Below are 61,835 nucleotides of genomic sequence, written 5' to 3'. Positions count from 1 at the left end.
GACTACATTTAATCCCATTTTAGAATTTCAAAAGTAATTTAAGCCTCATTTTCACTCGGATATGTCACATAGACATATACAGAAAAAGAATAGAAAAGCCCAGTATAGATATATATACACTTATTTGTTGGTGGTTCTGCTCTGCAACTCCAAACACAAATCTAACAATAACTAAATTAGAATCCAGTAATTAAAAGCCAACTGAGATCATTAAACAGGGATCAAAGGGGGGGATTGGCGAAGCAGACACAGTGTTTCCCACCACTGTTTTCAATGTACAAACTACTTTGCAATGAGCAAGTTTCCTGCACTAAGTATTAAATAATATCAGTAACAATTAAAAATAGTAGCTATGATGATTTTTTTATGATACAGAAGTGAGTACATTGTTTAATGACTGTAATGGTTTTATAATAATTCCCAACCGTTCCAGAATGTTCTTGCCATTTAAACTTTTAATAAAACTATATTTTAATGAATATGGCTGTTACGTTGTCATTTCTCCAAAAAAAGTGTTTTAAAATCCCCCAAAATTCACTCTCACTGCTCTCTGAAAGATTAATTCAGACGCTGTAGCCTGTTCAACAATCAAAAACACTAGAAAGTGGTTAAATTGAACTCTAACAGTTAAAATTTATAACACTAAAATAAGTTCATCCTTCATTAATTCAAATGGGATGATACATATGCTCGTTGTCCACTTGTTACTTTTCTAGTTTAGAAATTTATTGTCTGCTGTGTCATTGATGGAACGCCAGGACTGCCATAATGTATTAAATACACCATTAAATAATTATTTGAATGTGGCAATAATTAATAAAAATGTGAAATAAATAAATAATTAGTTAAATGTGTCATTTTTTTTTATTATTTCCCATTTTAATTATTTCAAATTTTAATTAATTATTTAATGGTGTATTTCATTAATTCATTATGGCAGTCCTAGCGTTGAAGAAACATAATGAAGTGTCTGATTTTCAGTATTTTCACAGTAAAAGGGAAGTTGAGTGATGTCAAGAGCTGTAAGATGAAATAAGGATTGTGGGTTAATTTACCTTGTGACAGTGCTTGGAGTTCATACTTTTGTGCCTGCAAAATAATTTTATGAATGAATAAAAAATGTATTTCTCACTGAAAAAAGAAATGACAGAATCTGTGTGCACTAATTATTGGCTCTTCATTGTGTTTCTGCACAGTGTTAGTGTTCAGCAGATTCCTAATATGGATCGTATTTGCAAACTAGGAGGAAACACAAGTGTAAACTAATGTATTTTTCGATTTCTAGTTAACTTGCAACAAAATTACAAGTTCAACTTATTCATGGTCAGCTGAATCCAAACAAAAACTAGTTCCATCATTTTAGACCAGACTTGTCAAACTCTAGGCCCAATAACGTAATTTAATATGTCAATATTTCAGTTTGCATTCCTGTTTAAAACAGATTTACCTTTGGTCTGTTCAATAATGTTCATCCTGTTTGGTCCAACACCTAAAGTATATTTTGAGTTCTGGCTCCTTTAGTGATTGAGTCTGACGCCCCGACTGAGTCTGGCAGCTGTAACATCTGGTATGTAAATAACACATCACTTTACCTGCTGATGTGCTGCTGCTTGATGATGCTGTCCCCCTCTGCTGGAGCTCCCCTCACTGATCCAGTTGATCTGCTGGTTGGTTGCTTCTGGTTTTTGATGTTTTGCTTTATTGATCATTTGTTGAGCAACATTTAAACAGCCGTCCCAGTCTTTCCTTTTTATGTTGCTCGTGATTTCTTTAGTCAGAGTTTCATTTGCTTCTTTCCTCAAAAGCTCCTCCAGAACTTTTTTCTCTTCTTCCAAAATCAGTTTGTAGTAAAAAGTTTTCTTGTTGCAACAACTGAATTTTTTTACAAACCATTTTCTCCACCCACTTCAAGTCATGAAGAAAGCGACAACAGTCATGCTGAGGAGCAGAGAGTAAGCAGCAAGCTGAAAAAGAAGCAACAAACATACAAAACATAACAGCATTAATGTGTCTGTGTATTTATTATACTTTCATAAATTAAAAAAAACAGAACAATAACATTACATATTCACATATTCACTGTGTACATATGCACATCCTCACCTTTGACTTAATTTGCAGCTCAGTTATTTGAGCTGTTTCATCAGCCGTGGGACCCTCAGGTTCACAGAACAGCTTCCTCTTTTTTTCATCAGTGGTGCAGCAACCATACCAGTCTGTGAAAAGCAACACAGCTACAATCCACAGCAGACTGATTAGAAACGCTCTGATAACGCGCTTGAGTACAATGCATAAAAGTGTGGATGGATACTCCGCTGTGCTCCGAAATGTCTGGTCTATCAGGAGCACCAGGAAAAATACTAAAAAAACAGGCACGACCACCATTTCATTGCAATCAAAAGTGTGGCCTGAGCAAGCGCACATCTTGGCCTGCAGATACATAAATGCGAAGAAAATCCCGATGCCTGTGCCAGTGGTGCCGATTTTTCCACTACGAACATATTGCAGGAGTTTATTCAACATCTTGAGCAGTTCGGTGCCTGCTGAGGCTGCAGCTTCTGACCTGTAAAATTACAGACACGGAAAAAGAAATATTTCCTGCTTTTCACACCAAGTATCACAGTCTCTTTGAAATTCAGCTTAATATCTCAGTCCTATAGCAGCTGTGAAGTGAGCAAGTCCTCCAGTCAAAGTGAAGATATGAGCTCTCTGCTCCCACCCTCACATAAGAACCACGAGTGCTGCTCCTACAGGTGGCAGGATGCAAACGCAGCGTGATGTCATGAGAAGGAGTTTAAACAGCACTCTGTTCAAAACCGTTTCCAATGTGGTGTCAGCGAATTTCATGTTTCCCAAACACTTTCTACTATGATGAGGTTGTGTGTCACGACAGGTTTTTTGATGAATGAGTTGGAATGATGAATTCTATTCACAGTTTGAAACGTAGTGTTACAAAAAATGTCAAGCAAACATGAACAAGAGAGGCGAAGAATAAAAAGAATGCAAGCAGGGTGGAGTGGGTGGAGATGACTGCCAGGGGTGATTTGTGGCAGAACAAGTGAAAGTTTATAAGATGGCAGTGAGACCTGCTGTGATGTACGGTTTGGAGATGGTGTTACTGAGAAAAAGGCAGATCTGCAGGAGGCAGATTAATGCTACTGTACTAAATTTAATACAGTCAGTCAGGTTTGTAGGTGCTGTTTGATTTGGCATCATCTCACACCGGATACGCTTTCTGGGGCAACCACAACAGCACAAGAAGACAAATGTTTCCTGTGTTTCATGCAAGTTATCATATTTTCTGTTAGCAGTGGTGCCCAGTCAATGGTTTTTGTTACAGCAAATGTTTGCAGGTCTGTTGAACCCACTGTGGCTTTGATTATATAATATAGAATAAGTATAGAATAACTGAGACAAAGATCTCTAGACTGTCAGTGTTTTGTGAACTTCTAAAATCATACTTCAAATTATGCTTGTGGTTTAATGTCCTTGAGACTTTGTGACTTCTGAAAAACAGATATGAGAATGGGAGCACATGTTGTCCTAAAAATCTGTTCCTATATAGCTTAGAGCACTGATGGTTACAGAGATACAACATGTGCAAAATGAATGTCAGATCTACTGGTTTTATAGGCACTCACAAACTCTGATGCAGTCAGACATGCAGGATTTTGAACTGAGCACTGATGATAAGCTGGATGGTCTCTCGCTCTTTAGTCCAGAGCACGTGGCAAAATGAATTTCACATCACAATTCATCTTTCCACAGAAAAGTTTTCAACTTTGCATCTGTTCATTTCCTGACATTCTTTCTTTACTCTCATATTATTTTAGATCGTTTCCTCTGAATACCAGTCCATTTGTTACCATGTTCACACCATGTTACTTTATCTGGTCAAAACTCTGTTTTCATAAAAACCTTTCTGACTCCTTTTCACGCGATGTGCCTTCATCTCTGTCACTGCATCTAGACCACTTCCTTTCGTAAAATTGTTTAGTAGTTTCATTGTGTAGCTTCAGAGTGCAATCTGCAAATAATTTATTACTCCATCCATCAATTCTCTACAGTTTATCCTTTTCAGGGTCCCCGGGGGGCTGGAAACTATCTCAGCTGTCTTAAGGTGAGAGACAGGGTACACCCTGGACAGGTACCAGTCTGTTACAGTGCTAACACATATAAAGAGACAATCATTCGCACTCACGTTCACTCCTAACCTCACTAAGTGCATGTCTTTGGGAGAATCCACACAAACACAAGGAGAACATGCTAACCCCACACAGAAAGACCCCGGCCTGATGGTGGAATTGAACTCAGGACCTTCTTGCTGTAAGGCACATGTGTCGAACTCCAGGCCTCGAGGGCCGGTGTCCTGCAGGTTTTAGATGTGTCCTTGATCAAACACAGCTGATGTAAATGGCTAAATGACCTCCTCAACATGTCTTGAAATTCTCCAGAGGCCTGGTAATGAACTTGTCATGTGATTCAGGTGTGTTTACCCAGGGTGAGATCTAAAACCTGCAGGACACCGGGCCTCGAGGCCTGGAGTTCGACACCCCTGCTGTAAGGCAACAGTGACAACCACTGTGCTTTATGGCTCAATAAATTAAAGGAAGCTCAATTATGTTCAGGTCTTTCAGATGATTTTTATTGGACTAACATTCATATGAATTCTTTTATTCTTTTTTTCATTAAAAAATGACTTTTGTTGCTGGTTTGGTTAAATTTAATCTCTAACGCTGGCACACAGCAGCTGGCTTACAACAGATTTCACAGATAGCATCTTGAGCCAACCACGCACAGGAAGAGGGTTATGTTTCCTGTTTTTGTACCATGTGTGACACTATTGTGGCACTATTAGCCCTTGTGTTGTGTTCATGGCTTTTGTTACTGAGGCACTGCACTTTTGGTTTTTAAATCAATCCAGCCATAAAAATATATGCAAAATTACACAAAAATAACTGATACAAATGCTGCAGAGGAATAACCAATCACGTGGAACATACCAAAGATTGTAGCCAGGTGCAGGGAACGCTTCCTGCAACTTGTCCTGCACTGTGTTTAATTTCTTCCATGGTTAGGGCTGATTTACACTTTTACCTGATGAGCTGCTGTGATGCATTTCATTGTGTTTTACTGGTGTATTTTCATTTAGTAATATGTAGGTGTCATCATTATTATTATAGTCAGAAAATGAATATTTATTTGTTATAAACAGTATAACAGTATTCTGTTTGTTTGCAGGCAGAGAACTGACTGCTGTATCTTCTATGATAGTTTCAGCTTTCATTTGTTTGTTTTGCAAATTAATTGCTGAGATTCACATAGTCGTAGTTTTTCCTTTTTTGTTTCTAGTGCTGTGGTGGCTGCTACTGGCCACAGGCTTTATTGGTAAACTGGGAGTTCACTCACTTTTTGCTGTGACATGATCTGTTTGTATGTTTCTTTAATTTTGTGTTTAGGGTTGTTTTTATAGTTTGAACACTAATACAACACTCTCAGTTTCCCAGCAGTGGTTACCTGGCTCCCAGCAGCAGAACTACAGCGGTCTTCTCATCCTTTAACAGTCTTTATGCATGCTCTGTCCCTCTCTACAACGGAGTCCTTTATGTGAGCCAGTTTGAGTCAAAATGGGTACAGCAGAGACCTCCAGTGGCAACTGTGCAGAACAGCATCTTCATGTCAGCATAGACACTTGTGGATAGGGATGGGTATTGATAAGATTTTAAATGTGAGATGTAAGCACCACAGATTTATTTAATTATTTGTGTCATGATGCTTTTTTTTCTTTTTCTTTTTTAACTGAATCTAGGAAGTAAACCCAGACGGCTTAAGGCAGATTTATGGAGTTTATTTACAACAAGCGATGTAAATATGAGTGAGCCGGGTGGCCAGGAGCAAAAGAGAGCGCCGGACGTCCGAGCGGGTTTGATGTCCAAAGACAGACGATGATCATGGTACTTGCAAGAGGGCAGCAGAGTCTACAGGTGAAAGGAAAGTTTGTGGTGCTGGAGGAAGGGCTGGACTTGAGCGGTGACTGAGCGCTCAGTTCATCCTCCTTTTTTTCCCGTTCTATGTTGCCTGCATCCTGCTTCCTCTGTCCTTTCCTTTATTTGGTCTCTTATTTGGTTTCCTTTCAATATTTCTTTCTCTTTATTTTTCTTCTCTCCCCTGACTTGGTTTCATTTTCTTTCCTTTCCTATCATTCACTTTCTCCTTTCTATGTTTCTTCAGTCTTGCTTTGTTTACTTTTCTGCTCTTCCTTTCCTTTCAATAGTAACTCGGGGTGAGAAAGAGGAGGAGAGTATAAGGGTCAAAATAAAGTGATGATAAATGTTTTTGTTTGTTTTCCAAATTACTTGTGTTGTGGAAACTCCTCTGTGGGAAGTCCTCTGAAGTGATGGAAAACACGTGTTTGTGTGTGTGTGTGTGTGTGTGTGTGTGTGTGTGTGTGCGCGCACATTGTGGTTTCAGGGCCTACTGTATGCTTCCTTTTTTACATCGCTGCTACTATTACTGCACATCTGGACCCTGCATGTGTGTGGACTCAAATTACTGGCGTTGTGGGAACTCTCCTCCATTACAGGGACTCAGCCCCGCTGTGTGAATTAGATTTATGCACGTAAACACAGTTTTTGGTTAGAAAAAATCTTTGGAAAAAGAATCAAAGTTAACATAATGTCCTCTCAAGTCTATCAGCATGTTGTGAGGGCGAAATCATGATTACACATCGCACTGTGGGGTCTTGATTTCCTTTAAGGAAATAAACAAAGTTATTTATTCATTTTTGGTGTGAAGACTGAAGGAGTAAGTCGTCAGGAAACGAATGGAAAATGGCGTAAAGTCCTCTGAAGTGATGGAAAACACGTGTTTGCAGCTCTAAGCTTGAAGTGCGCCCTGCCCTCGTAGATTTGTTTCTGGCGGCGTCTGTTTTCAGTTTAGGAGCTGTAAAAACCTCTGAGTCTGACCTGCCCATGAGCAAACAGCACAATGACACAGTTAGAGACGAGCTCGTGAGCAACCAGTGAATCATTCACCAGCTACTTTCCCTCAGGCACTGGTGGAGGCCAAAAACTGAGCTAAAACATCAGGACTCCTTTACTAGGATTCATCAGCCTAACCAGATCATCCATTGCCCATAAGCACTGCAGTAGCATTACATGTTTGTTAAATCAATCAATACACGAGTAGGGATGGATATTGATACGATTTTTACGATTCTGTTTAACGATTCGATTCTTTATCGATTCTTATTTTTAAAAAAGGAGAACACTAAGGTCGATTAGCTCAGAACTTTGTTTTATATCTTCTCTTTGAACAAGACAGAAATGTAGGAGTAACATGGCCTTACAAACCCAACAGTGAGATCTTAAGAGATCCACAGCCTACGGCTCTTCAATGGGGCGTCACAGGGTCCCCAGGAAAAACATTGTAAATGTAAAATAATAAAATAAATATTCTTCTGTAGCAATAACAAAGTATAACATAAATTATTCTGTAGCAATTACACAAGAATATCCAGTAATGTCCCTGCCTACAATTAAACACATTCACTTACTGAAAATCATCTGCTGTGGCAAATGGGTGCAAGCCTTTGACCACAAACTGAGTCGCTGCTCGGTGACATTCGTCTGTCCTGGCCTGAAAGGAGACGCTACCGGTAGACTGCAGCGAGAACTGCCAGCATCTGAGCCAGACTCTGTCTGTCTCTCTCATCACCTAAACGCACAGTAATGGCAGGTTTGTAATAAGGCAGATCGCGCTAACATAATCTGCACTGTTAGTTGATTATTTACCTGCCGCATTAACGGGAGAGGACGTGCAAACGTTACCGATGCTGCTGGGTTGAGATTCACGAGTCCGGAGCGGAATTAAAAACACGACATTCATTTAAGGTCATCGCGTGTTTTGTGAGCAAATGCTTTTGCATATTCGTAGTGTTTCCTCCCTGAAATGAAATCTCTACTTTGCAAGTATTGCAAGTTGCCCTGTTGTCATTCGTTCTCGTAAAGTATCACCAAACTTTTGAGCGTTTGAGCCGCTTAAGCGCCGTGTTTCCTGCCAGGTAAATGACGCTCCGCAACGTGGTGACGTCATTCGGGGCGACTGGAATCGATAAGGGAATTGTTTGCAAAAATGGCAAACAATTCCAAGGAATTGAAGGAATCTTGAACTATTTTTATACCATGAAGTTAAATTTAAGAGAGGAAAGAAACTATTACACTGTCTCTGTGTTTATGCTTTTGAGCCAGGCAAAGAGGCTCCCATCTGAGGATGATAAAAATCTAATTCCCTAAAAATAAATAATAATAAAAAATGAAATAAAATTGAGTATACATGTGGTTTCTGTGAACATTTGTTGTCTTTGAGCTTACTTGTAAAATTAAAATATTCATATACATGCAAACACAAGTCAGTGACATGAGAAGGGCTTTAAACAGCACTCAGATGTCACGATCATTTTGCTGTGCAAAAGCATTTCAAGCTTTTCTTTTGGGCTCTAATCCACTTTATAGCGTGGAGAGATGACGTGTCAGAACCAAAATGTTATTAACATCAAAGTGCTGTATAAGTTGGACATTATTAAATTGAAACACACCAATAAATAATTAACAATTACATTTATTAAGGTTTTATAATTGGATAAATTCAATTGGCTATATATTTCATTATTTATTACATTTTTTTATGTACTTCAGGAATGTATTGACAGGTGTCGATGAAACAGGAAGCTTAATGACGCGTAATTAATTCAAACACAAGACACAGGTTGCGTCATCTGTCATCTCCCAGCTATTCTTCTGACACATCATTAAATTTTAGTATCTTATTTTCTGAGAAGGCGAAACCTCAGTGAAACACAAGAAAACAAAACAAGGTCGAACAGCCAAAAATCAACAGGTAGTAGTTTATGTTGTAAAGCTTTTTTGTTTTGTTTCTAAATCTGTGAAAATGTACATGTGACTTTTTAGTAAAAAGTAGTCTAACCTAAATGAAAACTTTCATTGAGGTAATTTATGTTGTAATGATACATTAACTCCAATCAAGCTCACTCGAATCCTCATAAATAAATTTAAATATCAGAACACAGTGACAATAAGAACCGGTGAACAAATCACAACTGTCGCCTCAAAGTTTTTTTTATTTTTACTGGAAGATATGTAGCCGCTTAGACTGGTGGACCTAAATCTTCACCACCACGTCTGTATACATACAAGCGAAAAGGGGGAGTGAGCGGGTCAGCGCTCAGGGCACAGAAACTAAGCTGGCTTTGAACACACAGAATTTATTTACATTAAAAAAAAAAACCACACAAACTCAGCCAGAATCACAAATACAAGTTAAAACCCCCCGTTTACAATAAAAAGAGTATTCTCAATGCACTAAAAACCCTGCCGGCAGAAATAACTATACACTATTAAAACAAAGCTCAAAATGTTTTCCATATACTAAAATTACCCCCCCGTCCCATAATCTCACAGTCCAGCCACACATGGGTGAATGGTCCTTATCTGAAATAGGAGAGGAATTTCTCTTCCGGGATGGAAACTACGCAGGCCAGAAGAACAAGGAGGGGGCTCCTGTCGCAGACATGTCTCCTCCTGACAGCGCGTCGCCGCACAGTTCCGCCCCACTCCACACCTGAACACAGCCTCCCTCGTCTCACAGTCAGATGCAGGCAGAGGGGCACCCCTGCCCCGTTGTGAATTGCGGCCATCGCCACAGCTGTTGCTGTTTTTGCCGTTGGGACTGGATCGCCGAACGACTCGCGGCCCCCCACAGTCAGGCAGCAGTTCCTTCAAGAAACGTGCGGGTTTACACGCGTTCCTTTTTCTCTGCGCTCAAAATTATCCCTTTTAACAGGTCAGTCTGGCGGCTGATAGGTCACCTTGGGGAACGCCCCCACCTCACAGGTGCCTACAATTGTCTGTTTAGTCCACAGTGGATTAAAGGAATATGGTACAACATTAACACACATAATATGAATATGAGGATAAACCATGCAATATAAATTTCACAATAAAATCATGCAAATAAAATCAACACCATGTACCAATACACAGATTGATAAAACATAAAAACACAAATTTCCACTGTGTGACAGATACACCCTACAAGAATACAAACAAACAAACAAACAAAAAAACCCCAACAAGCATCGGCTCCCCTAATGAGAAAGCTCTTTGGCAACAGTGGAAAGGGAAACTCCCTTTTAAGAGAGAAACCTCCAGCAGAGGTTGGGTTGGGGGTAAGGGAAGGAACACGGGACAAAGACATGCAGTCAAAAATGACTCCAAGGTTCCTCACAGAGTTACTGGAGGCCAAGGTAATGCCATCCAGAGGAAGAATCTGCCATGTAAAAAATATCCTGTTGATTTTACAGAAAAGAAATCTGGCAGCTGTGGTTGCCAGAATAATTCTGTAGAAAAAACTGAACTGAAAACAAGAATACTTAAAAAGCTGTAAAAATTACAGTTTAAAACCGTTATAATTTCCCCCAAAATACATTTCAAGCCAGTAAATTCAACAGCCTTTTTATGTCAAATTAGCATGGCCAAACTGCTATTAAGCACATTTTTCCTGTAAGATTTACAGAAAGTTGCTGCTTATTGTACACTACATCTCAGTTAAAAAAAAAAAAAAAAATTCAACAGTATTTTATTGTGAAAGCCTTGTTATAAAACTGCTATTTAACAGAATGTTTCTGGTCTTTTCTGGTTTACTCAGAGGTTTCTGATGTTCTGTACCTCTAGCAGGTCTGCAACTTTAATGCATTTACAGTCACGATAACATCTAATTTATTTTTACATTTTCATTGTGAGTTGAGTTAAAACCCTGTTCTGACGTCTAACAAAGTGAAAATAGAAATAACACTATGAATTTATTGCTTTAAAATGTTATTGGTCAATGAAAAAATCCAAATGAATATATTAAAGGCAGTAACCCAATGTACAAAATGTAAGCATTTAAAATTGGAAACCAAAGCCAGATATACGTTTGAGTTAACATATTGAAAAGCTTAGGCCAAGACAATTTACAATTTAATTATTTACTGATTGAAAAGAACAGTGAACTGTTACATCTGTCATGATCCTGAGTCTGAGGACTTGCTGTTTTGTGTTTCTTTATATTCTTCTATATTCTTGTTTATTCTGCTTTGTCTTTTGTTTAGGTTTGCTATGTGTTTGTTTCATGTGTGCCTGTGTTCCCTCTGTCTGTCCATGGTGTCCCTGTGTCTGGTCGTGAGTCTGCCTGCCAAGTTCAGTGTCCTGTCTGGTTCTGTGTCTGTCAGTTTCCTGTTTTATTCTGAAAGTTCTTGCCTCATGTCAGTGTGTTCAGTTTGACCTCTCTCCTGCCTCGTTAGCCTAATTTCTCCCAGCTGTGTCTCCCTCCTGTTGCCCATTTCCTAATTACTCCCCTGCATATTTTAGCCCTGTGCTTTCCTGTCACGTCATACCTTCAACTCCTTGTGTGTTTATGATTTCCAGTCCTCCTGCACCTCATTTTAGAGTTTTGTTTGCTTTTGTGAGTTTTATTTCATGTTGAAGTTTTGGTTCCAGCAATAAAGCTGCGTTTTCAGTTCAAACCTCGTTTCCTAAGAGTCCTGCATTTTGGGTCCACCCCTCCTGCCTGCCTGCCACACAGCCAACCGTGACAACATCAGTCTGAAACAGAACGTTTCAATAAAATGTGTTCAGAAAAAAACAAAAACACAATGACTGAACCCCTGGCACTACTTTTAATTAATAAATGTAAGAATTTTTAAACAGCCAATAAGAAGTACTGTATTGCCTTTTCAAAATTGAACAATTGTACTAATATAAATATTTATTCTTCAAATTAAGGTACAGGAATGCAAACGAGGAGTTACATAACCAATAATCATACAGAACAGAATAACATTGTCTGAAACTTTTCTGTGCCTCTTAAGCTTGAAGAACTGACCTGATAAAGGGCTAAAATAAACCTTCATGCTGTGAGTGTGGCCCCTTACATAACTCTTAGTGTGTTTAGACATCACGCCATTCATAATCTGAAAGTTCCTGTATCAAGGTAAGGACTCTTGGCTTCACGTGAAGACGGGATGTGTTCGTCTTCTCCACTTTTGTGCCCTTCTCTGGATTGATGGAGAAAAAACATCTAAAAACAGATGATTGGTTGAATTTTATCGAGAACAACTAATGTGAACAACTTCACATCAATAACATTATATAATATATACAATAATAACTTTATTCCAGCAATTACTTTAAAGCTATTTAAATGGCAAAATGAAGTCCCCTAAACTCAAAGTCACTTCAGCAACGACTATTTCTTCCACTTAAGTGCTGGCTAAACTAATCCAAAAATAAGTGCCTCTGCAGAAACTCCAGGGGTGATGCCAGCTGTGATGGGTAATGAATGTTGAAGCAATAATAGCTCCTGAACATCATGCACAGGGCAGAAATGAAGGAGGTGATGTTGCCGTGATGTTTCGCTCCACACTCAGCATAAACCGTTTAGAAGAATAACAGGACCGTCCTGAAAAACAAATAAGAAATATGATCAGTACAGACATCAATATATCTGCGGGTTTAGGGGAGAGAAATACTTTGAAGGCCACTTTGACTAACCTTAAAGGGATTATGGCAACAAAACATTGTGCAACTTAAATTTATTTCCAGATACAATGAAAATTAAAAAAGGGAACAGAAAAATACAAGACAGAATGAGAGCCCAAAAATAATAACTTACCACACACCACAATTGTGGGAGTCAAGTAAAGCTGGTCCGTCTGTACTTCCCCTGCGAGGCATGTGTCCTCCACATAACAGAACATCGCATCTTCTTTCTCATCGAAGTAGGACAGCAGAAGTAGCACCACGTCTTTGGCGTCTTCAGAGCAACCAGTCAGCTCGCCCCTCACCACTTTAAGCTTGGTTACAGCCTGTAGGAGCTTTTTGTTCCTGTTCACACAGACAGTATTCATGTAGTTCAGGAGCCGTCCCCCCTTCAGATCCACGTTGCGTATCAAAGTTTCATTAAGTCCAATTCCAGTGAGTTCCTTGAAGTGGACTGCCATGCCAAGTTCTCTAAACCAAAATTCTTCCATGAGCTATTTTATATTTTTTCCCTGACTTGTTTACGCTGTGTGTAGAAAGTCAGTTTCATTAGATTTGTGACTTCTTCAGGATTTGCATCAGTTTTCTGAAACAGCATCTTAAGTTTTTCTTTTTTCAGTTGCTGGCTCTCATCCCAGTCAATGCACCCATAAATGTCTTGGACTGCTGCTCTCTGTTCTGGAGGGACAGAGTTGGTGTCAGACTCATCAGTGTGATGCTTTCGTTTTCTTATTTTAGGGGTCGTAGATCGCTTCACATCGTCAATTCTGTCCTCCAATTGCTTTACTGGACAGAGATACCCTGGACCAATCACATCTCCCTCTATTATGTCTTGCAGAGATTTTGGATATTTTGCCACCATCCTTTTGGCAACTTCAGTAGAGTACAAATAAACTGTGTTACAACGACGACTACAAGAAAGATGCTTAAAAGCAGCTCAAAAGAGAATGGACTGTATAGAGACTGATTGCGTCCAGAGGCAAAGCGGCGGTACTTGCAGAAAATAGCTTGCATTGGAAATGTGGACCCGTATGAAATACAGCCGTGGAGTAGAAACCCTGAAGACCAACCGCTATTGACGTAGCCTGACATATTTTCGTACCTTGTCTGTGGAGTCAGCGCGTACAAATCGTCATTCAAACAAAGGTAAGTCAGCTCGAGTACTGCGTGTGAAATGCGTTTGATTTCCCTGCAAACATTCAGATTAGTGCAGCATAAATTCATTCATGAGGGGAAACTACAGTGAGAACATGTGGAGGCTGTTAGAGGGATAACATAGTGAGTTCAGTGCATTGATGTGACATTGTCCTGAAGGATTTAGTTATTCTCTATGGTTAAAGAAATTGCAATGATTTATTCATATTTATTATAAATAATTCTAATTATACATCTTGCTTCCATGTTTGTATCTTGTGTCACTAAAAATACATTTTATTTTAGTTTTATACATTAATGACCTGCAGAATCTCCTTATCATATTAAGTGATTCATAATTGTCACTTTATGCTTTCTCCATCTCTAAAGTGATGACATCCTTGCATTACATCCTTTAGGTTCATTTTCTGCAGGCAGGTTTCTGACAGAGAACAGGCAGATTTACACTATAACATGCAGCGTTCTATAGATGGACACATAAAGAAATGAAAAATTACATGTATGTGCTAACTTTCTAAACACTTTGTTACATTTATGATAAAGTAGATTAAACACATTTATGTCGGCCTTGGCTCATAGTTCTTGTCTTTAAATGAACTTTGTGTGTGTTTCAGGTCCTGCACTCTCAAAGACTGAATGAACCAGCATTGCAGCCATGGGTCACTGTGAGCATCACAGGGAAGGTTGAGCCGCCCACTGCAGCTGTAAGGCCGGAGTCACGGAGACCTGCAGCCATATCACTGCTCTTCTGTTTAAAGTAGAAGCAACAGTGTTGATCGTGGCACAAGGACTGTTACAGATGAACCTGCATACTGGGTTTTGCTGGGTAATATGACCAAGATACAGCCAGAGTTTGGCCATAAGATAGACGTCTCCTCTTCAGCTGCCCAAAAAAAGGCTCTCGATCAAAACATAAACAGACCATCCGTAGTGACAGGTAAAAGAAGCCGTCCTCAAGAGGACTCTCCGTACGATACATACAGACAGGAGGAATATATATAAAACAAGAGAAAAGGCATACAGGTCTGCAGTCTTAAAATGGAAATCGCTGAAACTTCCCTGGATGATCGAGCATGGATCAACCCTTAAAATGAAAAGTAGTTTAGAGTCAGTTTGATGTTTTTTATAGCTCATTTTCATTCTCACGTGTTTACATTGACTTGCTCATTATCACTAAGGCTAGCTGTTGGAAAATCGTGCAAAAAAGACTATAATAGATATAGAAAACCTTTGGCAAACAACCCCACTATGGGGCCGGCTGTCACAAAGTGTCAGGGTGTCATTGATGGTTAATTACTTTTTATTACAATTAACTGCAGCAGCAAGTCAGGCTTGCAGTTTTTGTATTTGGTAATGTTTTACACAGAAGACTCTTCTCACACAACTCCAACACCACAGGAAGACAAATGTTTCCTGTTTTCCATACCAACTATCACAGTGTCTGGTTACCATTGTGATGTGTTTATGTTTTTTTTTACCCTTGCAAATCTTTCCAGGTCTGGCTGACTCATTGCATTTTTGGTTTTTAAATCAATCCAGCCACTAACTGGTATGGAACATGGCTCTGTTCCATACATGGATGCATGGAACAGAGCCATGTTTACCACTGCAGCACTGCAGCATCCTCTGTTATTTTGTCAGCAGTGTGTAAACATCTGGGAACTACGGACACTGGTTACTGGACCATTGGGAGAGGAGTATCGTCCCATTGTTTACAGAGCATTTTAGCTGCTACACAGTCCTGTGTTTTCTTTGCCAGAGAACTGTTTGCCATTTTGCCTCAGTCCATTTTATGAGGTTTTGCAAAGAAACAATGTTGGTGTTTCTGAATTAAGTTCACATAGAATAGAATCATCCATTAATTATCCTACAAGGGGAAATTTTTCATTGTAACAACAGCAAAAAGACACAATTGGATGACATCTCGGGGAGGCACACTGCCGTGAGTTCTCAGAATCGGCTCCTTGAGCACAAGAAATGACAACATCACAGAACGCAAGTATGGCGAAGCTCGCGGCTCTCCAACGGGAGATTGAAAGAACAGTGTTGGACTGTAGAACTGCTTTGAAATTCATATGAGCTGTTCGCACTAGTAAAAATTACCATCACTTATGCGGATACCCTTTGGCACCAGCTGCAAGGCCGGAGCCGAACAAAACACCCTGATAACGACTGTGTTGAGTCTGTTCTTCCCATTCCCTACAAGGCCACCTGGGTTGGCTGGAAGACTGTTTACTTAGCCTGGCAGGGCGAAGGACACTGTCTCAGCTGAACTCTGGACACGCACACACATACATATACTGATACTGATAAGCACTCACCGACGCATCACCTTCCCTACCCCAGATCCAACGCCACCTCCAACGCTTACCTCCCCTCTGATGTGGACATCGGGTCAGTTGGAGGCGCAGTCGAAAGATTGCAGCGGTCCCAGATCAGATACACATTGAAACACTTTCCCATGTTGCTGTCTGTGTTTATTGTGCTATGGTGTGTTGATATCTGTGCATTCCTGTATTATCCTTCTGTGTTACACATTTCTATGTTTTTTTCCTCGCTACCTAGCCTGACCTGTCTCCCCAACGTGATGTTTGTATTGTATGTACGGTCGGCAAGGTCTGTCATCTCGGTTGTGGGCAAAGACCTGCAACTGACAGATAAAGGCTCTCATCATCATCATCTCTTATACAAACAGAACAGGAAACAGGACATGGAACAGAAACACACATTTTTTATATATTTACATCATGGACAATAGTTACCAAAACAGAACTGTACAGTTATTAAAATTAAGGTACAGATAAGTGGATAACCCAGGTTGTAGTGTGCACATACAGACCACTTTTTAAGTGGGCCAGACCAGTACAGTTTCTGTCAGTGTAAAGAAGTTATCAGAGATATGACAGTACAGTACAGTACAGTTTCAACAGTACTTGTCAGTTTTTCTACATTTTAAAGACAAACTGCTGTAGTAAATAAATGAAATCATTCAGCATAAGTCTTTAGTCTTAAACTGCAAAAATAACCTAAAAGTTATGGCGGCCCACTCCAGACTGTCATGTAAGTGTAAAATAGAAAGGATTTGTTGATTCATAGAAAATTAAATGATTGTAGGAGTAGCAAGCTTGGCGGCTTGTGCCTTTACGCGCTCAGTCTGCGAGCAGAGTGGTGGAGATGTGTATACGTTGAGATACTCAGCTATTTTAGCACAAGCAAAAGTTTTGGTAAGCTAACATTGCATTTTCTGTTATCTTTAAATACATGAGAGGTTGTTTTCCAGTAATAGTATTAATGGCGTCTGACCGAGCGATAGGCTAGTCCTATTTTTTCCTCGCTGTTTTCAAGCAGTGCTTATTGAAAGCTCATAGGAGGTTAGTAACCTAAAACAAATGTGCTGTCGACAGCTACAATGATTTCGTGCTCTTTTTGCAACAAAACGCTGAAGACGTTGAGGGGTTATGTACTGCATTGTAGAGTCCACAGGAACGAACCCCTTTACTACTAACTATTGTTAAAATCTGTGATTGTATTAAGGAGTCAGATCTGTTTTCTACCTGTCATAAGGGCCATAATAGATATAGAAAACCTTTGGCAAACAACCCCACTATGGGGCTGGCTGTCACAAAGTGTCAGGGTGTCATCGATGGTTAATTACTTTTTATTACAATTAACTGCAGCAGCAAGTCAGGCTTGCAGTTTTTGTATTTGGTAATGTTTTACACAGAAGACTCTTCTCACACAACTCCAACACCACAGGAAGACAAATGTTTCCTGTTTGTCATACCAACTATCACAGTGTCTGGTTACCCTTGTGATGTGTTTATGGGGTTTTTTACGCTGCAAATCTTTCCAGGTCCGGCTGACTAATTGCATTTTTGGTTTTTAAATCAATCCAGCCACTAAATTGTATTTAAAAATACATGGATGCATGGAACAGAGCCATGTTTAGCACTGCAGCACTGTAGCATCCCCTGTTATTTTGTCAGCAGTGTGTAAACATCTGGGAACTAAGGACACCGGTTACTGGACCATTGGGAGAGGAGTATTGTCCCATTGTTTTCTGACTGTTTGCCATTTTGCAAAGAAACAATGTTGGTGTTTCTGAATTAAGTTCACATAAAATAGAATAGAATCATCCTTTAATTGTCCTACAAGGGGCAAATTTTGTTGTAACAGCAGCAAAAAGACACATATACAAACAGAACAGGAAACAGGACATGGAACAGAAGCACACACATATCATGGACAATAGTTACCAAAACAGAACTGCACAGTTATTAAAATCAAGGTACAGATAAGTGGATAACCCAGGTTGTAGTGTGCAAACAGAGCAGGATACTGAAAGATGTTTCAATAGTAAGAATATTTAGAATAACTTGAAATGTACAGATTGTGTATCGTATCCGACTTCCTTTCTGCAGGCTTAAACCTGCATTTTTAGATGTATTTAGTGCAGTGTGGCTTGAAGGTCTGAAGCTCATTGGCGTTGATTTTTGGCCTCATGTCTGTGCGCATGGATTTCTCCAGATTTTCAGAATCTTTTGAAAACATTTTGCACTGTAGATAATGAATTATTCCAAGGATTCATAACTATACATTGAGGAAAATTATTCTGAAAATCAATATACAATTTGTAGACAGGGTTTTTTGCAGACAATTTCTAAAGCCGGTTTAAAGAGACACGACTAGGTCTCTTTAAACCTAGTCGTGTTAAAAAAACAACAGCATGTAGCTTCATACTTGATGTGTTTAGTTGAATACTGTGTGATAATCAGTGACATATAAAGGGAGAGAAGAAAAAGAAGCTTAAAACATCAAAGACTTAAACCTACATCAGCCATCATCAGTGCAGTGGCCATTTGTCACCGTTTCAACACTAGAAATACAAATGAAACCATTTAGCAAATTTAAGCCATTCCTGTTATTAAAGCGCTGACTTCTTCAGCAGTGTTCAGCAAGTTACTTTGAAAAAGTAATTATTATAGTTACTAGTTACTTTTTCAAAAAAGGTAACTGAGTTACAAGATTCTAAAAGAAATTAAATACTTGAAAAGTAACTTTTGCGTTACTTTCAAAAAAGTATTTAACCCTCTGGGGTCCAGGATATAATTGGCCATTTTCTAACTACTTTTGATGTTTCCTCCACATTTCACCTTTAAAAACTGTTTATTTGCCTTGTTTGGTATTTTCTGTTCAGCACAACCTCACGTGTCTGAAATTACAGTTATGTTTTCAATTTGACTACTGTATTAACACAATTGGTCTAAAAATCAGACAAAAAACATAAAATCCGACTAGAAATAGTTATTTTTTACTGTAACAACCAAAAACGTGTTTATTGAATCATATTTCATAACTTTAAATGCAAATATAAATTGTAAATTTTAAAATCATATGCACAAGTTTTGCAAACAACAAAGTTATTTGCATCCATTTACCTTTTACTGTGAATTTAACAAAGGACCCAAGATGCGGATATGCAGTGAGGTGAGAGCTTTATTGACACAGAACCCGAGTGATAACAAACAAAAGGGGAGTGTGGCGAAAAACAGAACTTACAAATAAACTACACTGGGAAAACTAAAACCTAAACAAAAAACCTGAACATGAGAGAAAGTTGCAGGGAGAATTCACGGGATGACGGAGGGAGATTCACAGACAAAAAAACACCAAATAACACAGACGAACCAGCAACAGGCAGGAGAACACACAGGGCTGAAATACACACAGTGGTAATCAGGGGATGGGAGACAGGAGGGACGCACATCTGGGTGAAATCACAACTGACGAGGCACGAGAAACGTAAACTGAACACACTCACATAAGACAAGGACCTTCAGAATAAAAGAGGAAACCAACAGACACAGAGAACCAGACAAGACACTGCACTAAACAGACTCACAAGCAGACACAGTGACACCATGGACAGACAGAGGGAACACAGAGAGGTGGGAGCAGGCAGGCACAAAACAAACCCCTAACGAATGGCAAACTGAACCCAAAGACATAATAATAAACAAGAACAAAGAATAATATAAAGAAACACAAAACACGGAGCCGTCAGACTCAGGACCACGACATTTACCCCTTTTTTATAACCATTTCAAACTAGTGATGTGCGATACCACTGATTTCCTTTCCGATCCGATACCAAGTAATATTCAGGGTGGTATCGACGATACTGATCCGATACCGATACTTTGTACAAAAACTTATTTTATTTGTTGTATCTCAAATTATAGCGTTATAATGATTACAGGACATCAGCTTACTTGTTCTTATCACTTAATAATGCAGAGTTCATGACTATGAAAGGCGGAAGAGGAAGTAGATCCTTTGAATGTAGACAATCCGAATGTTATAGTTTCTTTCCACTGTGTTCCTGTTAATGATAAACTACAAATTTACCCTAAATTACTAAAATATCGATATTTTAATGTGAGAATCGATTCTAGAACATGAATGACTGGTATCGGAGGAATCGATATTTCAGGATCAATCCGCACATCACTATTTCAAACTATTTACAGAACAATCAGCTGTTCTTCAATAAGATGCCACAAATTATTTGTGCCACTCCAAAGATTTCTGTCCACTATGAAGGAGAAGATCACTGATACCTGCAGGTCTGACAGCAGCAGGTGTGTCACTCTGGTTTCCCAGTTTCGCTGTGCAAGAAACTGCACAATGCTGTAAGTCTCTAAGTGTAAGTGTAAGTTGTTTCCTGCCACTTGTAGGGGTACACACATGTGGGCTGTATTTGAGGGAAGGAACAAAGAACTGATATTAATAAATGACTTTCTTTACTTTTGTCATTGGTTGTTTTCAGGCTGAGCGTGTTGTTTCTTTTCACTCACTGTAACACAAAATAATGATTCATGAATGGGAACGTTGGGAATTTTGTTCAGCAGTTTAGCATATTATACATAGTCTGTTATTTTAATCTATTTATCTTTATTTATATGTCATTAAGCATGTTCATGTGAAAGCTGATTGGTCAATAGGCTCCAGAAAATATAAAGTAAGTAAAGTTTATTTATTAAGTGCTTTTCATAGACAGGTAGTCACAAAGCGCTGCACACAGAGATTAAAATAAACAGTACGATAAATAGCAAAATGCACAATATACACAATATAGAGTTTAAATGTAAATGAAAAATATAAAAATGTAAAAAGCATTGGTCAACAGAAAGCTTGTTTAAACAGTAAAGTTTTAAACTTTTAAAGGATTCCACAGAGTCAACCAAACGTAGTTGTAGAGGTGCGTGAAGCATGTAAGAAACATTTCTTCAGATTGATCAAACACAGTCTGACAAAGATTATAAAGACAGATTGCATCACTCAGCTAACTTGAAAATATGTCAGTGATTAAAACTCCTAATCTCTCATCTTATGAATCTTAGCCAGCTGATAATGCAGAGGTCAGCTGGAGCCAATGCGGGTGAGGCGACTCGCCCAGCACTAACTACCTAGAAATCGTCCATGTGTCCCCCGCGTTAAGATGATAGGATGACCACACCTGAGTAGCCTTGCAGGTCAAATCCTATACTGTCCCAATCAGTCATGGGACTTTAGAGGCCTGAACAGCAAGTCTGAGGGAAGGTGATCAGATGTTGTAATATAAAGCATTGGAGCAATTTGCACTGATAGAGTTTTACCTTTACTGTTTCACAAAGATTTTAAAAGTGAATATCCACAGTTATGGGCTTTAGCTGCAGGAAACTTTATTAAAGCAATTTAGCGAGAGCAAAACAAAAGCAAAATCAAATAGTAAAAATCATAAAACATGAATGAAAACATCTGAATTACACTTATCTAATGAACCTACTCTGAGCTAATGCTAATGCTGAGCCTTACGTCCCCCTCTGCCACTGAATGTCACATCTGCAGAGATGAAATCCAGCTTCACCCTTCGGGACGTCCAGTCTCATTACAAACATCGAATCATTCATTAGCTCCATCATTCCAGCCACACTGTATCATCGTATCTCTGTCCAGCTGACGTAGAAGATTTAACACCAAGTTTAAACTTTAAAACCAGGTCATCATTTTTCCTTTGTCATTCATAACAGAATTCACATCACATATAAATATTCGGTCATCACTTCATGTTTCACTGAGGCTACGTCCACATGTACCCGGGTATTTTTGAAAACGCAGATTTTTCTATGCGTTTGCACTAGAGCTGGGTATCGTCACTGATTTCTAGAATCGATTGATCCACGATTGATTTAATTCGATTCGATTTGAATCTGGGAAATTTTGACAGTCAGAAATATTATAATTTATTATAATTATAATTCAGATCAGTACATTTACAGCAGATGCCTTTGTGTCAAAGTAGCTGAGGATATAACACAGAAAAACATGAAGGAGATTTTCCTGGCCTGGATTTTTATAAAAATATTCTGCAGTACATCAAAAATGAAAGAAAACCATTAATCAACATATGAACATTACCTCTGAAGTTACAGCGGTTTTATTAGAGACACGTCTGAGCGTTTTGCATTTTGCATAATTTTAAAAAGTTTACATTTGTTCAGTATTGAACGGCAGAAATTAGGTTTTCTTTTCGGAAGTTTGTAAAATGAAAAAAAAAAAAACAGCGACCAAGAGCGCTGTAAACAACGGTAGACTTGTGCGTAACAAGCAAGCCAATAATGCAGAAAACAGTACAGAGAGAGAGAGAGAGAGAGAGCTGTGCATCCTGATAGAAGCAAAACAGCAAAAGTCATTGTGAATTCATGACGATGTTTATGTGAAGCTTAGTTTGGATCTTCTTTTGCTGCTGGTTCGGTCAATATTGTTTGGAGAGACATCAAACTAACAGCTTTAGAATCAGCGCAAAAAGGGCGTGAACACAAAGCACGACCTGCGGATCAGAATCAGCGAGCTGTCGGCTTTCAACCCCGACCGTGAGAAAGGCGACATCTCACTGATTCTGATCCGCGCTGTGTGTTTACGTCTTTGTGCAGAATCCGTGTTCCTGCTCTCATTTACTGTTTTAGCTGTTTGGTGGTTGTTGAAATTTTGTGAGATTTCACCAGAGATTCTGGCATTTCAGGCAAAATAAATTTATATTAAAAAATCGATTCAGGATTTTAATGAATCGATTTTACGTTATCCAAGCCAGAATCGATTTTAATCGATAAATCGATTATAAAAACCCACCCCTAGTTTGCACCTTTCGTCCACACGTAAACGGCGTTTTCGGTCACTGAAAACGGAAATTTCTAAAAACTCTGGCCAGGGTGGATATTTTGTAAAACTCCGTTTTTGCATTTACGTGTGGACGAGAAAAACGGAGAAAACGCAGCGTCAAAGATGTGCGCCTTTTTTGACATCACACTGTGCGCCACATTATTGTTTCGGTGAAATGAATTTCTACAATACTGTTACTGTTAATTGTCTCTGCAGTGTTTAAATGCTTACATATACACACACAGTTACTGTCCCTCCACACATACGACTCGTTCTGCTTCTATGCCCCAGCTTTGTTTACTTTTTCCCACCGAGGCTTCTAGACTTCTGATTGGCCAACATTTCTACACAGTTAGGAATATATCGCCACCTGTTGCTTTGGCATGTTCCTGGCAGCGTTTTTCTTCATTTCTGCCTTTACGTGTGGACGGGATTATTTTTTGAAACGAAAACGGAAAATCTCCGTTTTCAAAAATAGTGTGGAGAGTTCATGTAATTCTATTTCAATTAGATTTGTCTTTAGCACCTTTTCACATGAACATTCATTGTAACATAATCCCTTTTTAATTCAAATACTGAGGAATGCATCCTTTTTAAAACCCTGTTATTCACCGTTTATTTCATACAACTTTTTTATTAAATTGATTTAAAATCAGGCATTCATTGAGACCAGTGGATCTAGCCACTAACACACACACACACACACACACACACACACACACAAACACACATTAGGTTGAACATTAAGACTTTTTCTCCCCTCTCAGCTGTGATGATGAGGAGCGCCCACTCTGTCAAGGTGCATAACTTGTCTGTGGTCGCTTGCGATGTTTCTGGAGCTGCATCACTGTGTCACCTGTGTTCTTTCAGGCGGATTCGTTAAATAACGGCACGGTGTCTTTGTTTTCTACAGGGTGGAAAATGTTTTTGTCAGAAACCAAAGAATTGTGTCTGTACAGAGCAAAATGATGACATTTAAAACTGTAGTGAAAACTAAAATGAAGTGTTTAACTGAATGAAAATAAACAAGACTTGAAAAATGAAAATCCAAGAAATGAACATAAAACAAAGATATACTGGAGATGGTTTGACTGTTTAACTTGAGCCTGAGGAGTCATTTACTGAGCTGTCTACAGGACAGTGGGTGTTTTGTGATCTTTGTCGGGGGCAGGGATAGCTCAGTAGGTAGAGTGGTGGCCCCATGATCGGTAGGTCGGGGGTTCGATTACCCTGAGGTACCCCTGAGCAAGGTACCGTCCCTGCACACTGCTCCCCGGGTGCCCAATGGCTGCCCACTGCTTCACTGAGTGAATGGGTTAAATGCAGAGAGGAATTTCCCCACGGAGATCAATAAAGTACGCTTTCTTTCTAAAGTTGTACTTCTGAACCCTGTTACAGGAAGCATGCTGAGTTCATCTCTGTATTTTATGTATATAAGTTTAGATTAGTTATTTATAGTCTGCACATATACTTGGCCAATAAACACGATTCTGATTCTGATATGGCAGCCTTGCTTCTGTCGCTTCTGCCCCAGGGCAGCTGTGGCTACAACTGTAGCTTGCTTTCACCAGTGTGTAAATGAATAGTGGAATTGTAAATGCAATCCATCATTATTATAAGATAAGATAATCTTTATTGTTGTTTATTGGTATCTCTCCCGATTGCAGCTGTAGGTTTTTACATTCAACATTCTTTGGATAGGAAAAAGGGGAAATAAGAGGACTGGGAGGTTCTGAAAAGTAACTTGCTTAATTTGCTACACTCTGAGCTTTGATAGTAACTTTATTATTGAGGAAATAAAACTGTTATTCTGGCAGTTCTGGTGCAGCAGGAGGGTAGGAGTCAAATAACATGCATGGATATTTTATACAGTAACACATTGTGGCCAATCTCTAAAGTGATTAAAATGAACTCCAACCATCACCAGTATTAAAAACCTCATTATGAGCTATGAGATATAAGATATTTCAACCCTCTGCTCGCTTTGTAGATGCATAAGAAGTGTTGCATGGAGCTGGGTCAAAGCAAGCCCTGAACCCTTAATGTGAGAGTTTCAGTGAAAACAGGAACAGCAGAGACCTCTAGTGGTCACTGGGAAGATCATCATCATCAAATCAGTGAAGGTTTTTAGTAGGGATGCACCGATACCAATACTGGTATCGGGTATCAGGTCCGATACTGTAAAATGTGTGTGTACTCATACTCGTAAAAGTTAACCGATACCAACTTATTTCATTAATCAGAGGGTGGCTTGTCATTTCTGTTGTAGTTTTTTAGATTGGCCACTAGGGGGCCAATTATTATTTTATTTATTATTTATTTTATAATAATTCTTTTGTTTGTTTGTTTACAATATGGACACTCTGCAATAATTTAAAAGTTTAATTTATTCGCAAACCTAATTTGTATTTATTTTATTCCAAACAGAAGTGTTTATTTATTATTCTGAAAGCTCGAGACAGTGCCAATAGTTCAGTGATATTTTGTTAAATTACAATGTGGAGACTCTGCAATAATTTAACAGAAGTGCTTATTTTTCACTTGAAAAATTTTTTTGTGGTAATTTTTATTAAGATTTTATTTTTTTATCGGCAGGGAATATAATAAAACCTGTCTTCCAATTCATTGCATTTGTGTGTGTGTGTGTGGTAGAAGTATCGTTTTTTGTACTCTGTATCGGCAAGTACTCAGATCTAAGTATCTGTATCGTATCGGTTTGAAAAAATTGGTATCGTTGCATCCCTAGTCTTTAGTATATTGCAGTGAAAGTGACTTTAGTTGATCTTATGAGAGCTGCGCCGTTAATTAAGGAGTGTTGGTGTGTTTACCTTGTGCAACTTCATCAAGTTCATAGTTTTGAGCCTGCAAAAGAGTTTTACGAATTAGTAAAAAAGCTCTGTCAAATGATATGTGTAGATCCATCTGTTCAAATAAGGAACAGCTTAAGACATTTATCTTGTTTCTGCACACACGTGTATTTTAGGGTTTATAGTTAACTTTTAACTAAACTACAACATCATATGTTAAAGTTATTAATAGTGAGCTGCAGTCATATGATGGTGACCTGGGTGCCTGTGCAGATCCGAACGCAAGAAAAAACAATTCCGCCATTTTAGACTCGCAAAGTCTGGCAGCTGTAACATCTGTATGTAAATAACACATCACTTTACCTGCTGATGTGCTGCTGCTTGATGATGCTGTCCCCCTCTGCTGGAGCTCCCCTCACTGATCCAGTTGATCTGCTGGTTGGTCGCTTCTGGTTTTTGATGTTTTGCTTTATTGATCATTTGTTGAGCGACGTTAAAACAGCCGTCCCAGTCTTTCCTTTTTATGTTGCTCGTGATTTCTTTAGTCAGAGTTTCATTTGCTTCTTTCCTCAAAAGCTCCTCCAGAACTTTTTTCTCTTCTTCCAAAATCAGTTTGTAGTAAAAAGTTTTCTTGTTGCACCAACTGTATTTTTTTATAAACCAATTCCTCCACCCACTCCAAGTCATGAAGAAAGCTGCAACAGTCATGCTGAGGAGCAGAGAGTAACCAGCAAGCTGAAGAAGAAGCAACAAACAAACAAAACATAACAGCATTAATGTGTGTTTGCCATAATTTCATTAAAAAAGCAGAATAAGCATAGAGCAAGAAAGTCCTCACCCTTGACTTGATTTGCACTTCAGTTTTTTGAGCTTCTTGTTCAGTTGTGAGGTTCCCAGATTTGCAGAACAGCTTACTCGTGTTTTCATCAGTTTTACAGCAACCATACCAGTCCGTGATAATCAACAACGCTACAATCCACAGCAGACTGATTAGAAACGCTCTGATAACGCGCTTGAGTACAATGCATAAAAACGTGGATGGATGTTTCGCGGTGCTCCGACATGTCTGGTCTATCAGGAGCACCAGGAAAAATATTAAAAAAACAGGCACGACGACGACTTCATTACATTCAAAAGTGCTGCAAGCGCACGTCGCGGTCTGCAGAAGAAGAGTGGCAACGGTCACCCCGATGACTGTCCAGAGGGTATTGGTTTTTCCAGGATTAAATGCAACTTGCAGGAGGTTTCCCCACATCTTGAACAGTTAGGTGCCTGCTGGGGCTTCAGCTTCTGTCCTGTAAAATCACACCAGGTATCACAGTCTCTTTGAAATTCAGCTTAATATCTCAGTCCTATAGCAGCCATGAAACGAGCAAGTCCTCCAGTCCAAGTGAAATGAGCCCTCTGCTCCCACGCTCACATAAGAACCAGGAGCGCTGCTCCTACATGTGGCAGGATGCAAACGCAACGTGACGTCATGAGTTTTAACTGCACTCACTTCAGAATAATTAAAAGTTTCGTGTCAACGAAAGTCACTCTTCTTCTATTTCACTTAACACTGTGAGGAGATGGCCTGTTTTTGTTTTTAATTAAAAAAATAAAAACGAAAAGTCCAAAGCGCTCAAACAGCGAGCGGGTACAGACCAAGCTGAGTTGTAAGGTGACAAAATGTGTGATTATGTGTGTCACTGACTATAGGCACAAAATCTGTTTCCTGTTTTTCATACCAGTGCTGCGGGATTGCCATCTTGTGTGTGCAGTAAGGAGTGTATGTGATGTGTGTGTGAGCATGCGCGTGAAGGAAACGCGGAGAGCGAAAGAGGAAAAAGAGAGAGTGAGTGTGTCGTGGGAAGTGATGTGCGATACCACTGATTTCCTTTCCGATCCGATACCAAGTAATATTCAGGGTGGTATCGACGATACTGATCCGATACCGATACTTTGTACAAAAACTTATTTTATTTGTTGTATCTCAAATTATAGCGTTAATGATTACAGGACATCAGATTACTTGTTCTTATCACTTAATAATGCAGAGTTCATGACTATGAAAGGCGGAAGAGGAAGTAGATCCTTCGAATGTAGACAATCCGAATGTTATAGTTTCTTTCCACTGTGTTCCTGTTAATGATAAACTACAAATTTACCCTAAATTACTAAAATATCGATATTTTAATGTGAGAATCGATTCTAGAACATGAATGACTGGTATCGGAGGAATCGATATTTCAGGATCAATCCGCACATCACTATTTCAAACTATTTACAGAACAATCAGCTGTTCTTCAATAAGATGCCACAAATTATTTGTGCCACTCCAAAGATTTCTGTCCACTATAAAGGAGAAGATCACTGATACCTGCAGGTCTGACAGCAGCAGGTGTGTCACTCTGGTTTCCCAGTTTCGCTGTGCAAGAAACTGCACGATGCTGTAAGTCTCTAAGTGTAAGTGTAAGTTGTTTCCTGCCACTTGTAGGGGTCCACACATGTGGGCTGTATTTGAGGGAAGGAACAAAGAACTGATATTAATAAATGACTTTCTTTACTTTTGTCATTGGTTGTTTTCAGGCTGGGTGTGTTGTTTCTTTTCACTCACTGTAATACAAAATAATGATCCATGAATGGGAACGTTGGGAATTTTGTTCAGCAGTTTAGCATATTATACATAGTCTGTTATTTTAATCTATTTATCTTTATTTATATGTCATTAAGCATGTTCATGTGAAAGCTGATTGGTCAATAGGCTCCAGAGAATATAAAGTAAGTAAAGTTTATTTATTAAGTGCTTTTCATAGACAGGTAGTCACAAAGCGCTGCACACAGAGATTAAAATAAACAGTACGATAAATAGTAAAATACACAATATACACAATATAGAGTTTAAATGTAAATGAAAAATATAAAAATGTAAAAAGCATTGGTCAACAGAAAGCTTGTTTAAACAGTAAAGTTTTTAACTTTTAAAGGATTCCACAGAGTCAACCAAACGTAGTTGTAGAGGTGCGTGAAGCATGTAAGAAACATTTCTTTAGATTGATCAAACACAGTCTGACAAAGATTATAAAGACAGATTGAATCACTCAGCTAACTTGCAAATATTTCAGTGATTAAAACTCCTAATCTCTCATCCTATGAATCTTAGCCAGCTGATAATGCAGAGGTCAGCTGGAGCCAATGGGGGTGAGGCGACTCGCCCAGCACTAACTACCTAGAAATCGTCCATGTGTCCCCCGTGTTAAGATGATAGGATGACCACACCTGAGTAGCCTTGCAGGTCAAATCCTATACTGTCCCAATCAGTCATGGGACTTTAGAGGCCTGAACAGCAAGTCTGAGGGAAGGTGATCAGATGTTGTAATATAAAGCATTGGAGCAATTTGCACTGATAGAGTTTTACCTTTACTGTTTCACAGAGATTTTAAAAGTGAATATCCACAGTTATGGGCTTTAGCTGCAGGAAACTTTATTAAAGCAATTTAGTGAGAGCAAAACAAAAGCAAAATCAAATAGTAAAAATCATAAAACATGAATGAAAACATCTGAATTACACTTATCTGATTAACCTACTCTGAGCTAATGCTAATGCTGACCGTCCCCCTCTGCCACTGAATGTCACATCTGCAGAGATGGAATCCAGCTTCACCCTTTGGGACGTCCAGTCACATTACAAACATCGAATCATTCATTAGCTCCATCATTCCAGCCACACTGTATCATCGTATCTCTGTCCAGCTGACGTAGAAGATTTAACACCAAGTTTAAACTTTAAAACCAGGTCATCATTTTTCCTTTGTCATTCATAACAGAATTCACATCACATATAAATATTCGGTCATCACTTCGTGTTTCACTGAGGCTACGTCGACACGTACCCGGGTATTTTTGAAAACGCAGATTTTTCTATGCGTTTGCACCTTTCGTCCACACGTAAACGGCGTTTTCGGTCACTGAAAACGGAGATTTCTAAAAACTCCGGCCAGGGTGGATATTTTTGAAAACTCCGTTTTTGCATTTACGTGTGGATGAGAAAAACGGAGAAAACGCAGCGTCAAAGGTGTGCGCATTTTTTGACGTCACACTGTGCGCCACGTTATTGTTTCGGTGAAATGAATTTCTACAATACTGTTACTGTTAATTGTCTCTGCAGTGTTTAAATGCTTACATATACACACACAGTTACTGTCCCTCCACACATACGACTCGTTCTGCTTCTATGCCCCAGCTTTGTTTACTTTTTCCCACCGAGGCTTCTAGACTTCTGATTGGCCAACATTTCTACACAGTTAGGAATATAGCGCCACCTGTTGCTTTGGCATGTTCCTAGCAGCGTTTTCCTTCATTTCTGCATTTACGTGTGGACGGGATTATTTTTTAAAACGAAAACGGAAAATCTCTGTTTTCAAAAATACCCGTGTACGTGTGGACGTAGCCTCAGTTCATTTAATTCTATTTCTATTAGATTTGTCTTTAGCACATTTTCACATGAACATTCATTGTAACATAATCCCTTTTTAATTCAAATACTGAGGAATGCATCCTTTTTAAAACCCTGTTATTCACCGTTTATTTCATACAACTTTTTTATTAAATCGATTTAAAATCAGGCATTCATTGAGACCAGTGGATCTAGCCACTAACACACACACACACACACACACACACACATACACACACATTAGGTTGAACATTAAGACTTTTTCTCCCCTCTCAGCTGTGATGATGAGGAGCGCCCACTCTGTCGAGGTGTATAACTTGTCTGTGGTCGCTTGCGATGTTTCTGGAGCTGCATCACTGTGTCACCTGTGTTCTTTCAGGCGGATTCGTTAAATAACGGCACGGTGTCTTTGTTTTCTACAGGGTGGAAAATGTTTTTGTCAGAAACCAAAGAATTGTGTCTGTACAGAGCAAAATGATGACATTTAAAACTGTAGTGAAAACTAAAATGAAGTGTTTAACTGAATGAAAATAAACAAGAATTGAAAAATGAAAATCCAAGAAATGAACATAAAACAAAGATATACTGGAGATGGTTTGACTGTTTAACTTGAGCCCGAGGAGTCATTTACTGAGCTGTCTGCAGGACAGTGGTGTTTTGTGATCTTCTAAAATTGTATTTTGAACTGTGTACTTCTGAACCCTGTTACAGGAAGCATGCTGAGTTAAGTACATGGACGACTAGAAGAGGAAAAGATTCATGAGAGGAGCTCTGATAACATGATTCACCATGGCAACATGTAAAAAAGAACTAAACCTACCAACGGGCTGTAACACCTCATTTTTTGTAGAGCAATTCATTATTTCTGTCATTACTGGAATAAAATGCTTCCCCATTTTAAATATTTATAATTTGATTTCATTTCTGCCTCACTCATATATGATGGTCGTCTTACAACATCTCTGCTATAGAGATGTTTTACTGAGTTACTGTTGATGGTCCAGACTTCAACTGTACTAAGTATTTCAGGTTTAGCTGAATCAGAATCACTATACTTTATTAATCCCTAAGGAAATTACCTGTCCACAGAGTCACAGAGTTAAAAGGATGGAGACCACAGGGGCGATCGTGGCCCAAGAGTTGGCAGTAGGGATGCAACGATACCAATTTTTTCAAACCAATACGATACCGATACTTGGATCTGAGTACTTGCCGATACAGAGTACAAAAAACGATACTTCTACCACACACACACACACACACACACACACATGCAATGAATTGGAAGACAGGTTTTATTTTATTCTCTGCCGATAAAAAATAAAATCTTAATAAAAATGACCACAAAAAAATTTCAAGTGAAAAATAAGCACTTCTGTTAAATTATTGCAGAGTCTCCACATTGTAATTTAACAAAATATCACTGAACTATTGGCACTGTCTCGAGCTTTCAGAATAATAAATAAACACTTCTGTTTGGAATAAAATAAATACAAATTAGGTTTGAGAATAAAATAAACGTTTAAATTGCCCGTGGATTTTCTCTTGACATTTTTCTTCGCTTTTCCAAAACCTGAGTTAAAGTTGGCTGTTCCACACTGCTGACATTTTGTTTAGCCTAGCTACAGCAGCCTCCAGTTTCTCTTTTTTATCTGGAGCTGCCAGTCTGACTCGTCTAACCCTGTGCCTGTTTAGCGCGGGATGTCCCCCTAGTGGCCAATCTAGAGAACTACAAGCCACCCTCTGATTAATGAAATAAGTTAGTATCGGTTCATGGTATCGGTTAACTTTTACGAGTATGAGTACACACACATTTTACAGTATCGGCCCCGATACCAGTATCGGTATCGGTGCATCCCTAGTTGGCAGTTCATCTTGTAATCGGAAGGTTGCCGGTTCGAGCCCCGGCTCAGGCAGTCTCGTCGTTGTGTCCTTGGGCAAGACACTTCACCTACTGCCTACTGGTGATGGCCAGAGGAGATGGCGTGATACATACACAGGATGGTGATGAGTCTGCATACCGGCAGGAAGGTACTGGTACTCTGGTGCAGTCAGCACAATCTGGAGCTGAACACTCTTAAAACTGTAGAGATGACAGTGGACTTCAGGAGACATCCCTCAACTCTGCTCCCCCTCACCATATCAGACAGCCCTGTGTCGACTGTGAAGATCTTCAAGTTCCTGGGTACAACCATCTCCCAGGACCTGAAGTGGGAGACCAACATCAACTCCATCCTCACAAAGACCCAGCAGAGGATGTACTTCCTGAGACATCTGGGGAAGTACAGTCTCCCACAGGAGCTGCTGATCCAGTTCTACACTGCGGTCATTGAGTCTGTCCTGTGCTCCTCCATCACAGTCTGGTATGGAGCAGCCACTAAACAGGACAGGAGCAGACTGCAGCGGACTGTACAGGCAGCAGAAAGGATCATCAGCGCCCCCCTGCCCTCCATCCAGGATCTGTACCTCTCAAGAACCAGGAAACGGGCAGGGAAAATCATCACAGACCCCTCACACTCTGGACACAGACTTTTTGATCTGCTGCCCTCTGGCAGACGGTACAGAAGCCTGCAGACCAGGACCACCTGACATAGGAACAGTTTCTTTCCCCTCGCCATCTCCCCCGTAAACAGTTGACCTGTCACACTGCTCCCACTGCCAGACTGCAACTGCACCTTATGTACATTCTGTAGTATTCATTCCACCTCATCTCATTTCTGTATTTTATGTATATAAGTTTAGATCTTGTATGTGTCTGCACATATACTTGGCCAATAAACATGATTCTGATTCTGATTCTGATATGGCAGCCTCGCTTCGGTCGCTTCTGCCCCAGGGCAGCTGTGGCTACAACTGTAGCTTGCCTTCACCAGTGTGTGAATGAATAGTGGAATTGTAAATGCAATCCATCATTATTATAAGATAAAATAGATCTTTATTGTCGTTTATTGGTATCTCTCCCGATTGCAGCTGTAGGTTTTTACATTCAACGTTCTTTGGATAGGAAAAAGGGGAAATAAGAGAACTGGGAGGTTCTGAAAAGTAACTTGCTTAATTTGCTACACTCTGAGCTTTGATAGTAACTTTATTATTGAGGAAATAAAACTGTTATTCTGGCAGTTCTGGTGCAGCAGGAGGGTAGGAGTCAAATAACATGCATGGATATTTTATACAGTAACACATTGTGGCCAATCTCTAAAGTGATTAAAATGAACTCCAACCTCACCAGCACAATATTAAAAACCTCATTATGAGCTATGAGATATAAGATATTTCAACCCTCTGCTTGCTTTGTAGATGCAGTGTTGCATGGAGCTGGGTCAAAGCAAGCCCTCAACCCTTAATGTGAGAGTTTCAGTGAAAACAGGAACAGCAGAGACCTCTAGTGGTCACTGGGAAGATCATCATCATCAAATCAGTGAAGGGTTTTAGTATATTGCAGTGAAAGTGACTTTAGTTGATCTTATGAGAGCTGCGCGGTGAATTAAGGAGTGTTGGTGTGTTTACCTTGTGCAACTTCATCAAGTTCATAGTTTTGATCCTGCAAAAGAGTTTTACGAATTAGTAAAAAAGCTCTGTCAAATGATATGTGTAGATCCATCTGTTCAAATAAGGAACAGCTTAAGACATTTATCTTGTTTCTGCACACACGTGTATTTTAGGGTTTATAGTTAACTTTTAACTAAACTACAACATCATATGTTAAAGTTATTAATAGTGAGCTGCAGTCAAATGATGGTGACCTGGGTGCCTGTGCAGATCCGAACGCAAGAAAAAAACAATTCCGCCATTTTAGACTGGCAAAGTCTGGCAGCTGTAACATCTGTATGTAAATAACACATCACTTTACCTGCTGATGTGCTGCTGCTTGATGATGCTGCCCCCCTCTGCTGGAGCTCCCCTCACTGATCCAGTTGATCTGCTGGTTGGTCGCTTCTGGTTTTTGATGTTTTGCTTTATTGATCATTTGTTGAGCGACGTTAAAACAGCCGTCCCAGTCTTTCCTTTTTATGTTGCTCGTGATTTCTTTAGTCAGAGTTTCATTTGCTTCTTTCCTCAAAAGCTCCTCCAGAACTTTTTTCTCTTCTTCCAAAATCAGTTTGTAGTAAAAAGTTTTCTTGTTGCACCAACTGAATTTTTTTATAAACCATTTTCTCCACCCACTCCAAGTCATGAAGAAAGCTGCAAGAGTCATGCTGAGGAGCAGAGAGTAAGCAGCAAGCTGAAAAAGAAGCAACAAACAAACAAAACATTGATTGATTGATTGAATCTTTATTTTGAACATGTTAAAAAGTACAACAACATAGAATTAAAAGAGACAAATAAACAAAGCAAAACAAAAAGAAAACGAGCAACCACAACTACAAATTTCTTTTATGTTCAAAAAGGAGCAGGAAGAAGCATGAGCTTATTTAATCCCACCCCTTTTCCACTATCCAGTAATTTATAGACTACCGAAATACCTCCTTGCAATCACATTATATGTCATGTGTATTTATTTATTTTTATTTTTTTAATTATTATTCTTTTTTTTTATTTATTTATTTTATTTTATTATTTTATTTTTTATATATACATATATGTTTCTATCTATCATACATACGTATATACACATACGCACATATACACATTTTCAATAACTCCATTAACACCTCAAAGGATACACAACCTACAAGTATATATATACCCATACCAACATACACGTGCACCCGCACACACATGAAAATATTAGACAAGAACACCCTATCAAATCTCTACCTCCTCCCTGTACCCTGTAAAAACCATCTCCTTAAACCGCTTTTTAAACTGTGCCATGCTCGGACTTTGCTTCATATCTTTACTTAGTCTGTTCCACAGCTTCACTCCACACACAGAGATGCAAAAACTTTTTAATGTTGTACGGATACGAGGATGTTTTAAATTTAATTCCCCCCTCAAATTGTATCCCAGTTCCCTTTTAGAAAACATTTTTAGAATATCGTCAGGAAGCAGGTTATTTATTGCTTTATATATAATTTGTGCAGTGAGAAAATGAACCAGATCTGTGAATTTGAGAATTTTTGATTTTAAGAATAGTGGATTTGTATGATCTCTGTAACCGGTTTTATGGATTATCCTTATGGCCCTTTTTTGTAATATAAAGATTGATGATAGCGAACATTTGTAAGTATTGCCCCACACCTCTGCACAGTAATTCAAATACGGTGCAATCAGGGAACAATAGAGAATGTGGAGTGATTTGTGGTCCAGAATTTGTTTTACTTTACTCAAGATTGAGACACTTCTTGAAATTTTGTTATGTATATGATTTATATGAGACTTCCAGTTTAATTTATCATCTATAATCACACCAAGAAACTTATGTTCAAGTACTCTTTCAATTTCCACACCATCTATATGAATCTGCACGTGTGCATTTCTAAGGGAATTCCCAAATAAGATTATTTTAGTTTTACTTAGATTTAGCGATAGTTTGTTCCTGTTAAACCATTTTTTAATTTTGCACATTTCTGATGTAATTGTATCCAGCAGCTCCTTTAGATTCCCCCCAGAACAAAAAATATTTGTGTCATCTGCAAATAATACTAATTTTAATATATCAGATGCCTTACAAATATCATTTATATAAATAATAAATAATTTTGGACCCAGTACATAACAGCATTAATGTGTGTTTGCCATAATTTCATTAAAAAAGCAGAATAAGCATAGAGCAAGAAAGTCCTCACCCTTGACTTGATTTTCACTTCAGCTTTTCGAGCTTCTTGTTCAGTTGTGAGGTTCTCAGATTTGCAGAACAGCTTACTCGTGTTTTCATCAGTGTTACAGCAACCATACCAGTCCGTGATAATCAACAACGCTACAATCCACAGCAGACTGATTAGAAACGCTCTGATAACGCGCTTGAGTACAAAGCATAAAAACGTGGATGGATGTTTCGCGGTGCTCCGACATGTCTGGTCTATCAGGAGCACCAGGAAAAATATTAAAAAAACAGGCACGACGACGACTTCATTACATTCAAAAGTGCTGCAAGCGCACGTCGCGGTCTGCAGAAGAAGAGTGGCAACGGTCACCCCGATGACTGTCCCGAAGGTACCGATTTTTCCAGGACTAAATGCAGCTTGCAGGACGTTTCCCCACATCTTGAACAGTTAGGTGCCTGCTGGGGCTTCAGCTTCTGTCCTGTAAAATCACACCAGGTATCACAGTCTCTTTGAAATTCAGCTTAATATCTCAGTCCTATAGCAGCCATGAAACGAGCAAGTCCTCCAGTCCAAGTGAAATGAGCCCTCTGCTCCCACGCTCACATAAGAACCAGGAGCGCTGCTCCTACATGTGGCAGGATGCAAACGCAACGTGACATCATGAGTTTTAACTGCACTCACTTCAGAATAATTAAAAGTTTCGTGTCAACGAAAGTCACTCTTCTTCTATTTCACTTAACACTGTGAGGAGATGGCCTGTTTTTGTTTTTTAATTAAAAAAATAAAAACGAAAAGTCCAAAGCGCTCAAACAGCGAGCGGGTACAGACCAAGCTGAGTTGTAAGGTGACAAAATGTGTGATTATGTGTGTCACTGACTATAGGCACAAAATCTGTTTCCTGTTTTTCATACCAGTGCTGCGGGATTGCCGTCTTGTGTGTGCAGTAAGGAGTGTATGTGATGTGTGTGTGAGCATGCGCGTGAAGGAAACGCGGAGAGCGAAAGAGGAAAAAGAGAGAGTGAGTGTGTCGTGGGTAGTGATGTGCGATACCACTGATTTCCTTTCCGATCCGATACCAAGTAATATTCAGGGTGGTATCGACGATACTGATCCGATACCGATACTTTGTACAAAAACTTATTTTATTTGTTGTATCTCAAATTATAGCGTTATAATGATTACAGGACATCAGATTACTTGTTCTTATCACTTAATAATGCAGAGTTCATGACTATGAAAGGCGGAAGAGGAAGTAGATCCTTCGAATGTAGACAATCCGAATGTTATAGTTTCTTTCCACTGTGTTCCTGTTAATGATAAACTACAAATTTACCCTAAATTACTAAAATATCGATATTTTAACGTGAGAATCTATTCTAGAACATAAATGACTGGTATCGGAGGAATCGATATTTCAGGATCAATCCGCACATCACTAGTCATGGGTAGAGAGGGCGACCAGGAGCAGGGCTACAGCCTATGCAGTATGTTTTCAAAGTGTGCAGTACTGTTATTAAAGCCTCATCTCTTCAGTACTCTCCGGTGCCTCGGCTGATTTCTGTCTGCCGCACTACTCCACAAAAGTGAAGGGAGTTAACCCCGAAGGAGGAAAACTTCGGCCCTCGAGGAAGCATCTCCCCTTGCGTCTCCCGACCACGGTCAGGGGACTGACGGCGAGGAATGGTTAACACCAGCTATCGCAGTCTCCGGTTACCTGTTTGTTGTGTTCGTTACTCCTCTGCTTAGCAATGCAATAGGCCTGGTTGACCTATTACATTGTTGGTTTTGCAATCAATCCATGTCTTTTATACCATAATACGGAGCCCCGCAGGGGACATGGGAGAAAAAAAATTAAGACGGACTTTTGCGAGATCTCACAAAACAAACTCGGGATCTCGCAAAAGTTTTGCGAGATCTCGCAAACGTTTTAGCCGCATTCTTCGGACGCTGGCTCGATGCCGACCGGGAGGTCGAGGCACGATGTGCCGGGAAAGCGGTGTTCCTCCCGGCTGTAGTAGGTCTCGACCTCCCGTTAGCTCGAAGCTAACGGGAGGTCTCGACCTACCGTTAGCTTTGAGCTAATGGGAAGAATGCAGCTAAAAGTTTTGCGAGATCCCGAGTTAGTTTTGCGAGATCTCGCAAAAGTCCGTCTTAATTTTTTTTTCCTCCCATGTCCCCTGCGGGGCTCCGTACCATAAAGTTAAATTTAAGAGAGGAAAAATTAAAGTAGTAATTAAAGTTTAGTGCTTTTCACAGAGGATAGAGGTGATACCAGTGATTATGAGTATTCTGTGTACTGATAATATTCAACTGTCATAACACTGTGAGTTTCCTCCTCTCTCTAACTTTCCATTGCTCTTTAGGCCTCGTATCATTTTTAATTTCTTTTACTTGCAGCTTGACAAGTCAAGTTAAAATGGAAAAGGTCTTATATAAAAGAAAAGGACAACAATCGAAAACATGATGAGTTTAGTTGTTCATTCCTCTTTCATTTGCTGCAGTCTCAGTAAATCATGAATGCATGTATTTTAAATAAATAAATTTTTATTTATATAGCACCTTTCAAGACAGAATCACAAAGTGCTGCACATAAGATTACAAGTCATAAAACGATTTAAAAAGAGAAAATAAAACAGGCAAAAAATTAACCAAAAGCAGTTTTAAAAAGGTGAGTTTTGAGTTGTTTTTTAAAAGGAGCTACTGAGTCCACAGTTCTTAATGCTTGGGGGAGAGAGTTCCACAGTCTTGGGGCCACAGTGGCAAAAGCTCTGTCACCCTTAGTCCTCCTCTTAGTATTTTTTATAGCAAGTAAGCCCTGATCAGATGACCTCAAAGACCTGCTGGGGACATCAGGCTGTAGCAGATCAGAGATGTAGGCTGGTGCCAGTCCGTGCACAGCTCTGTAGGTCAAGACCAGGATCTTAAAATCGACTCTAAATTTAACAGGAAGCCAGTGTAACTGAGATAATAACGGTGTTGGTGTCACATGTGAGTACTTGGAGGATTTTGTCAAAAGCCTCACTGCAGCGTTTTGCACAACCTGCCGACGATCCAGAGAACCTTTGCTTAGACACATAAACAGCGAATTACAATAATCCAAATAATATTTTTTGAGGATAATAAAAGTCCAATTCCCTAACAATCAAACACAACATGATGCCATGAGGTGTTTTCAACAGCACTCACTTCAGGATCATTTGGACTGTCATGCATTTCAAGCTTTTTGTCTAACAAGACATTTAATAAAGTTTTATAATCCTATAAATTCAATCAGTGCAACCAAGGTGCGTTGGCTTTAGGTACAGCTATTCAAACTGCAACTAATGCATTCAAATACAGTAGTTTGGCCATAGATCCCATTGTTTATTCATGACCCTAACCCCCTTTTTATGTACTTCAGGCATGTATTGACAGGTGTCCTTCTCCTGTAGATAAAACAGAAAGCTTTAACTTGCATCAGTCTCACTCGAATCCCCAGAGTTGAAATATCAGAGCACAGAGGGACAATGAGAACCTGTATGAGCTCAGAAACCCCAACAGTAAAGATTCAGCCACAGTGGATATCAGAGTGTTATTGTGTTGAGCAAGAAACATGCAGGAAGGTCTTCATCATTGTTCAGAGTTTCTGTAGAGACCCAACAAAGGCCTGAAAGCACATACCACTCCTACCTAACCAGACATTAGGAAGAGGAGCCCATAGCACTGCATGAGCCGAGGGACAGGAGGGACATCAGCCCGCTGGGGCATAAACCTAGTGGTACAGGAGGTCCCACGCTCATTGTCCCAGGTGCAGGGTCCACAGGGAGGACCCCGCATCACAGGGGGCAGACCGTGGGACGGAGAAGGGAGAGGCCACCACACATCTGCCCCGGCTATAATGTAGCCTATAGTTTGGAAATAGTAGCACGAACAAAAAGAGGCAAAGCTAGAGGTGGAAGATTAATACTATAGTGCTATAGCGCCAAATAACAACAACAGTTGCCTCAAGGCATTTTATATTGTAAGATAAAGAAATAAAAAACACCCCAACAATCATACGACCCCTATGAGCAACAAGAAAGTTTCTTTAGTAAGGAGAACTTGAAGCATGAGGGCCAGTTACCAACATGGGTTGCTAACGAACAGAGCAGGAGGGAGAGGCGTACATGCCAACCCTCCCGAAAATCTCCCAGAGCCACCATTCTCCCGAATTTCTCCCGATTTTGCTCCTGGACAACAAAAATTAAAAACCATATCCCAGAATTCATAGTGCGGCCCAGCCAATTCCAGTTTCCAACAATGGCGGCAGCTACTTAGTTTTGATATTACTCTTATTACTCTTTCTGGGTCCCTGTCACGATCGGGCGGACTACGCACGGTAATTCGGCGTGCCCGTGTGGCGTGCTGGCTAGACCCAAACGCGGGGAAGGCTAGCGATGGGTTGGAACAGACACGCAGTTAATCTAGTAACGATCAGTGCACGAAGCGTAGCTTCGGACTGGCGTTACAGAAAAAGAATCGAGAGGGAAAACACTCACGGTTGCTGAATCAGACGGACACTGACGTCGGCAAAGAGTTGGAGCTTCTGACATGAGGAGAACGATGTCTGAGCGGCGAACAGGTGGGTGGTGTCTCTCTTTTAAACCCGGCCCCGTGATCAGCTGGCGATCAGCTGATCACCGGCTGACAGGACCCCCCCCCCCCCCCCCCCCCCGACGACCGGCACCCGACGGTCCAGGACGGCGGCGACGGAAATCCGAGATGAGGGAGGGATCCAAGACGAAGCGGGACGGCACCCAGGAGCGCTCCTCAGGACCGTAGCCAGCCCAGTCCACCAGATACTGGACCCCCCGACCCCGGGGACGGGAATCCAAGATCCGCCGGACAGCGTAGACAGGACCCCCATCGACGAACCTGGGCGGGGGCGGGGCCGGGGAGGGGGGCGCCAGCGAGGAAGTAACGCGCCGCTTAAGCTGCGAGACGTGGAAAACCGGATGGACCTTCATGGCGGGCGGAAGCCGGAGACGGTAAGTCACGGGGTTGAGCCGGGCAGTGATCTTGTATGGACCAACGAATCTGGGAGTGAGCTTCCTGGACTCGGTGTGGAGCCTCAGGTGCCTCGTGGAGAGCCAGACGCGATCCCCAGGCTGAAAAGGATGACCCGGGCGATGGCGGCGACGATGCTGCCTGGCGTACAGAGCATTGGCTCGGGAAATGGCCGCCCGCGCCTTGATCCAGGCCTGACGACAGCGGCGGACCATCTGTTCAGCAGCAGGAACGTCGACCTCCACCTCCTGATGGCCGAAGATAGGAGGATGGAAACCATAACAGGTTTCAAAGGGCGAGAGACCGGTGGCAGAAGAGACGTGAAGGTTATGTAACAGCTCGGCCCACAGCAGGTAACGAGGCCAAAGCGACGGTTGGGCAGAGACGAAGCACCTCAAGAAGCGCCCCAGCTGTTGGTTGGTCCGTTCAACCTGCCCATTGGTCTGCGGGTGATAGCCGGACGAGAGGCTGGGAGAGGCTTCAATCAGGCGGCAAAAGGCTTTCCAGAACCTGGCGGTGAACTGGGGCCCCCGGTCGGCGACAATGTCCTTGGGGAACCCGTGAAGCCGGACGACATGGTCCAAGAAGAGCTCGGCCGTCCGTTTGGCAGAAGGGAGGCCAGCCAGGGCGACCAGGTGCACTGCCTTCGAAAACCGGTCTACAAAGGTGAGGATGGTGTCAAGACCGCCCACGGATGGGAGGCCGGTAACAAAGTCAAGGCCGACATGGGACCAGGGACGTCTCGGCACAGGGAGAGGGTGAAGGTCGCCAGTGGGAGGCTGAGTGGAGGACTTGGCCCGAGCACAGGTGTCACAGGCGGAAACAAATTCACGGACGTCCCGGGCCATGGAGGACCACCAGAAGGCACGACGGAGGAGTTGCAGGGTCCTGTCCGGCCCCGGGTGACCAGAGAGCGGGGAGGAGTGAGCCCAGAGCAAGGCCTCCTGACGGCACCGGGAAGGTACATAGAGCCTCCCAGCAGGGGTGTCAGGCGGAGGCGGTTCGGCGGTCAGGGCATCCCGGATAGAGTCCTCCAGGGGCCACCGAAGGGGGGCAGCGAAGCACTGAGAAGGTAGGATAGGTCCAGGGTCTGACGTGAGGCCATCCTGGGTGAACTGTCTGGAGAGAGCGTCTGCCTTAGCGTTCTTGGAACCAGGGCGGTAGGCGAGGTGGAAATTGTAAGGCTCAAAGAACAGGGCCCAACGGGCCTGCCTTGGGTTGAGCTGCTTGGCAGACCGAATATGGATCAGGTTCTGGTGATCAGTCCAGATCAGAAAAGGGTCTTTCGTCCCCAGGAGCCAATGCCGCCACTCTTCTAAGGCCCACTTGATGGCCAGGAGTTCTCGGTCCCCGACTCCGTACCGTTGCTGCGTGGGCGAAAACTTCCTCGAGAAATAGCAGCATAGGTGAAGTTTTCCATCCGGACCATGTTGAGAGAGGACGGCGCCAGCGCCGACATCGGAGGCATCCACCTCCATCACAAAATCTCTGGCAGGATCAGGGTGGAGCAGGACGGAGGCCGTGGTGAACCGGTGGATGAGGTCGCGGAATGCCCATTCTGCACCTGGGGGGAGGCAGAAGGGCTTAGGCAGGTTAGCTGGTTTGGTGAGGGATGTCAGTGGGGCGACAACGGTGCTGAAATTCCGAATAAAACGCCGATAGAAATTGGCAAAGCCCAGGAAGCTCTGTAGCTGCTTAAGGCTGGAGGGCTGAGGCCACTGGGTCACGGCTTGGAGTTTTTGCGGGTCCATGGTCAGGCCATCAGAGGAGATGGTGAAGCCTAGGAAGGAGGTGGACCGCTGATGGAAAGCACACTTCTCTAGTTTGCAGAACAGCTGGTACTCGAGCAGCCTGCTCAGCACGGCCCTCACATGGCGAACATGGTCCACTTCAGTGCGGGAGTAGATCAAGATGTCATCCAGATAAGCAAACACCCACCGGCCTAGCATATCCCGCAAGACGTCGTTGATTAGATGTTGGAAGACAGCAGGGCTGTTGCAGAGGCCGAAGGGCATCACCAGGTACTCCCAGTGCCCGTGAGGGGTGATGAAGGCCGTCTTCCATTCATCCCCTTCCCTGATGCGCACCAAATTGTAGGCGCTGCGTAGGTCCAGTTTGGTGAAGACGCAGGCCTGGGAGAGGGAATCGAGTGCGGTGGATAGCAGAGGAAGGGGATGGCGGTTCTTGACGGTGACTTTATTCAAGCCCCGATAGTCTATACAGGGGCGGAGCCCGCCATCTTTCTTCTTGACGAAGAAGAATCCAGCAGCAGCAGGAGAAGTAGAAGGGCGAATAAAACCCTGTTGGAGAGCCTCAGCAACGTACTCCTCCATGGCCTTGTTCTCTGCGGGAGACAGAGAGAACAGGCGACCACGAGGAGGGACCGCTCCCGGGAGGAGCTCAATGGCCATGTCGTAGGAGCGATGAGGCGGTAGAGTAGAGGCCCGCCTCTTACTGAAGACCTCAGACAGGTCATGGTAAGCCGGAGGGATCTTATCCAGATCAGTGGGCTCCGGGGGTGAGGCCTCTTCTGACTCCGGGTCCTTTTTGGTCCGAGAGAGAAGGCAGCGGCGCGGACACTGGGGACCCCAATCCAGGACCTGGCAGGAAGACCAGGAGATGTGGGGGTCGTGTTGACGGAACCAGGGGTATCCAAGGATGAGAGGAGAGGTAGTGGCCGAGACTACAAGAAACCGGATCTCCTCCTGATGATCCCCAATAGACATGTGAACCGGCTGGGTCTGGTACTGGATCGGGTAGGGTTGGAGGGGTCGCCCGTCGACTGAGGTCACCGGGAGAAATCGATCAACAGGAGTTAACGGAATGCGTAGTCGGGAGGCTAGTGTTTGGTCGATGAAGTTCTCAGCGGCTCCGGTGTCCAGGAGGGCTTCAGAGGAGAACTGGCGGTGTTTCAGGTGGAATGTTACTGGTAACAGAAAACGTGAGGGGCCAGAGAACTGTGAAGGGCCAGGTGGGACTCCCCTGCAGCCTACCTGGCGTCGTCGTTTCCCGGACGTAGCGGGCACTGGGGACGACGGTGTCGAGCTGATCCACAGTAGGCGCAGAGGCCCTCTCGCCAGCGTCTCTCTCTCTCTCCCTTAGGGAGTCCACCCAGCTGCATGGGCTCCTCGCTGGATGCACTGCGTGAGCTAGCAGCGGCTCCTCCAGAGGGGGGAGGAGACTGCGAAGACGTGGCCCACTGAGGCTGGAAGGGTTTGAAGGCCCGGGGGGTGTGGCGAGGCCGCGACATCACTCGTTGGTCGATCTTCAGGGCGAGGTCCACGGCCTCATCCAGAGTTTTGGGGGCCTCACGGCCGGTCATCTCGTCTCGGATGTAACCAGCCAGTCCCTCCAGAAAAATGGAGCGTAGAGAGGCGTCACCCCACTTCAGCTTAGCGGCCAGGGTACGGAATTGGGAAGCAAAGTGACAGACAGGTCGACTGCCTTGGCGTAAATGAAGCAGCTGTGACTCCACTTCCACTTCACTGCTCGGGGGGACAAATGTCTTTTTTAATTCCTCCACGAACAGGGCATAATCATTGCAGGCTGCAGATTTATTGTTGTAGAGGGCCGCGGCCCATTCCTGAGCCTGGCCAGACAAGAGAGAAGTCAGCATTGCCACTTTTGCACGGGCGGTGGCATATTTAGTGGGCTGACATTCAAACAGCATGTCTAAAGTGGCAAGCAACCCATCAGGCCGGCCATCAACTCCATTCCACTTATCTGGTAGTCCGATCCGGGGCTCCGCGCTCACCGGCGCTGGCTGACGTTGCAGCTTGGTGACCGAAGTGGAAAGCTGGAGGACATTCTCGGTGAGGGACTCCATTTTTGTGCTCATCCGATCTACCACACCGCGAAGATATATCACTTCGGCTTTCAGCCGTTCGAATTCCGCTGGGTCTATTCGAGGCTCAGACATCCTGTCACGATCGGGCGGACTATGCACGGTAATTCGGCGTGCCCGTGTGGCGTGCTGGCTAGACCCAAACGCGGGGAAGGCTAGTGATGGGTTGGAACAGACACGCAGTTAATCTAGTAACGATCAGTGCACGAAGCGTGGCTTCGGACTGGCGTTACAGAAAAAGAATCGAGAGGGAAAACACTCACGGTTGCTGAATCAGACGGACACTGACGTCGGCAAAGAGTTGGAGCTTCTGACATGAGGAGAACGATGTCTGAGCGGCGAACAGGTGGGTGGCGTCTCTCTTTTAAACCCGGCCCCGTGATCAGCTGGCGATCAGCTGATCACCGGCTGACAGTCGCAAAATAAATTTGTGCACAAAGCGTCTCCTTCTGCAGTTTCCTGTCTTACACAGCACACTAAGCACTAAGAATATATATCTATTCTGTAACACTGCTAAAGGATTTATCTCAGTAGAAGAACTTGACAAGGCAGAGAATGCAGTTCTTTGCTTTTGTCAAAAGGAGAGATTTTCAGATAAGATCAGTAGGTTGCAGAGGGGTGAAAGGTGAAGAAGAGTGGCGAGCTCTATAATCTTAATCCTAAATTTGAGAATGGTGTGTTGAGAGTGGGAGGTAGGATTAGTAGAGCAGCTATGCCTGAAAAGGCAAGGCATATTGTAGCTCGGGATCTTCATATTTCTGACCTTGTACTTCAACATGTACATCAGAAAACAGGACATGGTGGACGTAACCACATGCTGTCCAAATTACGGCAAAGGTATTGGATTCCAGGTGCAATTCAGGTTAAATTCAGGTTCAGGTTGGCATTTAACACCATCATCCCCTCAAAACTTGCCTCAAAGCTCATCGACCTTCGGCTGAGAACGCCCATCTGCAGATGGATTCTGAACTTCCTCACAAACAGGCCCCAGGTGATGAGAGTTGGTAAGCACACCTCCTCATCACTCATCCTAAACACAAGGATGTGTGCTATATTCCCTGTTCACACACGACTGTGTTGCTAAACATAAGTCCAACACCATCATCAAGTTTGCAGATGACACAACCATCATAGGCCTCATCGCAGAAAACGATGAGACGGCCTAAGGAGAGGAGGTGATGGCGCTGTACGAGTGGTGCCTGCAAAATAACCTGACTCTCAACGTCAGCAACACAAGAGAAATGATAGCGGACTCAAACAGTCAGGGAACACCAGCCCATCAACGGTATCATGGTCGAAAGGGTCAGTAACTTCAAATTCCTTGGAGTCAATATTACTGAGGATCTCTCCTGGACCCCCGAATGGCTTGGTGGTAAAAACTGTTTTAAAGTCTTAACTTCAAATTTATCTTCTTTGCCTCCGCAAAGCTGCACTCTGCACTGCTCGCCTCATTTTTTTAGTATTTAAATACAGATGAAACCCCTTACTTTGAGCAATACTGTACTAACTCTAAAATCATGTACTACTCAGTTTGCACTGCTGCCGCTTACTCCTGCCACTTTATCCCATCTGTAATACCCCCCCCCCCCCCCCACACACACACACACATATATTCTTTACTATACTGCTGAGTGACTTGTCTTCTGCTCGTCAAATACATTCCATTGCAATGCTGACGCTGTGCTAACTTGCAGATAAAACTGAACACTCCCTTACCCATAACGCACAGATTACATAACCCATAGTTAAGTTAAAATAGTCCAGGTTGCAAATGATAAAGTGTAGACTCAGCAGGTTTCAAGAACAGGAACTACATGGTTTTATGTTGTTTATGTGGGTTTAACTTCAGAGTTGCTAGAAATACTCAGAGATGGAGAGACATTATCCACATACCTTTAATGGTGCCTTTAGGAAACTCAGCATCAACGTCACAATATTAGACAGTTAGGTTCCTGCCCTCTAAGTCTTCTATCTAAATGCTGACCATTGCAGTATTATTCATCTGCTTTTGTTCATTCTAATTATTAGATTGGGGTAGATTGGGAAAGAAATCTCAGTCATTATGACTCACAAAGTCCCACTCCTTCAGAACAACGTTTTGTTTTTCTTTTCACACGGGAAATGTGTGTGGTCTTGCTGATACTTGCTCACATTCCAAGCTGCAGTGCTCATCAGATACAAACTGTCTGCCTGTTTTTGTTACCATCACTGGCGGTTTTACTTACAAAATTTTACTTGATAGTGATATGCAATGCACTTTCAAAGATGTAACTCGAGACACATGTTCTGGTCATCCTTAATTGTTTTTAATTAAATATATTTTTAATTAATTATTTTTCTCAATGCTTTGGACAGACAACACATTACAGAAGACCTACAAGCATACACTTGTATATAAACGTAAATATTGCAGTGAATATGAATGTAATTGTAATTGTAGGCAGTGGCGGTCCTAGCCTGTTTGGCGCCCTGGGTGAACACTCCCTCTGCCCCCCCCCCCCCCCCCCCCCCACACACACACACACACACACACAGACCAAACTTATTAAGGTTTGTACATTAACATAAAACTGTTGTACACACACACACATGAAGAGAGAGAGAGTATGCATTGTATGCAAACGGCTACCAAACGGCCATCATAATTCGTCATACAATGAGAATAGGACAAATCAACAACTGACAATGACTAATTAATATTAAAATCTGTAACATAATGTATTGTTTGGAGTTTAGTCTGTTACTGTTGCTATTTTTACCATTTCTTCTTGGAGCAACTGTAACACACATAATTTCCTTAGAGATTAATAAAGTATTCTGATTCTGATTGTTTCAGGATGAGCTGCCATTATCCAATCACACATCTGCTTACCTGCATCTTTTGCTCGTTTCTCCTCCTCTTCTTTTCTATTTTTTCTAAACTGAGGACCTGATGGCTTTGAACTTTTCTTGTCCATCTTCCATTGGTTTTAATTTTGCACTCCAGTATGAACACCCATCCCTCAACCCGAGGATCACCACAACATGATCTAACACACCTACACCTTAGTTCACAGATTCACTTTGTCTAAGGTGCTTTTCTGAGATTTCACACAACCCAGGATTCAAATCATGAATACATAATGGGCTTGGAATTACATAATTATGAATGAAATGTGCTCTATTTGGAAGCAGCCCCCCCCCCCCCTCCCCTTTCGATGGCTTGTGTGAGACTTTAAATCATCAAACTGTAAATTTTAAATTGTTATTGATCCCTTTACCCCGAGTCCTAAAGTGTATATTTATTTTCTTACTCTTCTTATATTTATTGTTTGTTTACTTGCACTGCTATAACTGGAGCCTTGTCGTCTCGTCTCTCTATATACTGGACTGTATGTAGCGGAGATGACAATAAAGTTTACTTTGACTTCAGCAGCGAGCAGGCGCACCGAGGGCTCTCGCGCTCACTTTTCGTGTACAGAATTTCGAAAAAACATCGGTGCAAATTATAAGTCTGTATCATGATGTCTGCTGTTTTCGTGTTTGTTGGTTTGTTTTTATTTTGTTTTATTTTGCGAGTTGGTTATTAGATGCTGCTCCAGCCGGTCAGAGAATCCCTCGCCGCCCCGCCCTCTCCTCTCTGCGCCGCAAGCAGCAGGTGCACCTCGCAAACGGAGGGCGCCCTTACTCCCAGCAAATAGGCGATAGAAAACCGATCGGTGCCTGTACCATTCCCAATATACGCTGGCTGATGTTGGGGCAGCATGAGTACGAGCATTTTTTATTTATTTTTTGCCGATGCCCGTGATGCCGCCCCCACCACGATGCCGCCCCGGGCAACCGCCCGTGTCGCCCATATCTAAAACCACTACTGATTGTAGGTGTTGTCCTAGAAAAGAGGAGCAGCGGACAACATGTGACTGCTGCTGTTTGAGTCACCTTGTTCTGAGGCAATACACCTGGTGATTGTGTGATTGTGATGACTAAAAACCTCAATAAAATGTGGTTGCACAAATTTATTTTTTCTTTTTAACAAGGTGTTTTAAAACGAAACATGGTTGTAAAATCTAAACACACTCACATAATACAACTCAGAAATCCTTTAAACATGCATGTAAAGGTTGATAGTAGCATTTTTTTTTTTAATTTAAAGCTGTGACTGCACAACCACAATTACAGTAAATAAAATTTCTCCAGAGGCCTTATTGATATTTTAGGATTGTCTCTCAAGAAAACGAACAAGGTTGCAAAATAAATCTATACCGTTATTGCCATCATCTTCAAATGGATCAAAGGTCTGCTGAAGTGTAACCATCATGGTGTCACTGATGGAAATGTTAATTGATGGAACAACTACATTATTGTTTGTCTCCAGCTCTGGCAGTGGTCTGCATTCATCAATACTAAAATCATTTTCACAAATACCAATCATATTTGGGTTATGTATTCCTGCATTGTTGCCACAGCTGAAGAGGGGTTTGCCCTCCTTGTGTTGAAAGTCCATGGTTATTCCACTGGTTCTGATATTCTGTGGCAGCTCTTTGAATACGTGGCAAATAAATATAATGAAGACAAAATAAATGGACCTCATTAAGTGAATCTAACACACTATGCTCCTCCATAAAATTGAAAAGATTAACAAATTATACGAGACCACTCAATTAAATTCTGCCCATAATCGCTCAATTCTTTGATTATGCACTGACCTGCCAGTGATAACACTATGCCTGTTCAGTCCTTGCCTGTAAAGCATGAAACGGGCAACACCAGTGTTTTCTAGCCCGTCACTCCAAAGTTTTGAACACCAACCATGAACAGTGACAAAACACTTGATGCCCTGTTGTTATCTAAACAAGCAAGGTAGATGATGGTTCTACTGAAACCATCCACACAGCCATGGAACTCCATCCTCTATCTCACAAGTTTGTGGTTTCCATCTATATGCCTATAGAAAAATGAAACAAGTATAAGTTATGTATGGGGAAACTATGACATGATCAAAGTTATGCACAAGTTTGAGTAAATAAAACAATGAGTTATTTTGCTTTAGATAATCCATTTCGCTATAGACTTAGAATCAGGACTGTTTTTCTGTTAGAATTTTCTCATCATAACTTGTTGGGGAAAGGAACACCGTACAGTCGTCAACGTATTGCATTGCGTCTTCTGAGGGAACGTCCAAAGGGTCAATTTCTTGTAGACTTTGTCTTACACGCCACCTTTGAATGCGTACCCTACGTGACCTCAAGCTGCCATGCACATATCGTTCACCTGCATTTGTGGTATACTGAAGAATTTCACTAACAACCCTGTTCAGGTTTTCATTGGATCATGTTGCATTAGTCAGTGGCTCAATGCCAAGCTCCTCTCTGTGCCTGTACAGAGTACGGGAGCTAACCCCTAAGCACCTTGCAATGCTTTGCCAGTTCATTCCAAGAGATACTAAATGAGATATTTGCTCTCTTGAAATGCTGTATCACGTTCGACCTTGAGAGCAAGTCATGAGAGGTGGAGGTAGCAAGACTAGTCTGTTCAAGATGTAGTTCCTTGTCTGGTTTCATAAGCAGTCAGTAGAAATTTAGCCATCCATTTAAGGAATGTAATGTATTCACTGCTTCTCTATTTCTTGCATCATCAAAAAATCTTGAGATGGACAAAATTCCAGATAAGGTTTGAATGTGATCACCAAGTTCTCTATGGAGCCTCTAACAAAAGAATCTGTAGCTTCTCTTTGAATTTGTTTCACAGGTTCTAATGTCATTTTCATTACTACTTCCTGCACAAATGAACTGCAATACTGGCAAAGAAAGCAGGGTGACTTTGAACAGCTTCATTGCTTGGTTCTTCTGGTTCAGGTCTGGGCATGTCAAGTAAGTTTTCCAGGTTTTAAAGGATGAACTTCCTGTGTTAGGAAATGCAGACATGTGAATGTCAGAATGTATGTATACAAGGGTAAAGGATAAACACTGGGATTGTATGTATATATGAGGATAGGAGTACAAATATATATGTGTTGAAAGGTAAAGGGTATGTATATATATACATGACTAGAAAGGGCTGCACCTGCAAGGAGAATACATAAATGTCAGCATAAAAATATGTATCATTAAGGAAAATAGAATACATGCGTGTGAAAGGAAGATTAATGGATTTATGTGAGAGTGAATATACATGGATATGAAATAAGAATAAAGGTCTGCGAGATGACAATACATGTACTGTATGTGAGAGTGAATGAATGGATTTTGGCTTGTACGGCCCCTCATACGTTAGCACAGTTAGCTCATTAACACATTAGCGCTGTGCAGCCCCACGCACGGGCGAAACGCACTAACTCGCTAACGTAGATTTGCCATGTTAATGCGCTTATGGTGTTAACGATTTTAACGAGATTAACGCTGACAGCACTAATACATATATATATATAGATATAAATACATATCTATACACACACACACACACACACACTTGTTGTTGGAAAAAATGAGGGACATTTCTGTTTATTCTGTCTTCATTGATAATAAAAGACTGCACATTAAGAACTCCAGTACTTGTATCCGGTGAGGCTACATGTAAGTTAAACATATAACTACTACTGACCATCGTGTTACTACTAAACCTTCATGTTGAACTTAAAGTCACAAACTTAAATCTTAGTCTCAGAGATTTCAGTTCTGCTTGATTTGGTAATATATGTGGTTGATGTGGGAACAGCAAATACACAGGTCAGAAATATGAGCAGGAGAACAAATTTCCTTTTTTTCTAAGAAAGATGGAAGGTCATTTGGAAGTGTTTTTGATATGTTAAACAATTAAACTGTTCTATTTGCATTAACAGTCACCTTGCAGCCCATTGGCTGTTGTCTGACAACAGTGCATCGTTTTGACCAAGCATTATCCAATCACATTCAGTTTCTACAGAGACTGCAAGCTGCTAAAAGCTGCTTCCTGTTCGTGTTGGTATCTGATGTTCCTCTTTGTTACTTTTTTATGTTTTACAATAAGCTCACCATAGTACAAATTTAGAGTTACATTTGAATATGTGGAAGCCCTGTAACAAAAGGAGGCCGAGTACCAAAAATCAAACCCACATGCAGAAAACCCAAAGCGGAGGCTGAGGAAAGGGTTTAACAAAGGTTTATTAACTAGCACAAGAATGATGTTTACGATGGCACTTGACTTCAGGCTTGACACATGGGGCGTGAGGGTCTTGGTCAGGGGAGAGAGATAAAGCAAGGGGACAGGTCCAAGAAAGCAACGGCGGCTGGCTGGTGATTAGGTACGTACTGGAAGAGAGGAGAGCAGTGTTAGAGCAGTAGCCAATGAGGAGTTGTGGAGAGGGTGGAAGCTATGAAAATCTTCGTCTTACTGTGCAGGTGGGAGATGGCAGCGTTGAAGGAAGTGGTGCGGTCAGGGTGGGTTTGGTGGTGTGTGGCAGGTGTCCTGAGCGGTGAAGATCCTGTAATGGTGTAAGGGCAGGAGGACAGGCAGGTGAGGCAAGGAGATGATTCTGAAAGCAGGCGGGTTAACCACGGGCAGCACTGAAGGAGGTACGGTCTGGTCCGTGTCTGGAACAAATTGCAGCAGCTTTAGCGTTCTTATGACCTGGGCGGAAAGAGAGGGAGAAGTTGAAACGGTTGAAAAACAGAGACCATCGGGCTTGGCGAGCGTTAAGCCGTTTCGCCGTTCTGAGGTAAATGAGGTTTTTGTGATCAGTGAAAATAACGAAAGGGTGCTCTGCTCCCCCCAGAAGGTGGCGCCATTCCTCCAAGGCCAACTTTATGGCTAACAGCTCTCGATCACCAACACAGTAGTTGCGTTCGGCAGGTGACAGGCGCCGTGAGAAAAAGGCACAGGGCTTTAACTTGGCTCGCGGCCCAGTGCGTTGCGAGAGAATGGCACCAACAGCAATGTCAGAAGCGTCTACCTCTAGGATGAATGGTTTATTATTATTTTACATCTTTCCATGTTACAATGCTGTGATTGCAGCCATTCCCCAACTCTCTGTGAATGGGACTCATGGACATTGATCAGTGGGTTTTGATCAGTGGTTGTTGATCAATGGTCATGACAATTTGCATATTAATGATCAAAGAACTGACCTCACAGCCCATTGTTCCTTCACTGGGCTGGTTTCAGTCATTGTGCAAATGTACTGTTTATAAGATTGGGGAAACCTGCTGAGCCAGTCAGCTGAGACTTAAGAAGTCACCTGGATGACTGATGAAATGTTTCTCCCACTGAAAACGCAACGTCCAGATGAACAGAATCAACTTTTTGGGATTTACTTACCTGGATGATTGAGCATCAAGACTAATTTGTACTTACTCAAGTACACCATTACTTTTTGAACTTGAATAAACAAATAAATACATTTTCCAATCAAGACTTGGTCATGTGATTGGCTCATTCAGCACAAGGCAGTAGAACTATATATGTTTAATAATGTTATGAAAAAAGTAGGAAAAACAAATGCTTTGGAGAACCAACCTGTATCTATATAAATAGATACAGGTTGGGATGGTTATAGTTCAGGAGGTACAGCAGGTCATCTGCGAATCAGAAGGTTGGTAGTTTGATCTCTGGTTCCCGCAGTCTGCATGCTAAATGTCCTTAGGGAAGATACTAACCCCAAGTTGCTCTCTGATGCATCCATCAGAGTGTGAATGTTTGAATGTTGGTTTGGAAGTACGTAAAAGCATAGAAAAAAAGGATTGTGCAAATGTGGTATGTTGTATAAAGAGCTTTGAGTGCTCCTCGAGAGTAAGAATCAGTCCATTTACAATAAATTTAAACCAAACATCCCCAACTACTTGTTTCTCTTTAGGATCTTTTACTTTTAATGACAAACCTAGATGTTCAAACAGTCTTTATGCTTTGGGATGCATTTCATTTGTTATTTGAGGCATCAGCATGTTGAAGCAAGAAAGGGAACACACCCACACACATACAAACCTATTGCTCCCACAGTTTTAGACCATCATCATGCTACTTTGAAAAACCAGCAACATGTTCAAGCACGACAGGACGGCATTTTTTTTTCAAGATGTGGGGCCTCGAGTCTTCAGCACTCGTGTGGAGCTGTGGATGGCCACGCATCTGGGGTCTTTACCTGGCTCACTGGGGGCATTACATCACCCTCGTTTTCAAGTAACATTCACTGTCTTACACACACAGAAAACACAGTGTTTGTTTGTGTACCTTTCTTTGTCTTATCTTTCAGGTGCTGTGTATGGTTTGAGTGTGTTTTGTTAAAGATGCAGCAGTTGGAGATGCAGCATGTCTCTCTGTTTCAGCCTCAACCCACCTCCCGTTTCTTTTCTCTCTTTCTTTCTGTCTCTTTTCTTTTCATATTCCACACAGATAATATTATGAAAACAAGATTAAAAGATGAGCCTACAAAGAGTGGATAGTGCCATAGTGCTCCTCTTGTGAAAGAAAATGTGTTTGCATGACAAAGCATTCAGTCTATGATTCGGTTTGTTAGAACAGAACAGCCATGGAAGTGTAACAGTTAAATAGAGTTCAAGTTAAATCCCACTAAATGTGACATTGGCACCACCTACTGTTGCAAAAGTCACCCTGCAATATTTACAAAGGGTAAGAAATTCTGGGTAATCCTCAGAGCCTTCAGTTTTCAGGCCCCTCTTCTGTGGAACCAGCTTCCAGTTTGGATTCAGGAGACAGACACTATCTCTACTTGCAAGATTAGGCTTCAAACTTTCCTTTTTGCTAAAGCATATAGTTAGGGCTGGACCAGGTGACCCTGAATCCTCCCTTAGTTATGCTGCAATAGACGTAGGCTGCCGGGGATTCCCATGATGCATTGAGTTTTTCCTTTCCAGTCACCTTTCTCACTCACTATGTGATAACAGACTTCTCTGCATTGAATCATACCTGTTATTAATCTCTGTCTCTCTTCCACAGCATGTCTTTATCCTGTCTTCCTTCTCCCACCCCAACCAATCACAGCAGATGGCCGCCCCTCCCTGAGCCTGGTTCTGCTGGAGGTTTCTTCCTGTTAAAAGGGAGTTTTTCCTTCCCACTGTCGCCAAAGTGCTGCTCATAGGGGCTCATATGATTGTTGGGCTTTTCTCTGTATCTACTGTACAATATAAAGCGCCTTGAGGCGACTGTTGTCTTCATTTGGCGCTATATAAATAAAATTGAATTGAACTCACCTCCTTTATAGAGTCTAGGGGACCATCCAGTAGTCTTTATAGTGCAATAGCAACAACAGGGTTCTTAATGCCATATGTAAGACATAATAATGCGTAGAGAATTAATAATATAGAGTTGGACAGAATTGAGAAAGCAACATTAACAGTGGACATGCTGCTTTGTAAAACAGTTACCCCACCCCAAAGTGGCCTGGTATCCCATACGCTTACCCTACACAGGGAAACAGTCAAACGAGCTCTCAAAGTCCACCTTCTTCACAGAGGGTTACTGTAGGTGGTATGTGTGTGTCTACTATTTGCTTCACCATCCTCTAACATGGATTCTCAATATTGAGACACATGCCATCTTCGATGTGTTGCAATACATCTGTTTTCTGTTCCCACGGGAACCTCTTGCTCACATCCCCACAGTTGGCCAGCGTCAACCATGACATGTTCCTCTTTACTTGTTTCTATTAAATTTTACGGTTATTTCAGCACAACTTGTTTGAACCCATTTGAACTCAGTTTGAACTATAACCATAAGTTATGTTTTTTTTCTTCAAAATTTTTGTAAAAAAAAATTCTTGTTCCCGCATTACAGAGTTTGTGCTCCAGTATTAGAAATGCTTACAGCATGGGATTCCTGGAAACACTCCGATACATGTAGAGAATTAAAGTGGTAGGTTTACTCTTTAACTTAAATATCTAACATGACTGTTTTGTGTGAATGGGTTAAACTTTGCACTGTCCACCTGCACGGCCCGGATGTAGAACTGAATATCTGGACCAAATCCATGCGATCATGACCAAGGGGAGCAGCAGTTGATTATCCAGAGAGATAAGCCTGAGTCAGCATGAAACTGCAAATAATATATGCAAAACACATCAGCTAATATATTTCATTTAGATAAGTGCTCAGTGCCGCATTCAACATGTTTGCAGGAGTTTTGGGCAGTTTAACAAGATCATTTTTGCTGCTTTTGCAATTTTACTGTTACTGTCAATCAAGAAAGAAGAAGCAGCTGCAGGTTTATGTAGGTGTAACATTATAAAAGGTTTGCAATATAGTTTGGAGACTCTACTCATGAGACTAGCTGTTGTAAAGGCTCACCTTTCAGCACATTCACTTCACCAGATGCACCTTGTTTCTTTTCCTCACCTTTGATTGGGTGTGGTGCTTGGCCTTAATTGCACTCACCTGTCACTCCTTATATAAGGACTGCACTCACCCACCCCTCACTCTTTCTTCACTCCCACATGGGGCGGCAGAGATAGCCGTCCATGTGTGTCTTTCCTTTCCCCGTTATCCAATAAAAAGACAAAACCTGCAAATGATTGTTGACTGCTTATTCTCATTCTAATCGGATCAGCCCATGATGATGACTACTTAAACACTGAACCTTCCTTCCTCCAAAACACTAGCACTCCTAACCAGTTACTTCACCCTCTTTAATCAGGCTTTCTTTAGTCCATATCTCCTACTCTGGACTACAGTATCCCAGAAGCATTGCAAATGGATTTAAATAAAAAATAAAAAATATATATGAAGTTGATTTTGACTCCGTGAGGCAGGGAGTAAGGAGGACCCAAATGCAGATGCTTGGAGCTGTTTATTTGGCTGCATATCCAGGTACAAGAATGGATCAGGCAATACAAAGGAAACAAAATTGTCAAATTACAGAAACTGAATTGAGCTAAACTAATCACAGACACAAAAAATAAACTCCAGGGAAGAGCAGACAATCCAACCAATAGAGATGGTAAGCTCGAAATAGATGTTTCAACACTGTCTTGAGCGTCTGAAGCGCAGGTTCAAAACACCCAGATCATGTGAACATGACTAAACGAGGTTTTGGAGCGCGTCGCCCCATTTTGAACAGGTGGCGTACAGAGTGCTTCTAGGCGCCGCCAGATACGATGCTATTCTCTGTGTGTTTTTTTTTTTTTTTTTAACTATTTGGTGTATCAGGTGATGTCATCCTCACTATGATCTATTACTCACATACTGTGCTGCCATAAGGAATATATTTATAAACATATTAGGAAAACAAATCCATTAATTACAGGTGATCTCTTAACATTTTTAGTGGGAAATCAGTTTTCCTCTTTTCCTTTTTTAAATTCTCCTTTATGCTTCTGGTTTGAATATCTCATGTTCACTTTAACCAAAACACCAGACTCACAGGAAAACTTCATGCCAGTGTTACAGGATGCAGCATGCATTGCAGAATAAACAACAGGAAAGGTTGTTCATGGTTCAGAACATTATCAAGAACAACTATACCAGGTTCTAGCTTGATAGTACGAAGAACAGACTTGGTGACACGAAAAGTTCAAAAATCAGCTAAACACAACCAAAGTTGAGGGCTGTGCACCAAAAAGTCGACTGACCCCACGAACGGCGGTAAACCTGCGTGGTTACTACAGTAAACACAGCAGTCATTTCCTAATGTTTTTCTTTTTAAATTGACTTATTGTGAGCAACATGAATGTTAACATTATTTTTCTTCAAAATAAGTATTGATCACAATCGCTGGCTGGCTGGTGTAATAAGTAGCTTTGATTGGAATTGTGCAGGCCTTGTTCAGAAGCCTAATTAGCTTTTATAATGCCTCAATTGGTTAAATTCAATTCAATTCAATTTTATTTGTACAGCACCAAATCACAGCAACAGTGCTTTATAGGTGCTTTATATTGTAAGGTGGACCCTACAACAGGGGTGGTCAATTCCAGGCCTCGAGGGCCGGTGTCCTGCAGGTTTTAGAGATTACCCTGGGTCAACACACCTGAATGAAATGATCAGTTCGTTCCCAGGCCTCTGAAGAACTTCAGGACATGTTGAGGAAGTCATTCAGCCATTTGAATGAGCTGTGCTGGATCAACACATCTAAAACCTGCAGGACACTGTCCCTCGAGGCCTGGAGTTGCCCACCCCTGCCTGCACTACATAAAATCCATACAGGTTATTGAGTGAGCCCAGGTACCAACTGGGGATAATGAGCAGCATCTGAGTCCTCAAGAGAGCAAAGGGAGAGAGAGCAGCACCACATGCATGTATAAATACTCAGCTCCACAGAATGTGGATATTACCTCTAAGATTAGAAATGTTGTTGTTGTAGAAAGATGCAAATTCATCACAATTATTTACTGACAGAAATTCAGTTGGTATGGTTTTGGAGGGATTCAGTTTATCAATGAATGAAAATAAAAAGCAGAATTAGACCAGTTATTGTTGATTAGTTGGGAGATGATTGGCTGGCTGATTTGATTTCATTGTTGTAGCAGTAAAGTGCTTTTTTGTAGTTTTCAAAATGCAATTTATTGCCATGATCATGATGCCAGGTCTCTCTTGGAAATGAGATTTTAACCTCAAGCGAAATTTTTACCTGGAAAGATAAAGGACTAATAAATTCTTTCATCTCTCCTGTAGATTCTTTTTGGCATCTTTACCTTTTAATTGTTTCTCCAGGGAGCTGTTGGTGGGCAGCATACATTACAGTTTGACAGGATAAATGTGGTCAATAATCTGGGGAAATTGTATTAGAGAAGTTCTCCATCATTTCCTCACATTATGACCACAATGATAATGTACACTTTGCTATCACTGACATGATACTTGTTGACAATTGGTTTGTATTTTTTTGACAGATGAACAAAATACTTCTGGAAATATGCAGTAATGATCAGAGACAGTCACATCTTGAACATGTGCAACTGTGACATTGAAAACTCCGGGGGAAAAAATCAAATCGAGGATGTCCCCTTTGGAATGTGTGTTGTTTAAAATCAAAACATTCTAATAAATGGATAAACTGTTTGGAGCCAATCAACTCTGTGCATCCTGGGTGGTAAACACTGGGGCTTTATAGTGCTGACAGCTGAGAGTTAGTAAGTTACACATGAGGAGATAGTACAAAGAAGAAAGATGGTGATTAGAAAGAGATGTTTGTAAGAACTCAGCCACTTTCTGGCTCCAAATGGTGTTTCCAAGAGTGTTTGAAAATGTCTTTTCCATCCCCGTTCTTTATCTGAACCACTGAACTCAATGATAGGCGTTCCAAAGATGCAAAAAATAAATTGGCATAGTCTGAAGAAAAACACTGGCCTGCAGATTTCTCTCCCGTGCTATCACATCTGTTAGTTATGTACTCATAAACCCTGTTTAGGAGATATTTTGATAATGCTGTTAAAAGAAGCAGAAATTCAAGCTTTTTCAGTAACTGAAGGGTTTACGCTACTGTTTGGTAAAGGTAGTGGTAAACTATGGGTAGGGAACCATACTATCATTGTTAGGTGGGACAATAATTGTACATAGTCACATATGACAGTATTGGACAAATAAGCATTTTATAAATTTTCATAATGTGGAATAAAATCAAATCATTTCCAGACAGGAAAATCATTCTGTCAGAGAAAAGAGAGACAAAAGGAGAAAAAAAAACTGATGTAAGATACCTGCTTTTGGCCTGGATCACACTGTTTCACTTGGCTCAAACTAATTTTACAGAAGCCAAGAGCCTTTGAAAAAAAGAGTTGCGAATGAAGAAGAAATGCTCAGTGCACCATGGATAGGTCCCCCCAGCCTAGACCTATGGCAGCATATCTAAGGTCCAGGGTTACCTAATCCAGGCCTAACTATAAGTTTCATCAAAAGGTAAAGTTTTAAAACAAATCTTTTTTTAAAAAAAAAAAGTGTTAAAAGACAGACATTAAAGATGAAGGCTCTCTCGCCCATTCTCCCTTGAAATTCTGTTTCATTCTGTCTTATTTTAGCATTATTGTACAGATTAAGTGTTTTTGTAATCTTGTTAAAAGAGAGTTTTTCCATAAATGCAAAGCACTTTTTTATAAATGTGTAATAAGCACACACTGAAGAACACATCCTGGTCATAAGTTATTCCGAATATCATCATAGTGTTACTGGAGTCCTAGATACTTACTTACTGAAGTAAGTATCTAGTTTGAAACCACGTTTCTGTCCTACATTATTTTAGGGTCTTTATCTTTTAACATAAAGGGCCTGAAGGCAACTGTTGACCTGGAAGATTTTTAGGACAATAACCTCAGTCTTTCCTAATTAGAAGCAGGAAATCAGAGATCATCCGGTGATAGTTGGTATGAAAGACAGGAAACATTTGTCTTCCTGTGGTGTTGGAGTTACATCCCACGCTGACAAACCAAAGAGCACTTATAGATCGACTTGCTGCTGTTGTAAATGTCCAAGCATTTCAAATGAATGAAGTCTTTCTAGCATATGTACTTAAAGTCAGTGCAAACATTAAGTTAAAATATATCTGTCAACTCCAGCTCTGCCTCCTGCCCTAAATCATGCATCATAACATGTCTCTGCCATCTGTTAACTCTGTCATATTTCTGTCTTCTGGGATTTTTCGTTATTAATTAATAATTAAAAGTTCGTTGTGACACGTGATTTATGTGGATTAAATCACCTTAGATTCTGAACGAAAAGCGTGAAATTCGTTGACACGACAGTTTAAACGGTTTTGAACTGAGTGCTGTTTAAACGCCTTCTCATGACGTCACGTTGCGTTAGCGTCCTGCTGCCAGTGGGAGCCCCGTTCATGTGAGGGTGGGAGAAGAGGGCTCTTATAGGACTGAGATATTAAACTGAATTTCAAAGAGTCTGTGATACTTGGTGTGTAATTTTACAGGACAGAAGCCTCAGCATCACCGAACTGCTCAAGATGTTTAAAAAACTCCTGCAATATGTTCGCACTGAAAAAATCGGCACCCCCGGGACAGTGATCGGGATGGTCGGCATGGCTTTCTTTCTGCGGAGTATGATGTGCGCTTGCAGCACTTTTGAATGTAATGAAATCATCGTCGTGCCTATTTTTTTGATATTTTTCCTGATGCTCCTGATAGACCAGACATGTCGGAGCACCGCGAAACATCCATCCACGTTTTTATGCCTTGTACTCAAGCGCGTTATCAGAGCGTTTCTAATCAGTCTGCTGTGGATTGTAGCTGTGTTGATTTTCACAGACTGGTATGGTTGCTGCACCACTGATGAAAACACGAGTAAGCTGTTCTGTGAACTTGGGATCCACACCACTGAAGAAGAAGCTCAAAAAACTGAAGTGCAAATCAAATCAAAGGTGAGGATGTCTTGTTGTATATATGTGCTCTTATTCTACTTTACAAATTTACAGCAAACACACATTAATGCTGTTATGTTTTGCATGTTTGTTGCTTCTTCTTCAGCTTGCTGGTTACTCTCTGCTCCTCAGCATGACTGTGGTCGCTTTCTTCATGACTTGGAGTGGGTGGAGGAAATGGTTTATAAAAAAATACAGTTGGTGCAACAAGAAAACTTTTTACTACAAACTGATTTTGGAAGAAGAGAAAAAAGTTCTGGAGGAGCTTTTGAGGAAAGAAGCAAATGAAACTCTGACTAAAGAAATCACGAGCAACATAAAAAGGAAAGACTGGGACGGCTGTTTTAACGTCGCTCAACAAATGATCAATAAAGCAAAACATCAAAAACCAGAAGCGACCAACCAGCAGATCAACTGGATCAGTGAGGGGAGCTCCAGCAGAGGGGGACAGCAGCATCAAGCAGCAGCACATCAGCAGGTAAAGTGAGGTGTTATTTACATACAGATGTTACAGCTGCCAGACTCAGTCAGTCTAAATGAATGAAACTATTTCTTTGTTGCATTCTGACCTGCACAGTCATCCAGGTCGCCATGAATCCAACTCTACTCATTATTAATAGCATTAACGTGTGTTGTTGTTGTTTAGTTAACTATGAAACCAAAAAGACACAGATTGCTATCCTGATGTAACTCTGATTAATCTGGGCTTGAGACCATCATTAGAGCACTCTGTGTTTCCTGCCTGGGTGCAAACATGATCTATGTTAGCTCTAACTACTAACACTGTGCAGAAATACAAT

The 61,835-nt window shown here is 41.3% G+C and overlaps 3 protein-coding genes and 2 pseudogenes across 4 annotated transcripts in view; 1 reads left to right on the top strand and 4 right to left on the bottom strand.

Moving 5' to 3' along the window:
- Positions 1–1,583: 1,583 nt before the first annotated feature.
- On the bottom strand, positions 1,584–2,523 carry LOC148097046 (uncharacterized; annotated as a pseudogene). The gene is made up of 2 exons (XR_015717043.1): positions 2,104–2,523; positions 1,584–1,964 (listed from the first exon to the last, which is right to left on the bottom strand). The product of XR_015717043.1 is annotated as an uncharacterized LOC148097046 (transcript).
- Positions 2,524–12,008: 9,485 nt separating this feature from the next.
- On the bottom strand, positions 12,009–13,461 carry LOC118455196 (uncharacterized; annotated as a pseudogene).
- Positions 13,462–23,550: 10,089 nt separating this feature from the next.
- LOC148097045 (uncharacterized) lies at positions 23,551–27,147 on the bottom strand. The gene is made up of 4 exons (XM_087833908.1): positions 26,601–27,147; positions 26,126–26,497; positions 25,784–25,817; positions 23,551–23,862 (listed from the first exon to the last, which is right to left on the bottom strand). Exons 1-4 carry the CDS (start codon positions 27,015–27,017, stop codon positions 23,822–23,824), a joined length of 864 nt encoding a protein of 287 aa, XP_087690034.1. The 5' UTR covers positions 27,018–27,147; the 3' UTR covers positions 23,551–23,821.
- A 1,366-nt stretch (positions 27,148–28,513) lies between these two features.
- On the bottom strand, positions 28,514–36,540 carry LOC148097044 (uncharacterized). The gene is made up of 4 exons (XM_087834143.1): positions 35,927–36,540; positions 34,048–34,419; positions 33,705–33,738; positions 28,514–30,613 (listed from the first exon to the last, which is right to left on the bottom strand). The coding sequence occupies exons 1-4, from the start codon at positions 36,341–36,343 to the stop codon at positions 30,573–30,575; spliced, it is 864 nt and encodes a 287-aa protein (XP_087690269.1). The 5' UTR covers positions 36,344–36,540; the 3' UTR covers positions 28,514–30,572.
- A 24,081-nt stretch (positions 36,541–60,621) lies between these two features.
- LOC148097043 (uncharacterized) overlaps positions 60,622–61,835 on the top strand; it is a 1,376-nt gene continuing 162 nt past the window's right edge. The window contains exons 1-2 of the mRNA XM_087834173.1: positions 60,622–61,035; positions 61,142–61,513. Coding sequence (XP_087690299.1) covers positions 60,622–61,035; positions 61,142–61,513 — 786 coding nt within the window. The remainder of the gene's footprint in view (positions 61,036–61,141; positions 61,514–61,835) is intronic.

Source organism: Neolamprologus brichardi, chromosome 20 (assembly GCF_056152115.1).
Source record: "Neolamprologus brichardi isolate AB-2024 chromosome 20, ASM5615211v1, whole genome shotgun sequence".
In the NCBI taxonomy this organism is placed as follows: domain Eukaryota; kingdom Metazoa; phylum Chordata; class Actinopteri; order Cichliformes; family Cichlidae; genus Neolamprologus; species Neolamprologus brichardi.
Note: the sequence above shows the minus strand (reverse complement) of the source record. Positions and strands in the feature narration are given on the sequence as shown.

Coding starts and splice junctions, on each gene's coding strand:
- LOC148097045 (XM_087833908.1), bottom strand. CDS start 27,017: ATGTGGGGAAACCTCCTGCAAGTTGCATTTAATCCTGGAAAAACCAAT. Junction 26,498..26,600: donor AAGTGCAAATCAAGTCAAGG/GTGAGGACTTTC, acceptor CTTCTTCTTCAG/CTTGCTGGTTACTCTCTGCT. Junction 23,863..25,783: donor ACTTGATGAAGTTGCACAAG/GTAAACACACCA, acceptor TCCACCCTGTAG/AAAACAAAGACACCGTGCCG.
- LOC148097044 (XM_087834143.1), bottom strand. CDS start 36,343: ATGTGGGGAAACGTCCTGCAAGCTGCATTTAGTCCTGGAAAAATCGGT. Junction 33,739..34,047: donor AAGCAGCAGCACATCAGCAG/GTAAAGTGATGT, acceptor ACTCTTTTGCAG/GATCAAAACTATGAACTTGA. Junction 30,614..33,704: donor ACTTGATGAAGTTGCACAAG/GTAAACACACCA, acceptor TCCACCCTGTAG/AAAACAAAGACACCGTGCCG.